This window comes from Chiloscyllium punctatum, chromosome 14, assembly GCF_047496795.1.
Source record: "Chiloscyllium punctatum isolate Juve2018m chromosome 14, sChiPun1.3, whole genome shotgun sequence".
In the NCBI taxonomy this organism is placed as follows: domain Eukaryota; kingdom Metazoa; phylum Chordata; class Chondrichthyes; order Orectolobiformes; family Hemiscylliidae; genus Chiloscyllium; species Chiloscyllium punctatum.
The window spans coordinates 58363675-58435763 of record NC_092752.1 but is presented as its reverse complement, the minus strand read 5'-3'; positions in this window follow the sequence as shown (position 1 = coordinate 58435763).

The following is a 72089-nucleotide window of genomic DNA, read 5'->3' as shown; positions in this document are numbered from 1 at the left end:
TTCCATCACCACAGGAGAAGGTACAGAAATTAACTTCTGGATATACTAGAGAGAAGGGGGACTGGTGAAAATGAGGAAATGCAGGAAATTAGACTTAATGCCGGTTATCCTTTTGGAAATCTAATTGAACTGAAATTTCATAAGTTTCTGCATGTGATGAGTTACATCTCAGAGTCTTGAGGAGATGAAAACAGAGCTAGTGAAAAAAATTACTGATTATTCTTCAAAGCTGGTTAGATTCTGGAAAGGATCCTGCAGACTGAAACCAGCTATTGTAAACCTAAATATTTACAACAGGACGGGGAGGGAATACATAAAACTAAATAGCTTGATGTTAACTGTGAGAAAAAAAAATCATTGGAACCTTTTATAAGGAACGTGACAACTAGACACTTGGAAAATAATGATATGATTCGGTAGAATCAGCCGAGATCCAGGAAAGGGAAATGGTTATCGATAAACCTTTTTGTGGAGATTGTGCATTGTGCCATCGACAATTGAGAATCAATGGGAGTGGAGTATTTGAATTTTTAGAAGACGCTTGACCTGATTGAATACAGGTGAGTGGGGAATGTGAGAGTCCATGGGTATGTCGGGGAGGAATATATACCATATGGTTTAAAAATTGGTAATTGAGATACAAGAAGAATAATGTTTTTTTCTCTGGACTGAAGGCTTGATGGTTGGCAGCAGGATCAGTGTTTGGGCAATAGCTGTTCGCAAAGTATAAAAATGATTCAGATGTGAACAGCAAATATCATCATCTACACTTATATTTATTAAATGGTTAGAGATTGGGAAGAGTTATTGTTGAAAAGGACATGGATGTCCTTGGTCATTATTCACAAACAGAATTCTTATGGGGCAGGTAGTAAGTTATATGTGGCTGTTCATGCAAAATGATTGAAGCACCAGAGTCAGAACATCTTTCCCATTTGTCGTGTTTTGTTGAAAGAGTATTTGTTTGGTCTGCTTTATAATTAATGATATCTTTGTCACCGAGACAGCACAAAGGAGTTTTACCAGACATGATGGTACCACGTGGAGTGAGTGCAGTGACTATGTGTTTAATCTGTAGGGCTCTGAGAAAATAAGAAGCTGAAACATGATGATGATGGACGAACATTCATTATGTACTGAACAGCTGAATAGTGTGAAAATTCCATCCTTTTCATTGGATGATTGATTCCCGATAGTTTACATGCATCTGCAGAGCCCCATGTCGATTGACAGAGAGCTACAGGCTCTGAATGAACTCGGGACACTTGAATGCACAGTTAGTGCTTGACACTGCATTGAATGTCACTTTGTGCACAATCCTGTCAGCAGCTACGATAACTTCATTTTGAAAGAGTTAGTCATTCCCCACCAGCTTCTGACCTCCATGGAGACCATGGGTCTGCCTTCTTGGAGATTGAAAACAATTATTTGGAAAATACTTTTAAAAAGGTTGGCTTCATTTCGAATGCCAGAAAACCATGTTGAAGTAACACTTATATACTATGAGTAATTAAGTCATGTGGATCAATTTGGAGCAGTCTATCTGTGCAGCCCCTGCTCTTTTTGTTTGCAACGTTAAGACATCTCTGACCCTTTCCTGTTCCTGTGTTAGTGGCTTGAGAAGCTGAATAGCATCTTCCTGTTCCTTTTTAATGACACCTGGAGTGAAATGGTCTCTTTATGATCCTTTGTAAGTGGGTGTGGGAGTTAGTAGATTCCTTCTCTTCCTGTTTTATAGGCAGCAGGGACTGAGTGGGCTATCCCTCTATTTGATCAGTAGTTTTGATGGGCTGAATGACTTCTTCATATTCTTGTGAAACCAGATTGAAGTGTTCAATGTGCTCCTTGTTTTACTGTAGCAATGTACAGTGCTGTAACATGAATGTTACCCAGATTTTAACAGCACAATCTTGAATGTTGTTCAGGTCGACATGCACATGGACACCGACTGCTTCAAGAGCTGAAGAGGGACAACTTGTTCTAAACATAATGTAAACTTCAGTGAATATCCCCACTTCTGCTAAGTTTTGACTCAATGGGCTGGAAGGCCTCCTTCCAAACTGCAGGATTCCCCGCTGACAAACAGAAGATACCTGGGCTGAGGGAGCTACCTTGTGGATCTCCTGCAGAGATGCCCCATGGCCAAGATGATTGATGCCCACCAATGGTAATCATCTTCACTTGTGCCGTGAAAGCTCCAAATAGTGGAGAGGTCACAATCGATTCTCATTAAGTGTGATTTTCCTCAGGCTTCTTGATCTCATCCTCAGTCAAATAATGCCTGGAGTTCAGGGCCAGTCTCTCTTACCTGAGCCCCTGTGTTCCCTCTTTTTTCATATCAATAGGTCATTATGTAGAAGCAGAGAATATTTTCTTCAAACAGAGGGTAGTAAATGTCAGGAATTCTCTTACACAGAGTTAGGGGAGCTAGATCACTGAAAAGGACCGGTGGCGTTCTGCAGGGAGCGGCTCTGGGACCCATACTCTTCATTATTTCTATAAATGACTTGGATGGGGGTGTGGAATAATGGGTTAGCAAGTTTGTCAATGACACAAATGTTGTTGGAGTGGTACAGAATGTGGAGGGTGATTGTAGGTTGCACCGGGACATTGACAGGATGCAGAGCTGGGCTGAGAAGTGGCAGATGGAGTTCAAACTGGAAAACTGTGAAGTGAATCCCTTTGCAAGCTCGAATATGAATGCAGAATACATGGTTAAAGAAAGAACTTTTGGCAGTGCGGAGGAACAGAGCGACCTTGAGGTCTGTGTCCACGGATCCCTCAAATATGCTCCCAAAGTTGATGGTGTGGTTACGAAGGCATATGGTGTTTTGGCTTTCATATGCAGGGGGTTTGAGATTAAGTGCCGTGAGGTTATGCTGAAGCTCTGTAGAGCCCTGGATAGACCACACTTGGAATATTGTGTTCAGTTCTGGTCACCCCATTATAGGAAGGATGTGGAAGCTTTACACCGGAAATTTACCAAGATGCTGCCTGGACTGGAGGACAAGTTTTATGAAGAAAGCTTGAAGGAGCAAGTGCTTTTCTCATTGGTGGAAAGAAAGATGACAGGTGACTTGATAGAGGTGTGCAAGATGATGAGAGGCATAGACAGAGTGAATAGCTAGCGACTGTTTCCTAGTGCAGAAATATCTATCACAAGAGGTCATAATTTTAAGGTAATTGCAGGAAGGTTTAGGGGAGATATCTGAGGTAGGTTCTTTAGACATAGAGTGGTGGGTGTATGGAATGCACTGCCAACAGTGGAAGTCGAATCAAGTACATTAGGTAAACTTAAGAGAATCTTGGATAGGCATATGGAAGAACGTGAACGGAAGCATGTAGGATAGTCTGATCATACAGTAGGATAAACCGGTAGTACAACATCGAGATTCGAATGTCCTGTACTGTGCTTTACTGTTCTTTGTTCTGTGTTCTATGGAAGTGCTCATAGAGGTTTGAGACGGATTTGATGTATCAGAGAGGTGAGGGCTATGAAGCCATGATCTTAGTAAAAGGCAAGGCAGGATTGGGAGGTGAACGACCTGCCTTTGTTTCTGATATCCTCATATTCTGTTATTCGAAAATTTGATTAGATTAGAATAGATTAGATTAGATTAGATTAGATTAGATTACTTACAGGAAGTTACCTGGAAGGTCTGTTATGGAATGTTGCAGTCAAGGAGCCCAGAGGACTTTGTGAGCCTTCTCTGGGTGAGGTATGGGGGCTGTATTCGCAGTGAATCTGGGCCTACCAACATATAGAGCACAAGTTGCAGAGAGGGGAAGCTCTTTAAAGAGAAATTATGGACCGCTTTTATATCCAGCCTGGGTTTTCAAATGACATTTTCCAAATCTCCCAAACCGTGTGTGACAGTCATGAGGGAGGGAATGTTCTCCTCTGTTCCTGTGCACCAGGTGATAGCAGTAAGTGGCCTCCAACAGCTCAGATCCAGCCGGTTTGAGGGTCTGAATGGAACACAGAAACAGGGGACTGACGACTATGAGTGTGTCCTGAGATACTTTGAGCCTTCTCCACAGGCACTAAGATTGTGGCAGATCAGGTTTGGTTTCAGCCCCATTTTCTTGTCTGTATCCCACTCGCCATGACGCAGTCTCTGTGAAGTCTTTAACTAATTCAGTTGTGAATACTTGCATTCAGAGAGGCACCACAAACCTCTGAGGAAGAGAATTCCCATTCAAAATCTCTTTTAGCATTTTTCCTCATCCCTTTGATAGAATAGGAGAGTCATCCAGCATGGAAGCACATCCTTTTGTCCAAATTCTCCATGCTGATCAGGCAACCTAACCTGACCTAGCCCCAATCCCAGCATTTGGTCCGTATCCCTCTGAACCATTTCTATTTATGTATCTATCCAGATATATTTTAAACATGTAATTGTACCCGCTTTCAGCACAGCACTTTCCGTGGACCCACCAGTCTCTGCATGAAAAAGTTTCCCTTCAGGTTCCGTCTAAATCTTTCCCATGTCATTTTCAAACTCTGCCATTTAGTTCTGGAAGTCCCTACACTGGGAAAAAAAAGATGTTGGCCATTGAGACTATAAATGGCCCTCATGATTTAAGAAGCCTCTGTCATGTCACTATTCAGACTCCAACACTACAGGGGGAACAGCCTCAACCTGTTCATCCTCACCTGCAGCTCAATTCTTCAGGTTCCAGAAAATCCTTGTAAATTTTTTCTGCACCCTCTCAAGCTTAGCAACATCCATCCTTTAGCAGTGCCAACTGAATTGTATGCAATATTCTTAACGTGGCCTCACCAACATCCTGTAGAAGCGTAACATGCTACCCCACCTCCTATACTCAATGTTCTGACTGAACATTAAAACTCTGTCTCCCTGCTACTCCACTTTCCAGTAACTATGAACCTGCATCCGTAAGTCTCTTTGTTCAGCAACATTCCCCAGGATACTACCCTGATTTAACTTCCCAAAATGCAAAACCTCACAAATGTCTGCATTTAATTCTATCTGCCAGTCCTTGGCCCTTTGTTTGTCAAGGGTGCTGTTGTGCTCTGAAATAATCATCACTGTCCACTGCCCCACTTTTTTAAATGTTATCTGTAAACCTACTAACCATGCCTCCGATTATCACATACAAGTTGCTTATATTCATGATGAAAAGCACTGAGCTAAGCACTGATTCTTTCAGCACTCCCCGGACCACAGGCCTACAGTCTGGAAAACAACGCATTACCTTCAATCCAATTTTGTATACAATTGGTTAGCCTTTCCTGAATTCCATATGACCTTAGTATTCTGTCTACGATGAGGAACATTATTAAATGCCTTGCTGAAGTCTGTGTGAACAATGTATACCACAGTGCCTTGCTCCATATTCTTCGTCACTTTTTCAAAATACCAATCATATTAATGAGACATGATCGCCATCGTACAAAGCCATGTTGACTATTCCTAATAAGTCCTCGTATTTCTAAATGCATGTAAATCCTATCCCTCAGAATCCCCTCCAAAAATCTCCTCTGCACTGGCATTAGGCTGACTGAGTCGATAATTTCCTATGTTTTTGGATCGCTGTTCCCTTTACTAGTCCCACTCGTCCACTAGCCGCACAAAAATAAATTATAACTAGATTGGTGATATGGCCAATGATAAAGTTCTCAGAGTGTTTCAGGGTCAGTTTTAGGAACAAGTCAGACAGATTTCTTTAATCTGTTAAAACAACATGTATATGACCAAAGCAAAGTTGCTCAAACTATGATGGAAAGAAGAATGACGAGTGGATATTGCAAATATGTACATTGATATTTCCCTTTGAAAAATACTGCAGAACACACACACACACACATCTGTTTGATATCAAACTGAAAAGGAAAATCTCTGCAAAGTATTCTTGAAAGAGCGTTGTCCAAGTAATATTCGAACTCATGACTTAAGGAAGAATGAGAGTTTGACACAAATGCTATTCTACTTAGGGAGTCATCAAGTCCGACAGCATGGAGAGAGGCCCTTTGGCCTAAAGTGGTCCATGCTGACACAAATATCCATCCTCATTAACCTCTTTTCCCAGCACATGTCACTTGTCGTCCTTTCCTGTCCATGTCATTGTCCAAATGCCTTTTAAATATTGTTAATATAAATGCTTCAACAACTTCCGCTGGCAGCTCATTCCCTTTGTGTCCCAATCTCTGTGTAAAACAGTTTCCATCAGTTTCCCTTTTATTCTCTCCCGTGTCAACTTAAATTGATGCTCTCTATTCCTCGATTCCCCAACTCTGGGAAAAAAGGTTCAGTCCATTCACCCTATCCATGCCTCACATAATCTTGTACACTTCTATAGGATCCCCCTCAGTCTCCTACACGCTAAAGAAAAAAAGTTATCGCTTGTCCAACCTCTTCCTATAATTCATACTATTGAGTCTTGGCAACATCTTTGTAAATTCCGTCTGCACACATTTCAATTTAAAAACATCCTTCTGATCACAACGTGACCAAAACTGAACACAAAACTACAAATGCAGTCTCACCGACATCCTGTATAACTGCAACATAACTTACCAACTTCTCTCCTCCATGTCCTGACCGTTGACTGCCAGTGAGCCAAAAGCCTTTTTCACTGCCCATGTCTACCTGTGACTCCATTTTCAGAGAACAGTGGACCTAAACTTCATGGTCCCTCTTCTCAACGACACAGCTTAAGGCCTTACCATTCACCATGAAACTCCTACATTGATCTAAGTTTGAAAACATATTCCTCGGCCCACTTCTCCAGTTGATCAAGATCCTGCTACAATTTCTGATAAGCTTCCTCACTGTCCACAATACCACCAATTTTAGTGTCACCTTCAAATTTACTAATCATGCCTTGTACATTCTGAAGAATATCATTGAAATAGATAATAAACAACAATGGGCCCATCACTGACCCCTGAGGCATTTCATGTATCACAGGCCTCCAGTCGGAGAGGATCCTTCCACTATAACCCTCTGTTTATTACCATCAAGCCAATTGTGTATCCAATTTGTCAGCTCCCTCTGGATTCCATGCGATTCTAACCTTCCAGACCAGCTTATCAAGAGTAATCTTGTCAAAGGCCTTACTGAAAGCCATGCAGAGTATGTCTACCGCGCTGCCCTCATCAACATTCCTGGTCACTTCATCAAAGAACTCAAACAAATTTGTGAGGAATGATCTCCCACTCACAAAGTCATGCAATCGTTCCAGTCTAAAAACAACTATTAATAATAATTATTAAAATAAATAACAACAAACAATAATAAATAATAGTAAGATGACATTTTCAGTGGACAATAAATTATCCATTGTTTGTGGCATTGGAAGGTGCATCATTGGTGAAGGGCAGAATAGATTTTGTGGAGAAAGTGAGGACTGCAGATGCTGGAGATCAGAGCTGAAAATGTGTTGCTGGAAAAGCGCAGCGGGTCAGGCATCATCCAAGGAGCAGGAGAATCGACGTTTCAGGCATGAGCCCTTCTTCAGGAAGGGCTTCAGAATGATTCCTGAAGAAGGGCTCATGCCCGAAACGTCGATTCTCCTGCTCCTTGGATGCTGCCTGACCTGCTGCGCTTTTCCAGCAACACAGAACAGATATTGTACCTGTGTCATTGAACTGTGATGAATAAAAGCAAGGGTGGCATGGTGGCTCAGTGGTTAGCACTGCTTCCTCATAGTGCCACGGATCCACGTTGGATTTCAGCCTCAGGTGACTCTCTTTTGGAGTTTTCGTGGGTTTCCTCTGGGAGCTTCATTTTCCTTACACAATCCAAAGATGTACAGGTCAGGTGAATTGGCCACAGCCTTATGTGCATTAGTTAGGGGTAAATATAGATTAGGGGCATGGAATTGGGTGGGTTGCTATTCAGAGGGTCGGTGTGGCCTTGTTGGGCCAAATGGTTGTTTCTATACTGTAGGAAATTGAAAATAGAATTTCTCATCAGACCCTGTCTTTCCAAACGTGTGCATATCTTATCCATCAGAATCTTCTCAAGTAACCTACATACTCCAGATGTTAGGTTTCCCGGTCTATAGTTCCCAGATTTTTCTTTGCTTCCCTTCTTGACAAATGGCACAACGTTTGCTACACTTCAATATTCTATAACCTAACCTGCGGCTAACGATGATGCAAAAATATCACGCAGGTCCTCGTAGTTTCTTCTGTCGCCTCTGTATGCATCTGTTTAGCACCAGGAGACTTATCCACCTTCATGCATTCTAATGCATCCAACACGTCCTCTCCTGTGATATTGACTAACCCCAAGATATCACCACGACCTTTGTTAACCTCACAAGTCATCTTGTATTTCTCCACAGTAAAAAGAGAGAAGAAATATTCATTGGGAATCTCACACAGCTCCTATGGTTCGAGACATGCATGTCCACTTTGGACCTTGAGGGGTCATATTCTCATGTAGTTATTCATTCAACTTTAATATACATAAATAATCTCTTTAGATTCACCCTAATCTTCTCCGACAATGCTATCATGTACGCGCTTTACTTTGTTGAGATTACTTACAGTGTGGAAACAGGCCCTTTGGCCCAACAAGTCCACTTCGCCCCACCCGCCCATACCCATACATTTACCCCTTACCTAACACTACGGGCAATTTAGCGTGGCCAATTTACCTGGCCTGCACATCTTTGGACTGTGGAAGGAAAACGGAGCACCCGGAGGAAACCCACGCAGACACGGGGGGAATGTGCAAACTCCACACAGACAGTCGCCCGAGGGCCGGAATTGAACCCGGGTCTCTAGTGCTGTGAAGAAGCAGTGCTAGCCACTGTGCCACTGTGCCACCCCTTCTGATTTCCTTCTTCGGTAAACTCCTGTATTCCCTGTACACCGCCAGGGATTCCCTTGATCTCTTCTGCATGGACCTCAGCTACACCTCCTTTTTGCTGGTCAAAGCCTCAATAACTCCTGACATCCAGGGTTCCCCCTTCCTGGCAACCTTGCCTTTTACCCTCACCGGAACATATAGACCTTGAACTCCAGCCATTTCACTTTTAACGGCCTCCCACTAGCCGGAGGTCCCTTCACCTCTAAACAAACTCCTCCAACCAACCCCGACAAGCTCCTATCTAATTCCATCAAAATTCGCTTTCACCCAATTTAGAAATTGAACATGCGGGCCAGTTTTGTCCTCCATAATTATTTTAAATCTATGGTCACTGGTCCCAGCGTGCTCCCCCATTGTCACCTCAGTCACCTGCCCTGCCCTATTTCTTAGAGCAGGTCAAGTTTTACCCCTTCCCGCATTGCTCCCTCTACATACTGCTTGAGGAAACGTTTCTGAACACACTTAACAGATACACCCCATCTCAGTCCTTAATTCTAAGTAATTCTCAGTCAATGTTAGGAAAATTAAAATCTACGAGTATGGCAATCCTCTTGGCCCTGCAAGTCTCCCCAATTTCTCTACATATTTTAATTATTCTAAGTAACGTTTACTATTAGGGGGCCTATAGTATAATACAAATAATACCGTCATTCCATTTTTATTTCTTAGCTTCCCCCACAAATCCTCACTGGATGATCCATTAGTTATTTTATCTCTGAATACTGCTGTGATACTCGCCTTAATCAAAAATGAAACCCCCCACAACTCCTTCCACCAACTCTGTCTCACATAAAGCACCTGTACCTTGGTACTTTAAGCTGACAGTCCTGCCCCTCCCTTAGCCATGTTTCTGTAATGGCTATAATATCCCAGTCCCACGGACCTCTTCACGCATTGATTTCATTGGTCTTACCTGTCAGCCATCTTACATTGAGATAGATGCAATTTAATCCAACAGGCATTCCTTGCTCCCTGTCGTGTTCCTGCCTAAACTATCTCTGCACTTTATTGTTTGTGATTACGGTACCTACTTCCAGCCTCGCACTTGCAACCCTGCTGTTGAGGATCCCACGCCGTCCCCCACGCGAGCCAATCTAGTTGAAACCATCCTTTGTAGCACTAGCAAACCTGCCAGCCAGGATATTAGTCCCCTTCCAACACGTCACCTCTGCCCCACAAAAGATCCGAGTGATCTAAAACTCTGAATCCCTCCTCCTGTACCAATTATTTAGTCACGCATTCTTCTGCCATGTCCACCTGTTCTTACCCTCACTCGCACGGAACACTGGAAGTAATCCTGATATTACCACTGGCGTGGTTCTGTCTTTTACCCTTTTTCCTCGCTCTCTATAATCACTCTGCATGACTTCATCACTACTTTTACCTGTGTCATTTGCACCAATGTGCACAATGACTTCTGGCTGCACCCCCACCCCGGTGAGAACGTTCTGCAGCCGCTCTGAGACATCCTGGACCCTGGCATGTAGGAGGTTATATCTTGGATTCCCATTTGCAGCCATAGAATCTCTTGTCTGATCCCCTCACATAGCGAGTCTGAATAATTACTTCTGAAGTTATTCGTCTCGCATAACCTTTTGACAATGGGATTTCTTCCTGAAACAGTTGGATTTGGCTGAATTGCTTTGCTTCAGGCAGGGTGGAGATTCCAATGAATCATCATTAGGAATCCTTTCCATGAATGGGAAAGACGCCTAGGCTTTTTTCACTGTTTTGAGCGGCAGGGAAACAGAAAAGGAGCAATAAGCTGTTCCTTCACAGCGAGGCTACATTTTTCTATCTGTAACTTAAATCAGTAACGTTATCAGGTCCCAAGCTGTACCATGTGAGCTCTCCTTGAATATTGTCCGAAGTATATGACTCCATCACATTATCGACTCCAGGTCAGTGCATTATTGCTGTTGTCATACACCGAATCAATTCATTAACAATAAATGGCTCTTCTTGTTTTGAAGATGTGTTAATATGTGCCTACATAATGTAAACATAAGCGTTTGATGACTTCACAATATCTGTGTTAAGCTGAATATGTTTTATTCTTAAACAAATACAGAAATTGCAGGAAAAGCTCAGCCTGTCTGGCATCAGATATGAAGAGAAATCAGAGTTCAACTTTTCGGTCCAATGGCTTTTCCTTTGAACCTGACTTGTTCTTAAATTATTTCTCCAATTTTATTCTCCCATATAAGAAGACATATCCACCCGGTATTCACCACCTACACTCTTCTCAAGATGTTATACAATCAATAAAACATCTCTGATTCTCAGGTCGAACTGTTCCTTCTTCGTAACGTTATCCCTTCATCCCAAGAATCAGTAAAGAGAAAATTCTTTGAAACGTTTCGAAAGCAATTTTGTTTTTATCAGTTGAGGCAATTATAACGACATATAATACATCAGATGTGATCTCAGCAATGCCCTGTACTGAAGTAAAAATCATCGCTAAGATCAAACACAACAGCCCTCACACGGAATAGAATAATTCCATTAACTTCCAAATCACCAGCTGCATCTTCAGAGTAATTTGATGTGATCCATGTAATAAGACACACAGATCTCTCTGTACCACTCTATTCTGCATTCTCCTTACATTTAAATAATTTTCTGCTGTTTTGTCTTTTCACCAAAACAGAAAATTCCCATCACAGAAATGTTATACTTTTTTTTCTGCTGAATGTTTGCTCAAAACTGGCCTCTGTCTGCATGCCATTGCTTGATTCGCTGCCCCTCCACTGTCTGCATCCCATTTCAAACACTCTGCCCTCCCCCGTCTATATCCCATTGCAGACGCTCTTCCTTTCCCTGTCTGTATCCCATTGCAGATGCTCCGCACTCCCCATTCTGTGTCCCATTGCAGACGCTCTGCCCTTCCTCTGTCTCTGTCCCATTGCAGACGCTCTGCCCTCCCCCTGTCTGTATCCCATTGCAGACGCTCTGCCCTCCCTCTGTCTGCATCCCACTGCAGAAGCTCTGCTCTCCCCCTGTCTGTATCATATTGTAGACGGTCTGCCCTCCCCTGTCTGTATTCCACTGTAGACGTTATGCCTTCCCCCGTCTGTATCTCATTGCAGACGCTCTGCCCTCCCCCGTCTATATCCCATTGCACATGCTCTGCTCTTCCCCTGTCTGCATCCCATTGCAGAAGGTCTGCCCCTTCCCGTTAGTGTCCCATTGCATATGCTCTGCCCTCCCCTGTCTGTATCATATTGTAGACGGTCTACCCTCCCCCGTCTGTATTCCACTGTAGATGAAATGACTTCCCCCGTCTGTAACCCATTGCAGATGCTCTGCCCTTCCCCTGTCTATATCCCATTGCAGACGATCTGCCCTCCCCCTGTCAGTATCATATTGTAGACAGTCTGCCCTCCCCGTCTGTATTCCTCTGTAGACGCTATGCCTTCCCCGTCTGTATCCCATTGCTGACGCTCTGCCCTCCCTCTGTCTGCATCCCACTGCAGAAGCTCTGCCCTCCCCCTGTCTGTATCATATTGTAGACGGTCTGCCCTCCCCTGTCTGTATTCCACTGTAGACGTTATGCCTTCCCCCATCTGTATCCCATTGCAGACGATCTGCCCTCCCCCTGTCAGTATCATATTATAGACAGTCTGCCTTCCCCGCCTGTATCCCATTGCAGAAGCTCTGCCCTCCCCTGTCTGTATCGCATTGCAGATGCTCTTCCCTTCCCCTGTATGTATCCCATTGCAGACGCTCTGCCCTCCCCCTGTCTGTATCTCGTTGGATACGCTCTGTCTCCATTTCACATCTTATTGATTGACTATCTTGATGTATGAGCAAACTGAGCTACATTCCCTTCATCCAATTCATTGGTGTGGATTGTAATTTGTTGATAACCTCACACAGATCCCTGAAGAATTCCACTAGTTACAGCTTGCCAAAAACAAAATGAGTAATGATCTCTTCTCTGTATTTCCTGATGCTGCCCAAGGCGCTCCTGCTCCTGCATAACAGCCTGGGATGGTTATATGGCGTCCTCCTGTGCTGTGTATTTTACTGAAATGATTTGAATACTTCATTCTATTCCTGTCTAACCCCATAGAGGTGCATTATGGCCTGCCCCTGCTGTATTATCACGTGCTGACTGGCTGAATGGGATCTTTCTCTCCCTCTGTAACAGCCTTGGGGGTGAATTGACGGATGAGGTAGGAGCAGCAGTTGGTCATTCGTCCCCTCCAACGTGCTGCTCAGTTTAGAAACATCATGGCTGGTCTGATTGTAACTGAATACACCTTTCCTGTCAGTTTCAATTAAGCATCGACCCTCCTATCCATCAACGGTCAGTCAAGGTCTACCTTGAATATCCTCAATGACTCAGACTTCACTGTTCTCAGGGGATGAGAACGCCACAGATCGCATAATCCAAAGGAGAAAGGAGCAACGTTATCTCAAATGGAAATGGGAGACCCCTTTTATATTAAAGCGTGTTAACCGCACAGCAAGTCACCTAATCTGTTCAGAAACAAGGGCATAGCAAATAGGAACAAACATACACCATTCAGCCCCTCAAACGTATCCCACAGTCCCGTTGATTGTTCAGTCAAATATTTGTCAAATTTAGCTTCTACTGTACCCTTGGAAAATAATCCTGACACCTTAAGGCCAGAGAGCATAATAAATTGGAATTAGGCCATTTCACCATCAAGTCTTCTTTGCTATTTGATCCTGTCTGATGTGTTTCTCAACACATCTTTCCCGCCTTCTCACTGTAACTCTCGATCGTTGTTTTAATCTTACCTTTGTGGTAAAGACATGGTTGTGTCGGTATCTCTGTATGTGTGTATGATTGCGTGTGTGTTTCTGTATTTATCTGTTTGATGGCAGGACACAGGGTGGTGGTGGATGGTTGTTGTTTGAAATGGAAGCCTGTGGGCAGCGATGATACAGAGGCAAAATTGTTGGGTCCACTTTTGTTTGTCATTTATATAAATGATTTAGATGAGAGTTATAGAAGGTATATTTCGCAAATTTGCGGATGACATCAAGTTTTGGCGTACAGTGGACATTGTTTGTATAATGGTGAACAGATGAAGATTACAAAGAGACCTTCATTAATGAAATCAATGATTCATCGAGATGTACGACAGGGAAACAGACGCTTCAACTCGTTCATGCCATCCGATTATTCTAAATTAATCCACTCCCATTTGCCAACATTTGGTCCATATCCCACTAATCATAAAGCCACCCAGTTGCCTTTTAAATGCTGTAATTGTTCCAGCCTCCAACAGTTTCTCTGGCAGTTTATTCCATAGAAGCACCACCCTCTGCAGGAACAAAAAGGTTGTTCTTCATTGTCTTTCGAATATTTCTCTTCCCACCTTAAACCTATGCATTCTAGTTTTAGACTCTCCTACCTTGGGGGGAAGGAACCTTGACCACTCACCCTATCCATGCCCTTCATAATTTTATAAACCTCTAGAAAGTGTAAATGTGACTCCAATCAAGACGGTTGGCTGTGCTTTTAGTCATCCTGGGTCTATAGTCTCAAATTCAGTAGTTGTACCTCTTCCTTCCATATCAAGGCACGATTCCAAAAAAGTTTAATCAACTTTTTCAGACATATTATGGAACAGCTCTGTGGGATTTGAAACTAGTATTTTCGGTGCAGTGATAGGGACACTACCATCATTCAGCATTAGCCCGTAAAGCTGCAACATGATGCGCCTGTGTGTTTGTTCATCAGCCGGTTGTAACATGCTGTGACACACCTCCACAGGATATGACTTCACTCCACCTTCTCCAGAGATAGGGGCACTATCACACATTCAAGTACTGGAATCGAATCCAGATCTCTGGCACAGAAACGTGGGCACCATCCATTAAACAAGGCCTAAATCATGCCCAGATTGCGGTTCATATTTGAAGTGTGTGGATTTATTAAATTCTGGTTAACATTACCAAATTATACAGGGGACATTTCTAATTGAAAAAAAAGTGCAAGTTATTCGCCTCAACTGAAGGATGTTGAGTGCATTCGCTCTTCCATTGAGATAACCAATGCATATCTTCAATTGATTGGCTATGATTTCCGGTTTAAATGGCTATTATCAGTAGTCTGCTATATTAGAGAAAGAAATCCTGCAGACACACTCTACACTATGAAGGATCTCGAGTAGATATCAATACTGAACACCAGAGATGTGAAAGGAGCACAATTCTGTGACCAAAACACCGGTCACTATTTCAAATCTCTATCATGTGGCTTCCCTCTTCCTAAAGTCATTCATTGATACAAGACAACTGTTTCCTTTCCAGTTTTTGCTTACCGACTCCTCCCTTTGCCTGCACAAGGCAAACCAAGCTCTGGGTCTTTGGGAAACTCAAGGCTGGTGTTTGTAGGCCTTCTGGAGATGGGATTGTCGTTTTAATCCGAAGGGGGAGTGTGAGGGGGCAGTAATATCATTCACTGGGCTGAGGTGTGGCAGATGGAGTTTATCATGTGAGGCTTTGCATTTTGAAAAAACAAACAAGGGGAGGGCTTATACAATTAATGCTGGTCTTTGGTAGTTATATAGAAAAGAGGGACCCAGGAGTGCAGGTATAATTCTTTGAAGTTGGTGGCGTAGGATGTTTAAGGTTATTTCATTGGTCATACCTTTGAGGTTAGAAATTGCGAAGTCATGCTGAGATTGTGCAGGATATTGATAAAGCATCTTCTGAAGTACTGTGTGCAGTTCTGTTATAGGAAGGAGATTATTATGCTAGAAGTGGTTGAGAAGAGATTTACCAGGATGTTGCCAGTAACACCTCGTCTTCTGCCTCGGAAGCCAACAAACACACGGTATGAACATTGGATTCACTGGTTTACAAATCTCCCCTGGCCAACCCAGATCCCAGGTCCAACCCCCGGACTCACATCTGCCCTGTCGAGGAGACCTAATGTCCATCTTCCTTCCCACCATCTGCTCCACACTCACCACCGATCTATCACTATCACCTCCTATCTTCACTCACCTATCACTGATCTTTCCCCCAGCATCACCCCATCACCCATTTTCTGTTCGTCCCTTCTCCCTCCCCAGTCCTGGAGAAATGTCCTGCCTGAAACGTCGACTCTTTTGCTCCTCGGATGTTGCCTGGCTTACTGTGCATTTCCACCGCCATGCTTTACCTCTACTGAATTATCCAATATCTGCAGTTCCCATTATCTCTTAGGTACAATTCCCTTTTAACATAGCCATGTCGCAATCAGTTATAACCACATGTAGTCTTAGCGATATTTTCTTCTCAGATCATGGACGATAAAAGTTCTCTCAATGTCTTCCTGATATTGCAGTGCCTGATCAGTAGATACAGAACGTACTTATAAACGGAGAAGCATGCTTATATTCTGATAAACCTCTGGCATTTCTCCCGTATCCAAAGCAGATTGAATGCTTACAAATGATTGATCTAACAGACCCAACATTTGTTCCCTCAGTCACCCCACATATCCCATCCAGAATATGCAAATTTTAATCATAATTTGGAATTTCAATAAAAAGTATTGAATTGAAATGGGTTAACAGGAGGCATTTATTCAGCGACTGTGATTGATGTCAGTCTCCGTGCATCCTAAATATGTCACTGGAGGGCTTTCCTCTTCGGTTCAATGAGTTATCCCATAGTATCAGTGGGAGCATCACCGACAGCATTAACAGGCATCAGCAGATCCAGAGAGAGGGGGAGGAGAGATGACAATCTGAGAACATGAGGCTGGAATGTTTCAACAATGGAGCAGAATCTGAGAACATTAGACTGGAATGTTCCAACAATGGATCAAAATCTGAGAACATTTGACGGAAATGTTCCAGCAAAGGACAGGAGTTTATCCGAGGGTCTTTACTGTCTTTCTCAGCCTAGGATCTCATTCGTTTTGTGGATCTATGATGTACTGATGGTTATTCAAGTTGGTTACTATCCCATCCTCGCTAGGTTGATGTTCCTGGTAATTAATTCTATCTGTTCATTAAGCCAGGTTGGACTGAATTGCTGCACATATTATTTAAAATTTAGAAAGGTGGATGTCAACATTTTCAATTCCAATGAAATATTCCATTCCTCACAAATTGTATCGAGCAAATTACTCATGACAAATTACTCACCAAATTGTGAGGAGAACCAGACTGTTCTCAAACTCCAAAATCCTTCTATCCCTGCACAGATCTACATTTCTAAATTCACCCACTGTCCAATTTCTATATCCAATCCTGTCCAATACTACCCTCATGATATTCCCGACTCCTCCTCTGCCTCAGTGCATCTTCTGAATACACCATCAATTGTGCCTTTGTTCAATCTGGATACAATTTATCAAGTCCCTTGTAACCACATGTCATTTACGAATAATTGCTCTTGAGTATGTATGACCAATGAAATAACCTTAAACACCCTACGCCACCAACTTCAAAGTATGTTGAACTTGTTTACTGCACAGATTCTGTCAGACGGGCAGACGCTGCATGCTGCTTAAGTCATTGATTAAGTCTAGAGGCACAGAATAATAATTTGTTGTTATCTCATGAACGAAATTGATGTAATTGAACTGAAACAATCACCATTTGTGAGAAAAGGCCCATCTGCTTGCTTCATGTCCTTCAGAGAAGTCAATGCGTTATCCTTCCCCAGTCATGTCTGGGCAAACCCACAGCAATGTGTTTTACTCTTGACTGTTCTGTGGAACAGCTGAACCAATTCAAGATCAGAATAACATGCTGGCTTGACCATGGCTGCACACATCCCGTGAGAGAAGAACAAAAGTAAACTTAGATCCCTTCCTCTGCCTGTTTTCCTTATTTCTACACTTCATTTCCATTCATGTAGGTGACCATTCCCTACTTCAAGTGCAATCTTTCTGACTGAGTCTCTCCCCAAGAGTGATGATCATCTCCTCGGTCACCTCTGGTGCTGGCTTTATTGATGTTGACATGCAGATGTAAGGAAATATTAAATTCCACAACAGTGGCAGTGCATAGCGAAGGAATGGTTTTTTTTTCATGTCATAATAAAGATACGGAGACTAGTAAGTGAGGGAAAGGAATTATTGTGATCATCACTGAGTGTGTAGTTGAGGCAGTATTTGGGGTATTATGGACAGATTTGTATCCTTTAAAAGGAGTTATCTCATTACAATGGAGGCTGTGTAAAGGAATTTCACGAGACTAATCCCTGGGCTGATGGTAAAAGAGGAGTGAGTGAAGGTTAATCTGTAGCACTGCCAGAGAATAAGAGGTCATTGCATTGAAACTTGATGGCGATGGACAATCACTCGTTATGTTCTGCACAGACACTAAGAAGGTGATAAATGCCCTGGCTTATATTTTTATTTTTACTCGGAATTCCTGACATTCACGACACTCTAAGAGAAGAAAATACTCTCCACACAGACACCATCACGTATTAACATTAAAAAACGTGTTTAACTGACCTGCTTAGGTTAGAGGAATTGACCCTGATATCAAGGCCGGATTTGACTGAAGATTTTATCCACAGAGGCAGTTAAATATCCAGAATCAGAGCAATATCACTCCAAATATTTAAAGAGGAGGTAGATGGATTTTTGACTGTCAGAGAGCTGAGGGGTGTGAAGAATTGCGCATTAAAGAAGAGTTAAAGCCAACAGTAGGTCATCCATGATAGCACACAATGGTGTGAGCATCCAAATTACTACTCCTCTTTTTATGTTCTTCTTTGGAAAGTTAATGGTTTTAATCTTCCTGGAAATGTTGCTATTGAATGTTGAGGACAGTGAGAGAAAATAATTTTGTGAGTCATCTCTGGGAGAGGTATGGGCCCGATATTCACATGAATCTGTGTCTACAACATGACCAACAAATGAATCACCACTTGCAGAGAGGAGACGCTCTTTAAAGAGGTGGGAGACCACTTTCATACACAGCTTGGATCTCCCATCACATTTTTCAACCCACAGCAAACCACACAGTGATGAGGGACTGAATTATATCCTGTAATACTGCGGACCAGCTATTTGGAGCAAGTGCTCCTATACAAGTGGTTTGAAGGATTGAATGGAACATAGGAACAGAGAACTGAGGAGCAGGAGTGGGTCATTAGACACTTTGTCATTGCACGACCAGACAATAAGATCATGTCTGATCTGAGTGTGGACTGCGCAGCACTTTTCAGTCTGTCCACAATTTCCCTCCATTCAGACGTCTGTCAAATGTTGCAAAACACAACTTTGAATAAATGCAAGCATCCAGGCACAATACTAGCAAACTTCACAAGGCCAAAATACACAGGAAGCACAATTCTGGAAGGCACCAGGCATTTATCGATCAGTCTTGTTCCCATCCAATTAATTCTGCTGCAGTTGATCATTTTAGTTTTGAACATGCAATGTGGGTGTTGTTGGTAGGCCAACATTTATGGACCATGTCTAATTACGCTGGAAGTGGTGGCGTTGAGCTGCCATCTTGAGCTGAAACCTCTGGGGAAGAGAATTCCCATTTGAACAACCCGTGCGAATTTCTCATTTCTGCTCTGACAATTGTTGGAGGGTCGCTGTGTCCTTTTTACAGCCCCACTTCTCCACTGGTTACAACAGGTTTGAAGTGTAACCTAGCCCAGTCTCTCGAAAAATGTGAGATACAGAGTCACACACGTACAGACACATACACAATCGCACATGTCTGAAGACGAAAAAGAATAGGAAAAGGTTTCCAGAGTTTCATAGTAGTTGAACTCATTTCAAATGGAAAAGAGATAATGCGTCCCAACTGATACTCTGTCTCCGACGTTATTCCAATCAAAAAAAACATGCTGCTATGAGACTTCTTCCTGGAACAGTTGGATTTGGCAGAATTTCCTTTCCTTCAATCAGTGGAGAGATTCTCATGAACCCTCAACAGGAATGCTCTAGGTTTGGTGAAGATGACACAGGGATTTTTTACTCTCACTTTTTGCTGTCAGAAGGGACAAAGTGAGAGAGAGGGGGCAATAGACTGAGCCTTACGACCTAAGATAATCGGATATAGGAACAGAAATTAGGCCATTCAGCCCATCGAGTCTGATCCACTATTCAATTATGGCTGACAAGTTTCTCAAAACCATTCTCCAGCATTCTCCCTGTAACCCTTGATCCCTTTGATACTCAAGAAGCTAACTACCTCTATCTTAAATATACACAATGACCTGACCTCCACTGCCTTCTGTGAAAGTGATTTCCATAGATTCTCTACTCTCTGGCTGAAGACAGTTCTCCTTACCTCCTTTCTTAATGGATCTCCCTTTACTCTAAGGTTGTATCCTTGGGTCCTCGAGTCTCCTACCAGTGGAAGTCTTTTCACCATCCGTACTGTCCAGGCCATTTAGTATTCTGTATGTTTCAATTAGATTCCCCCACATCCCGCTGAACTCCATCAAGAACAGACCCAGAGTCCTCAAACGTTCTCATATGTTAGCCTTTTCATTCCTGAGACTATTCCCGTGTACTTCCTGTGAACCCATTCCAAGGTCCGCACATCCTTCGTGAGATATGGGGTTCAGAACGGCGCACAATACTCCAAATATGGTCTGACAAGAGCCTTATAGAGCCTCAGAGGTACGTCCCTGCTTTTATATTCAAATCCTTTCCAAATAAATTCCATCACTGCATTTGCCTTCCTAACTACTGCCTCAACCTGCAAGTTAACATTGAGAGAATCCTGGAGTAGAATTCCCAAGTCACTTTGCACTTCAGACATCTGTATTTAATCAGTAGTCTATGTTTTTATTCATCCTAACAAAGTGCATGTTCCCACAATTTCCCACTTTGTATTCCATCTGCCATTTCTTTGCTCAATATCCTAACCTATCCAAATCCGTCTTAAGCGTCCCTGCCTCTTCGAAATTACCTGTCCCTATACCTATTTTTGTCTTATCTTCAAACGTAGATAGAATGCCTTCAGATCCTTCATCTGGATCGTTAATGTATAAAGTGAAAAGGTGTGATCCCAACACTGAGCCTTATGGAACTCCAGTTGTCACCAACTGTCAACCTGAGAGGGACACGTTTATCGACTTTCTTTGCTACCTGCCAGAGAGCCAAACTTCCGATCAATGCTAGCACCTTGCCTCTAACACCATGGGTCCTTGGCTTACTCAGTAGCCTCCTGTCGGCACATTGTCAAAGATCTTCTGGAAGTCCTGGTGGATGACATACATTGGCTCTCCTTGTTCTAAGCTAATCGTTATATCCTCAAGGTTTTCTAGCAGATTTTCCAGGCATGACCTCCCCTTGATGAAACCATGGTAACTTTATCCTAATTTACCATCCACATCCAAGTATTCAGAAATCTCATCTTTCACAATAGATTCCAGGATCTTACCCACAGCCAAGTTTAGATTAGTCAGTCCGTAATTTTCCGTTTTTAGCTTTAATTTTAAACAGGGGTATCACGTTAGCGATTTTCCAGTCGTCTGGGAATCTCCCTGATTGGATAGATTCCTGAAAGATCACCACCAATGCCTCCACTCTCTCATCAGCTATCTGCCTTAGAAATCTGGGGTGGAGTCCATCTGGTCCAGCTGATTTACATACCTACAGGCCATTCAGTTTTCCCAGCACCTTTTCCTAGTTGATGCCCACCTTACTCAGGTCTGTCCACTAAGTTTTTTCAATGTTTGGGATATTACTCGTGTTTTCAACCGTGAAGACTGACACAAAGTAATTTTTCAGCTCCTCAGCCATTTCCTTGTTCCACATTACTATCGCTCCTGTGTCAATTTTTGCCTCTCGTTTGCCTCTCGTTTGCCCTTTATGTATCGAAAGAAGCTCTTACAGTCTTTCTTTACATGATTGGCTTGCTTACCCTCATATTTAACTTTCTCACTCCTAACTTCTTTTTTTTGCTCTCTGTGGGTCTTTGCAAGTGTTACGATATTGGAGTGAACGCTTCTGTTAATTATACCAAACACCCAGGAGAGCTCACCTCACCTCGTTATCTATTAGAATATGAGTGACAGAGAACTCCCAAATTCCACTATTTAAAGAAAATAACGCCAATTTATTTTTAACTGTAAAAGTGAACATTACGCCACAACTATTTACAACTTTAACCAACCCACCCCCCACAACTGCCCCCAAATCTCTAACGATATGCTGTTTCAATTAGACACTTAGGAAGATTACATCAACTTAATTTCAAAACCACACAGCCACTGCCGTCCTTTGTGATGTTACTCTCCTGGCTGCTGAATTCCCTCAGTCGTCGTATTTCTGTTTACTGTGAATATGTTTCATATGAAAAAATATATATGATTAGTGAGTATTTCCTAATTTCTTGTGTAGCAAGATGCTTGATCCCCAGGCTTCTTCCGTCTCGATGGCATCTGCTCTCTCCCTAATTTTCAAAACGTTCGCATTTTTACGTCCCCAGCATCAAATTATCTCACTGGTTCAATGTTGGCAAAACAATAATTTCAATCTCGATTTGTTTTCAGTGACAGAGAGAGTGAAGGAAAGAGAGTGTTGCATGCAAAGCTGAGAGTGGTGTAGCAAGAGCCTTGTTCGGAGGCAGGTGCTGTAACAGATATACAGAGAGTTTGAGGGAGTAGAGAGAATAGGGAGACATTTGTCCTGGCAGAGCAGGGAAGGTTATTGATGCTTGTCCTGTATTGATGGGCATTTCTTCAGATCATCTCACCATTGGGGTGAGCCTCCCCAATGTCTTGTCCACTTCTATCACTAATAACACCACAGAGCACATCCCTCAGTTTCTTCAGAATATGTTTGCGTGGATCTTGCAAACAACAAGGAGGAACAAACATTGGTGCCTGACATATCTAAACCAAAACTGTTGTGCATCCGATTCTCTGGAAATTAGATATGCAAATATCGTGGGTGCTGCAATAATATTGAATGATCTAAAATTGCATCTTTACTGCGTTAACTAAATGATTGCTAATGCTGTGAAAAATACATTTCATAAGTGTATATGAGGTAGGCTGAAGACTATGTTATGAACCAAAGTAGAGAGCAGATTATTTCGGGCGTGGTGTTGCGTGGTCAGAAGGACTAATTACTTACCGTGCTCTGAGGAAGATATTGGGCAATCGTGACATTAATATGTTGCATTTTACACGGCGCCTGCAAGCAATATAGAATGTTTGAACATTACATTCAAATATCATGGAAACCCGAAGGCTAGAAGGTCAAGTGAATTGGAAAAATACAAAATTACATTTAGTGTGAGACACACATTGGCTGTTAGTGATAGAGATACTGTAAAGTCTGAAAAATACGTATATAACGCTAAGTTACAAACACCAGTGAAAGGGAAGGTGATTCATTGATGGTTTACGTAAGAAATTAATGATTACATTAAATCTAAGGAAGCAGCTTCAGAAGAATTCCAGATATTGTGCAAACCTGAACATTCTGAGAGATTTACTTTTCTGAAAATAAGGACGAAGAAAGTGTTAAGGAAATCAAAAAGAACATAAATACACACAAACAGGAAACACACAGACTGCTCAAATACAAACAAACAGGAAACACAAAGGCTGCTCAAATCTACGATCCATGTACCAAAGAAAACAAAAGTAAGGCCAAATGTGGAAATGTGTAAGGTTTAGGATAATTCATTGTGGGGAACAAGGAAATGGCAGAAAAACTGACCATCTACTTTGCATCTGTCTTCGTGGAGAGAGCGCCAGGAAATCTCTGTGTAAAGCAAGTAATCACCTGGGATTTGTTGAACTAAAGACATAAAGTCAATTCATATCGGCAACAAGGTAGTACTTGAAAATGGAGCTAGATTGATCATTGCTAATTCTGATGGGCCAGATATATTTCATATCAATATACCAGAAATAAAACAGCATATTAATTGAACTGTCAGTGACTGTTTTATTTTCCTGTAGATCCTGCAAAGACCATAAGCCCTTGTACATAACTGAAAGGTAGTGAACATGATCCATCTCTGTACACAGGGAAGAAGAGATAATGTGGAGAACTGCAGAACAATTAATTTGACATATGTAGGGAAACACTTAGAATCCATTATATAAGGAGTCTTACTGAGTACTTAGAAATGAACAGCAAAATTGCAGAGAATCACAATGCATTTCCGACAGAGAAATCATGCCTAACAAACTTATTTGAACTTATTTCTTGCAGCATAGACCACGGAAAACCAGTGGAAGTAGTGTATTTGGATTTTCCGAAGTCTGGGCGGGAGAAATTTCTGGCTGTAACAGCTGCTCCTTTTTTTGCGGTATTTTAGGTGTCGAAGGTGATTTCCCCGAATTCCAGGAGCAGCAATTTCTGCTTTGTAAGCTGTTGCATTGTTTTGGAACTTTGGGGAAAAAAGTCAAAGCAACAGCAGTTTTAAGTAGGAAAAGAACAGATAAAGGAAGCACATGGTGAGGGGAAGCAACTGACAGGAGAGTGCACCTGTGCAGTTACGGCCTTTGCAGTTTGCATTCATGTATCGCTGGATATCAGAGTGCGTCTAGAAAAATTAACAAAGAGTGAAATTTACAACTGGTTTGGAGGAACTGTTTGGGCAAAGTTCCCAGCCAGATAAGTGAATTGTTTTAACTGTGTCCTACAGAAAGGCTGCAGAATTTATTATAATGGATTCTTCCTTAATTATATGTTTTTTGAGATATGTCCATTGATTAATCATAAAATATAACCATAATTATTATTTTAACGTGGGGCAGTGTTTTGTAGAGGAATAAGACAGTTTTGTTTTTCTGGGTCTGTAGATTGTGAAGGAGCACAAATGGCCTTAGTCGAATCATATGCGCTTCTTGTCAGATGTGGGAGTTTAAAGAGGATTTAAGGGTTACTGCGGACTATAACTGCAATAAATGCTTCTAGTTGCGAATCCTATCAGATCGTTTGGATCGGTTGGAGAGACAGTTAGAGACAACGAAAAATTTGTAACAGCAACAGTAAGTGATGGGTGACAGTTATAGGAAGGGGGGAAAGTCACAGATGCAGTCACATAGATGGGTTAACTCCAAGAAACGTAAGAGAGGTAAGCAGCTAGTGTAGGAGTCTCCTGGGGCTGTCCACACTTCAAACAAATATCGTGCTTTGAAAAATGTAGCGGGTGATGGATTCACAGGGGAACATAGCACGAACAGGCAAGTTTCTGATATTGAGACTGGCTCTAATGCAACAAGGGATACGTCGGATTCCACGAGGTCAATTGTGTTAGGAGTCTTCCTAGTCTTAGATATGACAGACGTTTCTGTGGCCAGCAGAGAAAAAAGCAGAATAATTCGTTGCTTCCCTGGTGCCAAGATCAAGGATGTCTCAGAAAGCGTGCAGAATATTGTCACGGGGGAGAGGGGCCAGCAAGAGGTCATTGCCCACATTGGAACCAACGATATAGGAAGGGACAATTTTGAGATTCTGGACGGAGATTGCAGGGTGTTAGGCAGAAATTTAAAAAGGAGGTTCTCAAGAGTTGTAATATCTGGATTACTCCCGGCGCTGCGAGCTAGTGAAAGCAGGAATAGGAGGGTACAGCAGATGAATGCATGGCTGTGGAGCTGGTGTATGAGGGAAGGATTTGCATTTTTGGATCATTGGAATCTCTTTTGGGGTAGAAGGGACCTATACCAGAAGGACGGATTGTACCTAAATTGGAAGGGGACGAATATACTGGCAGGGAGATTTGCTTGAGCTGCTCGGGAGGGTTTAATATAGTAAAGGGGGGGGGGAGGGGGCCAGGGAGATAGTGAGGAAATAGATCAATCTGAGATCGGTACACCTGAGAACAGAAACGAGTCGAACAGTCAGGGCAGGCAGGGACAAGGTAGAACTAATAAAGTAAACTGCAAGGGCCTAACAGGGAAGGCAGATGAACTCAGGGCATGGTTAGGAACATGGGACTGGGATATCAGAGCAATTACAGAAACATGGCTCAGGGATGGGCAGGACTGGCAGCTAAATGTTCCAGGATACAAATGCGACAGGAAAGATAGAAAGGGAGGCAGGAGAGGAGGGGGATTGGCATTTTGATTCGGGTTAGCATTTCAGCTGTACTGAGGGAGGATATTCCTGGAAATACATCCAGGGAAGTTATTTGGGTAGAACTGAGATATAAGAACGGGATGATCACCTTATTGGGATTGTATTGTAGACCCCCTAATAGTCAGAGGGAAATTGAGAAACAAACTTGTAAGGTGATCTCAGCTATCTGTAAGAAAGCAGGGTGATTATGGTCGGAGATTTTACCTTTCCAAACATAGACTGGGTCTGCCATAGCGTTAAGGGTCTAGATGGAGAGCAATTTGTTAAGTGTGTACAAGAAAATTTTCTGATTCAGTATGTGGACGAACGTACTAGAGAAGGTGCAAAAACTTGACCCACCCGAGGGAAATAAGGCAGGGCAGGTGACTGAGGTGTCAATGGACGTGCACTTTGGGGCCAGCTGCCATAATTCTGTTAGATTTAAAGTAATTATGGAAAAGGGTATGCCAGATCTAAAAGTTGAAGTACACAATTGGAGAATGGCCAATTTTGACGGTTTTAGGCAAGAACTTTCAAAACCTGATTGGGGGCAGATATTCACAGGCAAACGGACGGCTGGAAAATGGGAAGCCTTCAGAAATGAGCTAACAAGAATCCAGAGAAAGTATTTTCCTGTTAGGATGAGTGGAAAGGCCGGTAGGTATAAGGAATGCTGGATGACTAAAGGGTTTGTTTAATAAAAAGAAGGAAGCATGTGTCATGTATAGACAGGTTAGATCGAGCGAATCCTTAGAAGAATATAAAGGCAGTAGGAGTATACCTAAGAGGAAAATCAGGAGGGCAAAAAGGGGACATGAGATAGCTGTAGCAAGTAGTATTAAGGAGAATCCAAAGGGTGTTTACAAATACATTAATGACAAAATCATAACTAGGGAGAGAATCGGGCCCCTCAAAGGTCAGCAAGGCGAGAAAATGGGGGAGATACTAAACGAGTATTTTGCATCAGTATTTACTGTGGAAACGGATATGTACGATATAGAATATCAGAAAATAGATGGTTACACGTTGGAAAATGTCCATATTACAGAGGAGGAAGTGCTGGATGTCTTGAAATGGGTAAAGGTGGATTATTCCCCAGGACCTGAACAGGTGTACCATAGAACTCTGTCGTAAACTAGAGGAATTGATTGCTGGGCTTCTTGCTGAGACATTTGGACCGTTGATAGTCACAGGAGAGGTGGTAGAAGACTGGAATTTGGCAAACGTGGTGCCACTTTTTAAGAAGGGTGGTACGGACAAGCCAGGGAACTATAGGCCAGTGAGCCTGACGTCGGTGGTGGGCAAGTTGTTGGAGGGAATCCTGAAGGACAGGATGTACATGCATTTGGAAAGACAAAGACTGATTAGGGATAGTCAATATGGCTTTCTGCGTGGGAAATCATATCTCACAATCTTGATTGAGTTTTTTGAAGAAGTAACGAAGAGGATTGATGAGGGAAGAGCAGTAGATGTGATCTATATGGACTTCAGTAACACGTTCGACAAGATTCTCCATGGGAGACTGATAAGTAAGTTTAGATCTCACGGAATATAGGGACAACTAGGCAATTGGATACAGAACTGGCTCAAAGTTTGAAGACAGAGGGTGGAGGTGGAGGGTTGTTTTTCAGACTGGAGGCCTATGACCAGTGGAGTACCACAAGGATCAGTGCTGGGTTCTCTTTTTTTGTCATTTTCATAAATGATTTGGCTGCGAGCGTAGGAGGTATTGTTAGTAAGTTTGCAGATGACACCAAAATTGGAGGTGTAGAGGACAGCGAAAAAGGTTACCTCAGATTACAACAGGATCTTGATCAGATGGGCCAATGTGCCAAGAAGTGGCAGATAGAGTTTAATTCAGATAAATGCGAAATGCTGCATTTTGAGAAAGCAAATTTTAGTAGGACTTATGCACTTAATGGTAAGGTCCTGGGGAGTGTTGCTGAACAAACAGACCTTGGAGTGCAGGTTTATAGCTCCTTGAAAGTGGAGTCGCAGGTAGATAGGATAGTTAAGGCGGCGTTTGTTATGCTTTCCTTTATTGGTTAGAGTATTGGAGTTGGGAGGTCATGTTGCGGCTGTAAGGCACACTGGTTAGGCCACTGTAGGAATATTGCGTGCAATTCTGGTCTCCTTCCTATCGGAAATACGTTGTGAAATTTGAAAGGGTTCAGGAAAAATTTACAAGAATACTGCCAGGGTGGGAGGATTTGAGCTATAGGGAGAGGCTGTACAGGCTGGAACTGGTTTCCCTTGAGCGTCGGAGGCTGAGGGGTGACCTTCTTGAGATGTACGAAATTATGAGGGGCATGGACAGGGTAAATAGACAAAGTTTTTTCCCCTGGGTTCGGGGACTCCAGAACTAAAGGGCATAGGATCAGGGTGAGAGGAGAAAGGTGTTGGGCGGCACGGTGGCACAGTGGTTTGCACTGCTGCCATCACAATTCCCGCCACAGGCGACTCTTTGTGTGGAGTTTGCACATTTTCTCTGTGTCTTCGTGGGTTTCCTCCCACAATCTAAAAATGTGCAGGTTAGGTAAATTGGCTATGCTAATTTGCCCATAGAGCTAGGTGAAGGGGAATGAGTCTGTGGATTTGGTTCCACACTGTAACAAATCTGATGTAAATGTAAAAGAGACCTTAGGGGCAACATTTTCCCACAGACAGTGGTACGTGTATGGAATGAGCTGCCAAGGGATGTGTTGGAGGCTGGTACAATTGCAGCATTTAAAAGGCATTTGGATGGTTATATGAATAGGAAGGGTTTGGAGGGATATAGGCTGGTTGCGGGCAGGTGGGAATAGTTTGGGTTGGGATATCTGCTAGACATGGACGGATTGGACTAAAGGGCCCGTTTCCATACTGTACATCTCTACGACTCTATAACTCACACAGTGAGTTCGTAAATGCAATTAGTTTGAATGGTAATTGGAGGAATACGTGTAATTGGAAAGTTAAAGTTAGGTTGGATTTTGTTTAAGGGAATCTGAATATAGAGGTAAAGACATCATGAAGCAGTTGTATAGAGTGTTGGTGAAAGTGTACCTGAGGTATTGAGTGCAGTGTTGGTGACCTAATCTAAGAAGGATTACACTGATCATAGAGGACGTGCAATGGACATACTCCAGATTAATCCCTGAGATGACAAGATTTTCTGATGGGGAGATTTGTCTTGCGACCTCTCCAGATTCAAAGCATGAGAGGTGATCGCAGTGAAATTTCAAAAATCTATGATACATGTGATGAGGTGGAAATAAATAGGATGTTTCTCTAGCCGTCTACTCTATATTTAAGGCAAATAATGACAGGATAAGGGATATGCCATTTAAGACCATAATAAGGAGGAAATTTTTCCCTTGGAGGCAACTGACTAACACAGGGTAAGGGCAAGATTCAGGAGAATCCCCAGATATTCTTCACTCATATTAAGTGGAACAGAACAACCAGGGAACATGTCGGGCCTATTAGTGACTTGGCAAGCTGTATCCCAACTCAACCTCATGGTAGAAGGCTGTTTTTGTGACTGGAACCCAATGTCCCCTGGTGTACCGCAGAGATCAATGCTGTGTCCCTTATTATTTGTGGTATTCATAATTGATGTCAATGTGACTTGGGTAGGGGGACTGTGAGAAGTAAGTTTGTGTTTGACACAAAGATTGGCCGGGTGGTTGGCAGTGAGGAGAAAAGTCTTATGTTACAGGAAGATACAGATAGAATGGTCAGATGGTCAGATCAATGGCAGGTGGACTGTAACCCTGAATTATATGAGGTGATACACTTTGGAAGAAGGAACCAGACAGGGGAGTACTCAAAGAATGGCAACACAATAGGAAGCTCAGAGGGTGCCTCTCCACACATCCCTGAATGTGAATGGAAGTTATAATTGATGAGTTCAGCATTATTGGAGATAAAGCCTTTATTCATTGACCCAAAGGTTATACGAATTTTATATGGTACTTTGGTTAGGCCAAAGGAAATATTGTGTGCAGTTCTGGGAGCCACATTACAGGAAGGATATGATTGTACTGGATGAGGTGCAGAGGAGATTCACGAGGATGTTCCCTGGGATGGAGCATATGAGCTGTGGAGAGATGCTGGGTAAGCGCGAGTTATTTATTTTGGAGCAGAGGAAGTTGAGTGGGTAAGTAATTCAGGTTTAATATTACAAGGGGCATGGGCAGGGTGAATAGACAACAGCTGTTCTTTTTAGTCAAAGTTTCAGCTTCCTTACAGTCTGAAAACAAGAAATGAAGAATGGAGAACAGGGAAACATGACACAACTACTTCACTTCTGTCTTCTCAGAAAAATACATCAACAAAGCCTTCCCAGCAATAGGAGAAAACCTGAGTCTGAGGAGGAAATGATATTGATTGAAATTAGTAAATAAACTAATTTGGTAAAATTATTGGAACCGAAAATAATGGGCATAGAAAAAAATCAACACACATTGATGAAATGGGAAACATATCTGAGAAACTGACTGGTAGATTAATTACAGAAAAAAATAATAGAGGCATTGAACTTGGATTTTCAGCAACAATTGTAATAGAGTTCCAAGCCTCGTGTGCAAAATAAATGCAATGGGGGGTAATATATGAACATGGTGTTAAAATGGGAGTGTTGACAGGAAACAATGAGTAGGAATAAATGGATGGTTTTCAGTTTGGAAGGCTCATGAGGCATCGCAATGATTGGTGCTGGGGCGCCAGATATTCACAATACATCACAAACAGCTCGTTGAGGGAATCAAATGCAAAGTTTCCAAGTCTGCTGACGGGACTAGGATTTTGAAAATTGAGGACGATGTGAAAAAATCTTCAAGGTGATTGAAACAAATGGAGTGAATGATTAAATATGTGGCAGATGAAGAGCAGTGTGGATAGATGTGATGTTGTCTACTTTGTTGGGGAACACTAAAATTCCAGCCAACCATTTAAAAAGGGAGTGGTTGAGAAATGTCGTTCTGTGAAGACACTTTTTTCTGTTATTGTTTAGACAGACCTTTGAGTTCCATGCAAGGCAGTGAGTTCTGAAGACAGAAGCCAATACTGGAAATACATTGGCACAGAGACCAGTTTACGCAGACCCATCATGTGGGGAGCTGTAACAGTGAAAAGGATCTGGGATCTCCCTGTACACCAGTCACTGAAAGCAATATTGCAGGAGCAGAAAGCAGTCAGGAAGATAAATGGGGTGTTGACCCTCATTTCAGGGGGACTTGAGTCCAGGAATAAGGGTGTCTCAGGGCAGCTGTACAGGCCCTTGGTGAGACCTCAACTCGAACATTGTGCAGTATTGTGTGCAGTTTTGGTCTCCATACCAAATAAAGTACAAACCTGAAATTGAGGGAGTGCAGCAAAGGATGACCAGACTGATCTCTGGGATGACAGACTTTTTATGGAGCAGAGTTTGTGGTGACTGAGCCTGTATTCCATGGGGTTTAGGAAAATGAGTGGAGATCTCAGAGGAATATATAAAACACTGACAGGGTTCGATAGATTGGAAACAGTGATGATAATTTCCTGGCTGGGACGTCTAAAATAAGGAGCCACAGTATTAGGTACAGACAGGTCACATTGCATTTAGATAAGAATAATTATCTGCACTCAGAATTTGGTGAAGCTGAGAATTCTCTCTCACATAAGGCTGTGGAAGACAAGGCATTAAAGACTATTAAGGATGTCTAGACACCGAATGGATGGTGGAGAGAGCAGGAGTATTGTGTAGAAATAAATGGTCAGGCATCATTATATTGAACTGGACAGCAAATTCTACAGATCAAAGGGACTACCGCAGTTCCTATTTTATAGCTTCACAAGGTTAATCACATTAAGGGATGTGTACAGTGAGTGGGGAATGTGCCTTGAGGAAATGTTCAGACATTAACGAGAATGGGGCAGGCTCAATGTGCTGTATGGCCCATTCCATTCCCGATGTTTCTGGGCGGTCTGTGGGAAAGCTCTGTAAATGTTGTCACAAGTTCGCAGATGTTAAGAAGTGGGTCTCTGCCGGCTCAACATGACTGTGTTTCCCGTTCCCTTTTCCATACTGAGGCTGGATGTTCTGTCCGGTTTTATCCTTGAAGACCTTGGAACGGTTTAATACAATAGAGTGTCTTGCTTGGCCTTTTCAGAGACCATTCAAGAGTTTATCACATGTCTGTGTGTCTGGTGTCACATTTAGACCAGACCAGGAAAGCACAGGAGATTCACTTCCTGACAGTACATTGGAAAAGAAAATTGTTCTTTACAATCGACATTGACTTCAAGGTTACTATTACTGACACCACATTTAAGATCTCGATATTTTATTAATTGCTTTTAACTTCCACCAGCTGCCAGAGCATTAGCCTGGTCTGGAATATTAATCCAGTGATTTTCCAAAACAGCATCATCTCCACATGGGGACCTATTTGAAACCACACAGAGCAAGTGTGTGCTGCTTGACAGCTCTGTCAAAAAGAACTCCCAATTTGACTATCGTGATAAGACTGAGGGGGTTGTAATTGGTCAGATTGTAATTATTCCCCGCTTAGGAAATGGACATAGCAGAGTCATTTTCAACATTGCCAGAGAGATGTCAGAGTTAGAGCTTGAAGGAAACAGCTTCCTCAGGGACAGGGATAGTGAGAGTTGGAGCTGCCTTTTTGGAGAGACATGAAGTGGCCGAAATTTAAAAGTCTACTTCAGCTGTCTGTTTTTGAAAAGCCACAAAATAGCCAGACATTAAAATAGATTGCTTCAGCATTAGTGAAAACAATGACTTTGAGAAGGAAATAATTCCAAGGCCAAAGGATGGATAATCTGATTCGCAAGATTCTGAAACATGCCAACATAGTGATAAAGAAGGTTCTTGTTTTGAAAAATTGATGATTTGTAACAGAACACAGATAAAATAATGAAATTGTAGCACAGAAACTCTGAAGAATCACTACAATAGGTAACTTATTCTGATCTCAGTAAGGATTCTTTTCATCTTCAAAAAGAACAGCTCAAGTTATCTTTCAGAAGCCAGCTGGGCCTTTGAAACTGTTTACAATCGTAAAAAGTTCAAGTTAAATATTTGGTGAATAATCATGGACACAGATTTCAACGTAATTATAAAACCTTAAAGAGATGCCTTGCAGGTTTTGTATAATTCGCTAAGAAAAACGTTAACAGTAGAAATAATAATAATATTACGAATTTTGCATCAGAATCAACGTTTTAATGTAAAATGTGTGAAGTGGTAGCCTGCCCAATGGAGAATAGAATTTATGCATTGCTTCAAAATAAACAATGAGGTGTATGACTAAAAAGACCACAGCCACAAACTTTGGAATACATTATATAAAGATCCTAAGGCCTAGAGATAACAAAAATCGTTAATCATCCGAAACAAATAAGAACCTCGGGCTGTCCCTGGGAGTGTCCATCATTGATCAGTTGTTTTACAAGATTGGTTCTGCAGAAGGGGAGTGGAGGGTACACTGACAAGGTTGTGTACGATCATTGCAACTCAGAACGTATAAAAATACTGTCTTTGTACTGCAAAATCGAAGTGTGTCATTGATTTGCCTTCTGATTTGAGCTAACGATTAAGGAAACGATTGTCTTCTCATGTCAAAGCCAGATTCGAGGAAGATACGTTGGTATTTTCCCAGCATTAACCAGGTTTTGCTTGAATTAAAGTCCATTCCGTGCCTGTGTGCTGTCTGCCTCCAGAGTCTTTGTCCCTAGCTGGGGAATCTCGCTCCTACAATAAGCAAGGACATACAGATCATTGGGTAAAGGAAAAACGTAGACTGAGACATACAGGCTACATCAGAAAGGGCATGCAATAGGCAACATCAATGTGAGCAAGAGCAGCATTATTTGAAGTTAGAGAGACCATTCCTTAGCTTAATAGTGGCTGGGAAGATGCTGTTCATGAGCCGCTAGTTTGTGTGTTCAAGATTCTGTATTGTCTGCATGATGGATGAGATTGTAGGAGATCCAGGGTACGATGTGTCTTTGGTAATGTTGTCAGACTTTCTGCGGCAGTGAGCTGTGTAAATGGAGACAATGGATAGGGCGTTGGTTTCCGTGATGGCATGGGCTGTGCACACAACCTTCTGTCATTTCTCTTACTGTCCTGGGCAGGTCTGTGGCCACACCAGGTCATTATGCACCCAGATACTTTGCTGTCAGTGGTGCATTGTAGAAATTGGTGAGGGTCCTTGTGGACATGTCAAATGTCCTGAGCTGCCAGAGAAAGAAGAGGCGTTCTTGTGCCATCTCGGCTGTCACATCTACATGGGAGGTCGGTTATTGTCACTCCAAGCAACTTAATGCTTTCCACTCTTTCAACTTCAGTTCCATTGATGCAGATGGGGGCAAGTTCTCCTCATTTCTTTCTGAAATCATTGATCAATTGGTTAGTTCTGCCGACGTTGAATTAGAGGATGGTCTCAGTGCAGCACATTACAAAGTCCTCTATTTCCGTTCTGTATTTTGACTTACCATCATTACATACCTGTCCTACTATGATGGTGTGATAAGTGAACACGTAGATGGCATTCGTTCAAAATTTGGCAACACAATCGTGGGTGGACAGGGGTATAGTCTGGTGCTGAGGACACATCCTTTGGGATTTCAGTGTTGAATGTTACCATGGAAGAGACACACTTACCTATTTTCACTGATTGTGTACTGTGGGTCAGAAAGCTGAGGATCCAATTTCAGAGGGCGGAGCCAAGACTAAGGTCAGGGAGTTTTGTGATTATTCTGAAGGGAATAATGGTGTTGAAGGTGAACCTATAGTCAATGAGCAGGAATCTGACGTGAGTGTCCTTGTTGTCCAGATGCTCCAGGGATATGGCATCCGCTATGGACCCATTTCACGCGGAACTGTAGGGGATCGAGGCAGGTTGGGAGACTGGAACTGATGTGGGCCATGACGAGCTTCTCGAAGCACTTCATGCCCCTCTCACTTTCCTGCGCTCTAAAGAGAAATGTCCCAGCCTATCCAACCTCTCCCTATGACTCAGACACTTGAGTCCTGGCAACATCCTTGTAAAGTTCCAGTTTAATACCATCATTCCTACAGCAAGGTGACCAAAACTGAACACAACGCTAAACTTGGAAATATTTGGAACTGTAAGTTTTACTCTGCTGCCAATTATTATGCTGCTGTGATATTGCTTTTTTTGTGTTATTCTGGAAACTTATTATTCATTAAAAGCTCCGACGGCAATCCCCTCGGGTGATTGTCCTCCTGACTGCTTGAAGTTGAATCAATCTATTTTGTCTGGGCTGATATTTTGAGGCCGCTGCATATCAGGGAATAGGAAGAGATGATGGATGTCTGTGCAGTGTGTGTCCTTTACTGGACCAGCTTGTCTCTCCAGGCACCTAAAGCTTTTATTGTGGTCAGAGTACCTCAGAATCGTTACATCACAGAAGGAAGCTATTTAGCCCACTGTCGGTCCATGCACATAGAACATTACAGCTCAGTTCCTACAACATCCTTCAACACTGCCGACAGATCCACCGACCTTACTGTCAAACGTAAATTTACTAACTCATCCTTCTATACCCTCATTAAGGTCATTCAAAAGGACAAACAACAGTCACTCCAAAGCAGATCCTTGCAGTATACCACTAGCAACTAAACTCCAGGCTGAACATTCCCCATCAACTACCACCTCCTGTCTGCTTTCAGCTAGCCGATTTGTGATCCAAACGCTAAATCGCCCACAATTCCACATCTCCATATTTTCTGGGGGAAAGTAAGGACTGCAGATGTTTGAGATCAGAGTCGAGAGTGTGGCGCTGGAAACGCACAGCAGGTCAGGCAACATCCGAGGAGATGGGAGAAAATGAAGACTGCAGATGCTGCAGACCAGAAAGCTGATTCCTGATGAAAGGCTAACAAGAGAAACCAACTTGCATGCATCTTGGACGCCGCCTCATCTGTTCGGCTTCTTCAACACCACACTCTCCATATTTTCTTCCTTCCATGAGGGACCTTATTAAACGCTTCACTGAAATCCACATACCTTACTCTACCCTTTTCCACCTGTTTGGTCACCTTCTCATTGAACTCGGTAAGATTTGTGAGGCATGACATACCTTTCACGAAACCTTGTTGACTATTCCGAATCAAATGATTCCTTTCGAGATGGTGTTAAACCCTATATCTTATTATCCTTTCCAACACTTTACCCACAACCAAAGTAAGTCAGGTATATAATTCCCAGGGTTGTCTCTTCTCCATTCCTTGAACAAAGGGCCACATTTGCTGTCCTCCAGTCTTCTGGCATAATTCCTGTAGACAATGGCGATGTAAAAATCCGAACAGATGGATGCGTAAACTCCTTCCTAGCTTCTCAGAGAATCCTAGGATAAATCCCATCTGGCCCAGGGGACATATCTATTTTCACACTCTCCAGAACAGCTAACATCTCCACGTTACGAACTTCAATCCCGTCTAGTCCAATAGCCTGTGTCTCAGTATTGGCCTCGACAGCATTTTCTTTTTCCATTGTGAATACTCATTCAAATATTAATTTACAGCCTGTCCTATCTCCTCAGACTCCAAACGCAACTTAACACTGCTGTCCTTAATTGTCATTAACCTTCATTTGGTCATTCTTTTATTCATGACGTACTGATAGAAAGCTTGAGGGTTTTCCACGATCCTACTTGCCAAAGACTTCTCATGCTCTCTCCTGGCTATTCTTAGCTCTTTCTTTAAGCCCTTCCAGTCTAACTTGTAACTCTCAACCATCCGAACTGAGCCTTCACGTTTCATCTTTACATAAGCCTCCCTCTTCCTCTTGACAAGCGATTCAACTGCTTCAGGAAACAACAGCAGCCTCACTTGACCACTTGCTCCTTTCCTGACATATATAAACGTATAGACACACAGTAGCTGTTGTTTGAAAAAGCTCCACACTTAAATTGTACCCATCCTCTGCAATTTCCTTCCCCATCCTATGTATGCTAAAACCTTTCCTAACCGCATCATAATTGTCTTTCCCCCAGGTATATCTCTTGTCCTGCGGTATGCACCTGTCCCTTTCCATCGCTAAGGTAAACATAACTGAATTGTGGTCACTATCAGCAAAGTGTTCACCTACCTCCAAATCTAACACCTGGTCTGGTTCATTACTGAGTACCAAATCCAATTTGGCCCTGTACCTTGTTGGCCTATCTACATACTGTGTCAGGAAACTATTCTGCACACATTGGACAAAGACTGACCCATATAAAGTTATTGAACTGCAGCATTTCCAGTCAATATTTGGAAAGTTAAATTCTTCCATAACAACTACTCTGTTATTTTCGCTCCTATCAAGTATCAGCTTTGTAATCCTTTCCTCTACATCTCTGGAACTTTTCAGAGGGCAATAGAGAACTTTCAACAGGGTGACCTCTCCATTTTTGCTTCTAACCTCTTCCCATAGCACCTCACTAGACGAGTCCTTATCAAGTATCCTTTCTAAAAACGTAATGCTGTCTTTGATTTTCTATGACACCTCACCCTCCCCCACCCCAACCCCACCCCCGCCCCATTGTTAGTACCTTCCTTGTTCTTATTGAAGCATCTAAACCCCGGACCCTAAACGATCAGTCCTTTCCCTGCTCTATCCATTTCTCCAAACTGGCCACAACATCAAGCTGTACAACTCCACAATTTGGAAACAGAGAGTGATTGGAGGGATGTTGGAAAGATCAGAAGACAACATGAGGGGAGATTGACAGCAACAGACAGAAAATTGAAGTTTTATTTAGAAATTCTCACGGATGGCAAGGTCTTTATCTATTGCCGTACCGTTTGAGCACTGTGTGGATACTGGGTATGGTCCCAGATCATTTATCGTCAATAATATCACAGAGCTGAGTTGCTGACAGTTAAACAGAGTCCAAAAGGCCGAGTGATTTTTTTTTCTCTACAGTGGGAAGGTGATTTAATTTAAATAGACTGGGTGAACAGCAGCAGGAACTGAGAACCCCCTCAATACTGAGATACTGCGCCAGAGATTCTCAATGAGGTGGATCACTGACAGAGGGAAATCAGCATCTCAACTGTTTGCCAAATAATGATTGATAAAGATTACACACCACTTCCGTGGTTTTGTAACACATATTTCAATTTATGTAGCTCAATATCAGGAGTGTATCTTATTTCTTTGTACTTTCCATAGTTTAGTATGGGCAGAAAATCATTTTGTCCCCGTATTTGTGTTCAATAAACAGATTTGACCCCTCATTTCTCACTTTAAATATATCCTTGAATCTGTTCTTCATATGAGTTATAAAGAGCAACATTCCAATACTGACGACTGAGGAATATTATTGTCCCTCCCTCCAGTCTGAACTGCCATGTCCCACAATTCTCTCTGTTTCCTGTCTCCTCCACAATGCCATAATCACACTGTAATTGAAGCCCAGTAAATGACATTTCATCACAGTTCACTAACATCGATAACATCAATAGCACAGGCCTCATCTGCCTCTCTCTGAACCTGGATTAACAATCTAAATTGCATTTGTCGCGTTCAATTCTCTGTTAACATATCCATGCCATTTGTCTGTTACAACCCCACATTTCTCAGACACACATTCGCCTCAGATCATGAACTATAAAAATTGACTCAATGTTTTATTGAAATTATGATGCTTGATCAATAGTTTCAGGATGTATGTTTCCATTTATAATCAGAGACGCATGTTTACGTTCTGATAAACTTATGGCATTTCTCCTGCATCCAAGACAGATTGAATGGTTACACTCAATTGACTACCGGCCTCAAGATTTGTTCTGTCAGTCACCTTCACATTGCCCATCCAGAAAATGACAGTTTGAATCATTATTTTGAATTTGAATAAAACAATATTGAATTGAAAGGCGTTGGCTGGAGCTATGTGTTCAGTGACTGTGATTAACGTCAGTCTCCGTGGATCCGAGATGCGTCACTGGAGGGTTTGCCTCTTCTATTAATTAAGGACGCGGTTCAATGTGTTTACCCAGTCTGGGCGGGAGCATCAATGACTGAACTAACAGGGATAAGCAGCTCGAGAGATCAGAATCTGAGGACATTAGACTGGAATATTACAATAACAGACAGGAGTTTATCCTTGGGTCTTTTCTACCTTTCTCAGCCTTGGATATCATTAGCATCACGGGTCGAAGATATCCTTTGAAATATTCAAGGTGGTTATTATCCCATCCTTGCTATAGTTGGTGTTCCTGGTAAGTCATTCCATCTGACCATTAAACTGAGTTGAACTGAATTGCTGTTCATATACAAATTTTAAAATTTGGAAGTCATCATTTTCAGATCCAGTCAAAAATTTTATCCCTTACTGATTATAACAAGCAAATTACTATTCACAACTTACTCAACAATATGCAAAGAGAAACCAGACTGTTCCTAATCTCCATGACCTTTTTTCTTCATTCATATTTACATTGCTACATATTCTCCCCACTCACTAATCCTGCCCAAGGACACTATCAGGATATTTCAGTCATCTTCTCAGCCTCAATGCAACTGCTGAATAATCCATCGTTTGTGCCTTTGGTAGATCCAGATATCACCGTTTCAAGTCCCTTCTAACTATGCTTAAGTCACAAAATATTTGCACTTGAGATGGTTAGTTTGTCCTCTCCACAGAATCTGTCAGATGGACAGACAGTCAATGGTGGTCACGTCATTGAATCATAATCAAACGGCACAGAAAAATAATCTGTTGATATCTCATGAAGGAAGTTGATGGAATGCAAATGAAGTCATCACCACTAGTTTTCAACAGAAGCTTATCTATTTGATTTAGAGAAGGCAATGGGTTATTCTTCCATGTTCAGGTCTCTGTGTTACTGCAAACCCACAGCAATGTGGTTTACTCTTTATTATCCTGTACAACAGCTGAATCAGCCACTCAGTTCAAGGTCAGGATAACATGCTGGCCTGACCAGGGCTGCACACATCCCGTGAGGGAAGAACAAAAGCAAAGAAAGCTCCCTTTCTCTGCCTGATTTCCATTCTCCTGTAAGGCATTTCCATTCAGGTAGGTGACTATTCCCTGTTTCAAGTGAATTCTTTCTGATTGAGTCTCCCTCTGAACGTGATATACATCTCCATCGACACCTCTGGTGATGACTTACGCACAGATGTAAGAAACCTCAAGAATCCACATCATTCGCAGGGTAGAGAGAAGGAATGGCTTTTTATACCACCGGAAAGAAGCTGAGACAGCTAAGTGAGGAAACAGAATTATTGTGATCAACCCTAGAGTGTTGTTGAAATCGTATTTGGGGTATTGTGCACAGATTTTCTCTCCTCTATAATGAATAATCCTCTTGGCAGAAACAGTATAAAGGAGTTTCGCCTGACTAATTGTTGGGATGATTGTACCATCGGGCTTGCATGAGGATTATTCTGTAGGGCTTTGTAGAATAAGAGGTGATTGCATTGAAACTTAAGGTGATGGACAGTCATTCATTATATTCCAAACAGAACTAATACGGTGATAAATTCCATGTTTTTTTTACTTGGTTTACATGAATCTTGATGGCTTAAAAGACTCTGAGAACGTTCCTCTCACTACACGCCACTCCCCATTTCGATTGAGAGAGAGAGAGAGAGAGATAGTCTTTAACTAAACTCTTCCAACATTAATACAGTGCATTTGGTGTGTGATCATACATAGAACTTCACGTTATCCATCATCGCAACAGGAGCCACAATACCTTCATTCTAAAACAGTTAACTATCTCCACCAGCTTCTGGCCCTCACGGACAACATGGGTCTGTCTTCTTGGAGATGGTAGATGCCTCCTTGAGGCTTGGCACAAAACATTTGGCTTCCTCCCGCACTGCCGGCAAAACACGTTATTTATCATTTGTTCCACAGGCAATGGAGCCACGAGGAATATTCTGAGCAGTCTATGAGTGCAGTCTCTGCTCCATTCATTTTCCAGGTTAGAGCATCAATGACACCCTCCTATTCCTGTGTAAGTGTCTCGAGGGGTGAATGGTCTCCTCCTGGTTCCATAGAACAGGTTTAGGTGTCTTACTGGACTCTGCCTGTTCCTGTTTAACAGCTCAATATACTGACCAGACGCCTCCTCTTCCTGTGGAACAGGCAGTAGGATTGAATGCGCTGTCCCTCTTCTTGTTTAGTCATTTCCATGGGCTGAAAGGTTTCCACATATCCGGATTTGACCAGCTAGACGTGCTGAATGAGCTCTTCTTTTAACTGTGGAAATGTGCAGTGCCTGGCCGTTCTGTTACATGAATGTTACCGACACTTTAACAGCACAAATGTGAATGTTGTTTGGGTATTGCTGAATATGGACACAGACCGGTTCGAGAGCTGAGTGGGGACAAAATGTTCTAAATATTGTGTGATCTTCAGTGATCACTCCGCTTCTGATCTTGGGATAGATGGGGTGTGTCGGGAATGGGGACACATAAACTTTGAATGAAGGAGCTGAAGCTGTTTGTGCTGAGGAAGTTAATCTGAGTATCTCCTGAATAGATGTCCTGGGACTGAGAGGATTGTCGGCCACCGACCACAACATCTTCCTTTGTGCTCTGAAAGACCCCAACCAGTGAGGAGGTTAGACCTGATTCTCATTAAGCTCAAATAAATAGGTGGTCCTGATGACATCCTCAGTCAACTACTGCCTTGATATCAAGGCTATTCACTCTTTTTTGAGCCCCTGTGTTCACCTCTTGTTCATACCAATAGGTGACGGTGAATGTGGAGAGAGTGTTTTCCTCTCACAGAGGGTAATCAATGTCAGGAATTATCTGAACTAGAAAGTTAGGGGAGCTACATCACTGAACGTATTTAAAGAGGTGGTACATGAATCTTTTCCCTGTCAGAGAGCTGTGGAGTTTGAAGAACTGGGCATTATGGAGGAGTTAATGCGAACAGTCGATCAGCCATGATCATATACAATGGCTTGACCGTTTGAATTACCTATTCCTGTTCCTTATGTTTTCATTTTCTGTAATTTCAAAGTAAACGGCTGTAATTTTCCTGGATGTACTGTATTTGTATGTTGTAATCAGAGAGAGCAAAGTATTTTTGAGTCATCTCTGAGTGAGGTATGGAGCTTTATGCATAACGAATCCTGGTCTAGACCAAGACCAACAAATGAAGCACAAGTTGCAGAGAGGGGGCACTCTGTAAACAGACCAGAGGCGTCTTTCAAAACCAGCCTGGATTTCCAAATAACATTTTCCAATCCGTACAAATCTGAGTGTGACAGTTGTGAGTGATCAAATGAAATCCTATGTTACTGTGGAGCATTGGCCCCCATCTGCACCTTGCAGGAGCTGTGAGAGGCTGAATGCACCATAGTAACACGGGACTGTGGAGCAAGAGTGGGTCATCAGACACTTTATCACGGCTCTACCATACACTATGGTCTGATTAAGGTCTCAGCAGCACTTTTCTGTCAGTGTACCATTTCCCTACATTCATTTGTCTTTCAAATGTCTTACATAGACAATTTTGAACAAATGGACATATCCAGGCATCACAATTTTCTGTGGAAGGGAATTCACACCTTAAACACCTTGTTAGAATTCCTTGTTCGTGTTCTGACCAATTTTGGAGGGTCACTCATGTCTTTTCCCACTCCTCTATTGGTGAAAGCAAATTTTAAATGTAACCAGTTGAGTGCTGTCCCTAATGATATTGGTATCGGACTGGGTAATTTTCTAGAAAAATCTGAGACACAGGAAGTTGAACTGTGAACAGATAGTAAAATGATAGAGTGTCTCAAATATGTTTCTGACCTTGAATTTTTTTTTGCACACACAATTGTCTGGGAATGCGTATTTATTCCCGGAACAGTTGGATTTGGATTTGTCTGAATTCCCTTTGCTTCGAGTTGTACAGAGATTCCTATGGATCCTCATCAGGAATCCTCCACGAGTGGTAAATATCACTCAGGATTTTTCTGCTCTTACACCTTGTTTTCAGGCAGAACAACGTAAGAGAGAGAGAGAGAGACCAATTGGCTGCTGCTTCTGAAGCAAGTAATATTTTTCTCCGTCTCTGTGTGGAAAAATACAAGACTGTCAACTGAACACCAAACTGGACCATGTGCACTCTCCATGTACATTCTCTGTAATGGATGATATTAGACTGTATGTTGCATGCAGCATCGTTGCTGTTATTGTGCACAGTGACTTGCATTAGCAAATGAAAATAATGTGCCCGGTTTATGATTTGATGAGATGCTTATGTGCATCTGCGTAATTTTTTAAAATGGGTTGATATCTTCATAATATTTGTGTTAATACCAATGCATCTCATTCAAAAAAAGTATTATCTGCTTTAGTCTTCTTAACAAGAGAAAATATGCATCCAGCTGAAAGACTTCTCTGAAAATCGTGGTTCAATAAGATTTCTCATCTAAGATCTAAACAGATAATCCCCGATAACAAAAGACCTACATTTCAGGAATGAGTAAAGGGAAGCATCTTTGAACATCTTTGAAAGGAATTAATCCGTTTTTCTTTTAGTTTAGAGGATCAGAACTGAACCCAGAGTATCTGATGTGGTCTCAGCATGCCCTGTATAGATGCAGTGAAATGTTCCTAATTAAACCCAATACCCGTTGCCACAAGCAGCATCATTCCACTTACCTTCTGAATCACTTGCTGCATCTGCAGACAGACTTCATATGATTCATGTACCAAGAATATGTAAAACTTCACACAGTTCTGCAATCTCTCTCCATTTAAGTTGTTCTCGACTGCAATAAACAACTCACATTATATTATTTCTGCAGAGGGTTTGCTCACTAACCTTCCCTGTCTACATCATAATGCAGATTCACTACCTCCATTTAAAGATCTATTGAATGATCATTTTGGTGTACAAGGTAGTTCAGCTTTAATCCATTCAGTCCCTTCATCCAGAATTTTACATAGATTATTGATCATTGATGCCCCTACAGTGATCTCTGAGTCAAAACTAGTTACAATTTTATTTTTAAAAATCATATATCGCTACTGTCTTTTTCCTGTTAGTGACTACATCCCTGTTCCTGTGCAGCAGTTCAGGCGGGTTGAATGGCCTCGTCCTGGGCTGTGTAATGTACTCAACGTGCTGAATTACTTCATCCTATATCCCTGTGTAATTCCTTAGAGGGGCAGAATGGCCTCCTCCCGTCTCATTGTAACGATCCAGTCTGGCTGACTGGGATAGTCCTCTACCCTGTAATCGCATTGAGGGGTGGATTGGGGTAGGGTCAGCAGTATACCTCTGTAACTGCTTTGAGGGGTGGATTGAGTGAACAACTCATAGAACATAGAACATAGAACATAGAACAATACAGCACAGAACAGGCCCTTCGGCCCACCATGTTGTGCCGAACTTCTATCCTAGATTAACCACCCATCCATGTACCTATCCAAATGCCGCTTAAAGGTCGCCAATGAATCTGACTCTACCACTCCCACGGGCAGCGCATTCCATGCCCCCACCACTCTCTGGGTAAAGAACCCACCCCTGACATCTCCCCTATACCTTCCACCCTTCACCTTAAATTTATGTCCCCTTGTAACACTCTGTTGTACCCGGGGAAAAAACTCATGAGGTGGGGACAGCAGTATATCTCTGTAACAGCATCAATGAGTGGATTGAGGGAGCAACACATGGGGTAAGGGCAGTAGTCTATCTCTGTAACGGCCGGGAGCGTGGGTTGTGGGAACAACACATTGGAAAGGGGCAGCAGTTGGCCATTTAGCGGCACCATCCAGAATGCTCATGGCTGATCCGAGTGTGTCTGACCATCCGTCTCCCGTCTGTTCCCAATAAACATTGACTCTCCTGTCCGGCAAAGATCAGTCAAGCCCAAACTAAAATACCTTAATTAACCGAGTCTTCACTGCTCCCTGAGGATGAGGACACCACAGATAGCACAACAGTAAAGGGAAAGGGACATCCTTCTTTCATTGTGGGACACATTTTTTTTTAAAAAAACTGTTAACCTCATATCAAATCACTGCCCGTTTTCGGATAAAGTGGTACAATAACTAGGAATAGACATTAACCATTCTGCCCTCCAATCTTTTCCCACATTACCACTGACTGTTTCCAATCAAATATGATGCTGCTCCTGTCTCGGGAAGAGAATACCTGATAGCATAACACCACACGAGCATTAAAAAAGGAGCACAATTAGACAATTTGGCCTATCGAGTCTGATATACCATTCAGTCATTTCTAATATGCCCTTCAACACCATTCTCCTACCTTCTCCCTAGAATCCTTGATCTCCTTATAAATCAAAACTTATTTATTCGTGTCTTAATGGCACTCGTGTCTGTGTCCTAATGTGCATTTATGTGTCTGTGTGTCTATTTGCTTGCTATTTTTGTATTTGCGTGACTATGTCTGTCTGTCTTTGTATCAGCCTGTGTGTTTCTATCTGTGTTTGTGTCCATTTGTGTGTGACTGTTTATGTCTTTGTGTGCTTCTCCGTGTGTGCATGCTTATCTCCTTGTATGCATTGTGTATGTTAGTATATTGGGATATTTACCAATACGACTGTGTATTTCAATGCCTGCATCTCTGTGCAATGGGCTATCTGTTCTGCGAGTGAGAGAGATGAGGCTGGAACTGACAGCAGGTTTGAATTGAGAATTGCTCTTTACTGAACACTGCTCCTTATTCGGTTGGTGGGACGTGGAGGTTTCAGATACTCCACACAAGGCCTCCTGGTCCTCTCCGGAGCTCTCCAGGATCCTCACAACATTTCAGGGTAGGGGGATGAGTGAACGGATATCCGGCTCTCCACCACCCGGGTTGGCCCTTTCTGTCCTATTCCAGGCTGCTTCTCCTGGAATGGGAGAAAGGGAGGGAATGAGTGAGGGTGGGAGTGGATGGCCCTGCTGTTCGTGCTGGACTGGTGAGGTGTGACATGGTGAGGTGGCCAGAGGGAGTCTGCCCATAGTGTTGTAACCATGTAGTGCTATTAGTGTGCGGGGCTATTGCATCAGGGACAGAAAATGTGGAGGAGGGAAGGTGCTGAATGAAACAGTGAGAGTGGTCGTGCTTGAGCCTTATTGGAGTTAGAGTGTGAGCCTTGGTTGAGGGTAGGTGCTATAAGAGACATACAGAGAGTGTGAGGGAGCAGTGAGAATATACGGTGACACTTATCCTGACAGTGCAGAATGCATATTGATGCTTGTCCTGTATTGCTGGACATGTCTGCAGATCATCTCAGCATCGATGTGAGCCTCCCCGAATGCCTTATCCAAGTCTATCACTAATAACGACGCAGGCTCTGTCCCTCAGATTCCACAGAATCAGTTTGTGTGGGTCTTACAAATCGCAAGGAGAACCAAACGTGTTGTGTTATATATCTGAACCAAAACTGTCGCGCAAATATTTTGCATCATATGCTCTGGAAATAATATTTGCAACTATATGCAAAGGGAAGCTATTATCGCTGGGCTCTTAACCCAGAGACTCAGGTAATGTTCTGGGGAAATGGTCTCAAATCCTGCCATTGCAGATTGTGAAATTCGAATTCAATAAGTACCTGGAATCAAGGGTTTATAATTATCAGGAATCCATTCCTGATTGTTGGAAAAACTCATCTGGTTCACTCATGCCCTTTCGGGAAGGAAATGGCTGTTCTTATCTGGTCTGGCCTGCATGTCACTCCAGATTCAAGGCAACGCTGTTGACGCTTAACTGCCGTCTGGCATGGCCAGTAAATGCTGGTTATCCAGCCAAGCCCTCATTCTATGAACGAGTAACAAATACTCGTGGGTTCTGTAGTAATAATGCATGGTGTCAAGTTGCATCGAAACTGAGTTAACTAAGTCACTGCTAATGTTGTGAAAAATAAATTCCTTTAGTGTATATCAGGTAGGTTGAAGAGTAAGTTGTGAACCAAACTAGAGAGCAGATTATTTCGGATTTGGAGTTGTGTGATACTGATTAAGGATGATCAGTCATGATCATATTGAATGGTGGTGCAGGCTCGAAGGGCAGAATGGCCTACTCCTGCACCTATTGTCTATTGTCAGTTGTCTATTGTGTGGTCGGAAGGACTAATTACTAATCTTGCTCTGAAGCATCTTTGGAGGAGTTGTGACATTAATATGTTGTATTTTACACTGCGTCTGCATTCAATGTGGAATGTTTGAACATTCTGGTAATATATGAATATATGGGCCCAGCACCGACCCCTGAGGCATTCCACTCATCACAGGCCTCCAGTCCGACAAGCATCCTTCGACGATTACCCTCTTCTTCCTATCATCAAGCTAATTTTGGACCTAATTTGCCAACTCTCCCTCAATTCCATGTGATGTAACCTTCCAGAGCAGCGTACCATGTGGAACCTTATTGAAGGCCTGACTGAAATCTATATATACAAAAATGCCCTTGCCAAAGTTATTGGTCACTTCATCAAAGCAGTCTAACAAATCTGTGAGCCATAATGCCCCATTCACAAGGCCCTGTCTTTCCAAAAGCATGCATATCTTCTCCCTCAGTATCTAGTCAAGTAACTTACCTGCCACAGATTTTAGGTTTATTGGTCGATATTTCCCCGGTTTTTATTTGTAGCCGTTCGTGAATAACGGCACAGCATTCACTACCCTCCAGTCCTCCAGGACCTCACCCATTGGCTACCGATGATGCAAAATTACCAACCAGGACCCCGCTATTTCTTTCCTGTCCTCCTGCAGTGTTCCGGAATATATATGGTCAGGACCAGAAGCTTTATCGAAATACTACAAAGTCTGAAAAATACATCTAATTATTTCAGGTAAACCACCCACGAGTGAGAAAGTGAGTTAACAATGATTAGTGTAATAAATTAAAGATTATATTAATCACAGGAGGTGACTTCAGAAGAATTCCACACATTGTGGGACCCTGAGAATTCTCAGAAATTTACGATCCAGTAAAGGAGGGCCATGAAACTGGTAAGGAAATCAAAAAGCGAACATACACGCAAAAAAACAGGAACACAAAGACTGCATAAATCTATGTTCTATATTTCAAAGGAAAGAGAAAAGCAAAGTCAAATGTGGAAATCTGCAATCAGGAGAGACGAGCTTATTATGGATAACAGGGAAATGGCCAAGCAAATAACCAGTTACTTTGCATCTGTCTTCATGGAGGAAGATCCAGAAAATCACCCAGAAATACGAAGTGATCATACAGGACTTGTGGATCGAAAGACATAAAGTCAATTTATATCAGTAACAAGGCTTTACTTGAACATACAGCTGGATTGAGCATTGCTAACCTTGACAAACCAGATGTACTTCATACCAAAATCTTCCGAAATAAACCACTAATAGAAGTATTAGTTGCACTGTCGATGACTGCGTTCTATTACGAAGTATATAGTCTTGATCTAAGCACTATAGATGAACGGTAGTGATCCAAGCACCTGCAAAGGGAAGAAGAGATAGTTTGGAGAACTGCAGACCAATTAACTTGACATTTGTGGGGAAACTGTTGGAGTCTATTATATAGGATGTGATATTCGTTATTTAGAAATTAACAGCAACATTGGAGAGAATCAATATGTATTTCTGAAAGGGAAATCATACTTGACAAGCTTTGGAATTGTTTGAAGTTGATTCTTACAGCAGAGATAATGGGGAACCAGTACAATTGGCATATTTTAGATTATCAGAAGGCTTTCTATAAGAACTCACACAGTGAGTTTCTAAATGCAATGAATGTGAAGGGTATTTGGAGGAAGATATGCAAGTGGTAAGTTAAAGTTTGGATTGCCTTCCTTTAAGGGAGTCAGAATATAGATGTAAAGACATGTTGAAGCAGTTTAACAGCGTGTTGGTGAGTACGGTACCTGGAATATTGAGTTCAGTTTTAGTCACCAAATCTGAGAAAGAATATACTGACCACAGAGGAAGTTCAGTGGACATTTTCCAAATTAATCCCTCAGTTGGCGAGATTGCGTGATGAGAAAACTCGGCCTGTGTTCTCTAGAGTTTCAAAGAATGAGAGATGGGTCACTGTGAAATGTATAAAATTCACAAAACATGTGACAAGTTGGAAATTAACAGGATGTTTCTCCGGCTGCCTAATCCACATTCAAGGGAAATAATGGCAGGATAAAGGACAGACCATTTAAGACTGCAATATGGAGGAAATCATGCACGCATAAGGGACTAACTAACACAGGGGCCTGGAAACCTGCTGGCAGGGCAAGATTAGGGAGAATTCCCACATATTCTACAAGTGTGTCCAGCGGAACAGAATAACCAGGGAACAGGTCGGACTCATTCGTGACTTGTCAAATTGCATCCAAATGACGTTTACTGGTAGGAGACACGAGGTGGTGGTTGACTGCTTGTGTGACTGGAGGCCAGTGTCCAATGGTATACTGCAGGGATCAGTGCTGTGTCCCTTATTATTTGTGATTCGGAGATGCTGGTGTTGGACTGCGTGGACAATGCTAAAAATCGCATAACAACAGATTATAGTCCAACAGGTTTATTCGGCGGCACTACCTTTCGAAGTGCTGTTTCTTCATCAAAGCGCACAATCACCTGATGAAGAAGTAGCGCTTCGAAAGTTAGTGCCTCCGAACAAACCTGTTGGACTCTAACCTGATGTTGTGTGATTTTCCACTTTAATATTTGTGGTACTCATAAATGATGTCGCTGTGAATATGGACAAGGTGTGGGGAGTGTGATAAGTAAGTTTGTGTTTGATACGCAGATTGGATGGTTCGTTGGCAGTGAGGAGGAAGGCCTTAAGTTACGGAAAGATACAGATGGAATGGTCACCTGGGGAGGTCAATGGCAGATGGAATGTAACCCTGATAAATATGAGGTGATGCACTTTTGAAGAAGGAACCAGACGGGGGAGGACTCAATGAATGGCAGCACACTAGGAAGGTCAGAGGTTGCTTCTCCACACATCCCTGAACGTGATGTACAGGTTAATACACAATTTGGGAAAGCATAGGGGACTGTCAACATAACCTTGATTCATTGAGGCACGACTATAAGAGCTATGCGGAACTTTAGTGATGCCAAGATGGAATACTGTGTGTAGTTCTGGGAATCACATTACAGAAAGGATGTGACTGCACTGGAGGGGGTGCAAAGGAGATTCATCAGGATGTTCCCTGGTATTGAGCACATCAGCTATGGAGAGAGGCTGGATAAGCTTGGGTTATTTAGTTTAGAGGAGAGGAGGCTGAGGGGGACATGATTCTGAAGGATAGGATTACGAGGAGCATGGGCAGTGTGGATGGACAACAGCTGTTCCTTTTAGTCAAAGGGCCACACTTTTAAAGTGAAGGGTTTGGGGTTTAGTGAGGATGTGAGGTTTGCTTTTCACCCAGAGTGTGTTGGGGTCTGAATGTTTTTTCTTGAGAGGCGAGTTGCCATGGTAACCTCAAAACCATTAGAAAATACACGGTAGTGCACTTGAAATGCCTTAAGATTCACGGCTACGGGAATTGTGTCGCGAAGTGGGTCTAATGTAGAGCGTGCTGTATTTCTGATAGTACAGAGGCTTTGCTTCAGGGATTGTTTGGCTGTGGAAGGCCAATCATTGAGTACCTTAAAATAGGAATTGGTAGGATTCTGAAGAATATCTTAACAACGTTTTTACGCAGAACTTGTAATATTTTCTGAAAATATGTCAATGGCAAAATTAGAGGGAAAAAATGTGCAGCTTTCCTACAGTTTGATACCAGATAATTGAGGACCGGGAAATAGCAGAACTATGGGGCAAATACTTCAGTTATGCCTTCACAGAAGAAAGCAAAACAAAAAAGAAAACTTCCTAGCAATACGAGAGAACTTTAGTCTGGTGAGAAAAAGGGAATAGGAATAAGTTATCGACTAAACAGTTTACAGAAAGTATCAGACTGAAATTAATGGGCATAGACAAATTCAACTAAGATCATGAAATGCGAATCATATTTGAGATAGTGGCTTTTAGCAAAATTATGGAGAAGGTATCAATGCAGTACGAGTGGAATTTCAGAAAGATGTTTGATAAAGCCCCAAGCCTATTGTGCAAAGTTGAATCCTGTGGGACTGGGGCTAATACATGGACATGGTTCTCGAAGGACAGAGCTGGCAGGAAACAGTGAGTAGGAATAAAACAACGTTTTTTTTAATGGAAGGCTAGGGATATATAGCAAGGATCGTGTCTTGCGCACCAGCTATTGCCAATACCCATCATATATTTGGTTGAGTGTCTCAAATGCAATATTCCCAAGTTTGCTGACAGCACTAAACAATGTCAGCTTGTGATTGGGTGAGGAGGATGTAACAAAGCTCCAAGGTGACTGAGACAAGTGAAATGACTGGGCAAATACGTGGCGGATGGAGAGCAATGGGAGAGATAATATGTTATGTATACTTTGATGGGAACAATAGAATGGCAGCCTATCATTTGAAAAGGGAGTGGTTGAAAAATGTTGCTCTATAAAGGAACTTAAGCTGCATTTTCGTTTATTTCTGCGCAGCCCCCGAGTCCACGTAAGTCAGTGAGTTCTGGATCCAGGAGTCAATACTGGGAATGGCACTGGCACGCTGACCAGTGTATATAGACGCAGCAAATGGGGAGCTGTAACTTTGAAAGGAATCTGGATCTCCCTGTACACCAGAGACTGAAAGCAATATTTCAGGTGCAGCAAGTAGGGAGGAAGATAAATGCTGTATTCACCTTCACTTCAGGGGGGATTTGAATACAGGAGCAAGAGTATCTTACTGCAGCTGTACAGGGCCTTGGTGAGATACCATCTAGGACATTGTGCAGCATTGTGTGCAGATGTGGTCTCTGTTCCTAATAGAGGACAAACCTGACATTGAGAGAGAGCAGTAAAAGATGACCAGACTGATCTCTGGGATGACAGACTTGTTATGGGATCTGAGTTTGGGGAGACTGGACTTGTGTTCCATGCGGTTTAGGAAAATGAGTGGAGATCTCATTGAAATATATAACACTCTGATTGGGCGAGACAAATTGGAAGCAGGGGTACGAATTCCCCTGCTTTGGATGTCTAAAGCAAGGGGCCACAGTATCAGGCCGCTTTGCATTGAGGTGAGAATAAATGTCTGCACTCTGAGACTGGGGAACCAGGGGTACTCTCTCCCAGAACAGGCTGTGGAAGTCATGACGCTGAATATAAAAAAGGATTTCTGGAAATTAAAGGGATAGGGATAGAGCAGGAGTACAGTGTGAAGATAGAAGATCAGCTATCAGTCCAGGTTGTTCTCCAATAACACGGTAACTGTGTTTCCGAGCAACACTGCGTTGTCGAAAATCGTGCAATATTAAAAATGGGGTCTATGTAAAAAAGAGGGTAAGGGGCAAACCCCAAAATGTATCAGTAAAAATCAAATATCAAGTTTAGCCTAACACACACACTAGTTCCGTCTAAATAAATCGTTAAATCACATGTTGTAATGGAACAGTGCCGTAAATGTAACACTTTCACACTACAGTCACTCACTGGAGCACTGTACCTTTCACCAGAAAGCACGTGGGGGCTGAATAACCACGTGATGCCGATGGGGAATTCCAGGTCTCCTCAATATTCTCTCCACAGTTTGAAATAAAGTTCTTTCTAAATGTGGTCTACAATTTCCAGTTTCAGCCTCAGTTTCAAGGCTTCCTGAGCGCATTGCATTCCTGTTTTAGCTGACCACATTGTTTGTACATTTTGCAAAGAGAGGATCCAGAGGAAGGGGTTTGCTATTCAGCTGGTTCCCGGCAAGGAATCGCGTCACAGTGAACGAGAATTCACTTTATAGAAAAAAAGATTCATGAATCACATTGCAGCCAAATTGTATTTAATCAAAACGTGTTATCGGAGACCTGCCTGTGTATTGAATGGAGGAGCAAACCTGATGGGCTGAAGGCACGACAGCAGTTCTCATTTTATATTTCACAATGTTTAAACATATAAAGGGATATGACTATTGTATGGGGAAAACTGCACTGAGGAGATGTTCGGCCATTAACTAGCACAGGGAAAGCTCAATGTATTGTATGACCTGCTCCTGTCACAATGTTTCTGTGCAGTGTGTGGGAAAGCTCTGCAAATATTGACACAAGCTCTCAACTGTTAGGAAAGAGGTCTCTGCAGGGTTGGCAGGATTGTATTTCCCATTCCCTTTTCTACTAACGAGGCTGGGGCCTGATGTTCGGTACGGGTTTATCATTTAAGACCTCAGAGCAGTTTGATATAATTGAGTGTCTTGTTTGGCCGATTAAGAGATCATTGAAGAGTTTATCACACATCTCTGTGTCTGGAGTCACTTTTAGGCCAGACCAGGAAAGCACGGGGGATTCACTTCCTGAATGTACATTGGGGAAGGAAATCGAAGTTTACAATCAACATTGGACACAAGATCACTGTTACTGACACCAGATTTTAGATCTTGATATTTTATTAATTGTTTTTAATTTGCACCAGCTGCCAGAATGTTAGCCTGGTGTGGTTAGTAATCCAGTGACATTTCCACAACAGCACCATCTCCACACGGGGACCTGTCGGAAACCACAGATTATTTCTGTGTTGCTTGGCATCTCTGTCAAATGGAACTCCGACCAATTTAACTGTCGTGATGTGACTGAAGGACTAGTAAAGAGTCAGCTTGCAGTAATCCTCCTCTTAGCGGATTGGATATAGTTGAGTAATTTTCCACATTGACAGGGAGATGTCGGAGTTGGAGCTGGAATGAAACAGCTTCCCCAGGGACGCGGCTTGTTGTGCAGCACAAGTCTTCATTCCTATTGCAGGAATGGTGTCAGGGCCCACTGCATTAGTCGTATCTACAGTGTCCAGCTGTTTTTTTCATGTCACGTGCAGTGAATTGAATTGGTTGAAGACTGCCATCTGTGATTCTGTGGGCGTCATGGTGAGGGTGAGGTGGATAATCGATTCAACACTTCTGGCTAAGGATGGTGCAGAGACTGCATGTTTTACACTGACGTACAGGGCTGTTCCATTTTTTAGGGTGCGGATATTTGTGGAATCCTCTCTTCCAGTAAGTTGTTTAATGGTCCATCGACATTTATGCATGGATTTGACAGGTCGACAGAGCTTAGACCTGATTTCTTAGTCTTGGTATCATTTCTCCATCTGTATCAGATGTTAGTCCTGCTGTTTGGAGTGTAACCAGTCATGTGTGGTCGCATTAATGGGTTATCATCAGGCTTTGGTGCACATGATTCCGACCCTGGCATGGTCACCCACACTCGTCACTGAACCATGGATCGGCTTGATGGTAATGTTAGACTGATGAAGAATCGTCGGCAAAATGTTACAGATTGTCATTGAATATAACTCTGCTTCTTCTGCTGTTGAGATCTAAGCATCAGTTGATAACCCAGTTTTAGCTGCATTATTTACAATTCAATTCTACTGACTGTTCCCAATTTCACACCAAGACCCATTCACCCACCAGCCCTGTACTCAGTGACCTACTCTGGTTTCTGATGCGGAAATACTTCCATGTTCATATTATCATTCTGCTGGAGTCTTTCCTTGGTGCCTCGCCTCCAGTTTGTTGCATAAAATCAATCCATTTAAGGTACTAATCTGAATCTTCTCCTTTCCATAATGCCTTCTTCTGTATTTGAAGTGAACGTGTTTCCTTGTTTTTCTCCCAGACCATGATTCAGAGCACTGTACTGTCAGTGATGCCAACCTTACGCAATTTCAGAGTCAACGAACTTCTGCACCATGCGTTCTTGTTCAGTTCCCAGTGTACGGCGCTCCATGTTCGACAAGATGTTTGGGCAATTTTTGACATACGTCATTGGAAATTGTTCAAGAACAGAAATTGCTGAAGAAATTCTAGAGGTGTTGCAGCATTTTCTGCAGTGAATGCAGAGTTAAACTTTCAGGTCCAGTGAATCTTCTACAAAGCTCCCAATATCTCCAGCATTTTTTGTACTCTCATATCCAGTATCCATAGTTATTTGTTTAATTGAATTTTTTTCTGTGCCTATTCATTTCTGGTGAAACTCAGCAGGTCTGTCAACATCTGCAGAGAAAGAGAAACAGAGTTAGCGTTTCCAGTCCAGTGTGGCAATTCTTCAAAACTGAATACAATTGCAAAATGGTCTTTTCATCCCTTGCCAGAAGTGGGGGATGGGTAGCAGGGAAAAGAGGGTGTGGCAAAAGATAAACGGGCTTTTAGCAGTGGTGAATGAGAAGATTCTGTAAAAGGGGTTTAAATTAAGATGTAAATGGGGGAAAGAGGTTCTCTCTATTGATTGCAAGATAAAGAAGACACAACCACACACAGTCACAGGGAGGCCAGGAGGGAGAATGTTGACCATATGGTATTATATAGATATGGCCACAGATACGTTTTCACTGTAGTGATCATCATCCCCTTTAGACAAAGGAATTCAGATGCTTAACTTCTTATTGGCACTAGTAAGCGTTTCATGTCACCTTAGTATTGTAACAAAGAGAAAAACAAATAACAGTATGAAGATTGGGCTGAGTATTGGTTACCTGTGATGTTTCATATCGCTTCAAATTTTCAGTGCTTATCATTAAATGCTTGTTCTTGAAGTTAGTATCAGACGGAGTGTAGAAGGTTGCGGGCTGACATTGTAGAAGCTTATAAAATCATGAGAGGAATGGATAGGGTGAATAGCCAAGATTTTTCCACGGGCTGGGTGGGGTTCAAGCATAGAGAGAATGGGTTTAAGGTGTTAGAGGGAATACTTAAAAGGGACGAAGGGACAACGTTTCTACGCAGAGTGTGGTGTGGGTATGGAATGGGCTGCCAGAGGAAGAGTGGAAGATTGCGTGTACAGCTGCAACATTTAACATCATTATACAAATATATGACTTGGAAACACTTAGAGGCATATGGGTCAAAGGAAAGCAGATGGGACTAGTATAGTTTGGAAAAATTGCCCAGCTTAGAAAAGCTTCAAGCAGAGTCAGTGTGGGTCTGTGAAAGGGAAATTATATTTTGCCCGGTAAAATCATGCAAAGTACTTCTGAAGATGCCTGAAAATGTAACAAGCAGACTTTTAAAGGGGACCTGGTAGACACAAAACATTCCAGAGATTTTCCACAAGTATTACGAAATGAAAGTTCTTACATAAAACAGAAACTCTATGATGTCGGATACTGTATTAACATGGGGTGATGATTGGTTAGCATAGAAATCGAAGAGTCAGGATTAATTGATCTTTATGATAAGGGTGTATCTGCTGGAGTACCACAAATATCAGTCTGATGGCATCAGTTATTTACAATCTATACTGATAGCCTTAATGAGGGAGCTGAGTGCAATATACATCCGAGTTTGAGGATGACACTGAGAATCAAAAGACAGGCTGTTACTTAATGGAGAGGACTTCCAGAAAAGGAACAGTACAAAGGGTTTGAAGTCTTCCTGTGTATGAAACATAAAGTCAGCATGCTGATGCAGCAAGTAACTATGTTGGTACATTAGGAATTTTCCTGCGATGAAAGGGTTTAGTTCTAGAGAATCTCTGAAAAAGTGACGCGATCAATCATTGGGTTTAAATGAATGATGAGTGATACTGCAGAAATATACAAGACACGGCAGGAGCTTGCGAAATTACATGTTGAGAAGGTGTTTCCTTTCTTGGGCAAAGTATCGAACTCGAGGATATAGATTTCGAATAAGGAACATCGATTTCAATCTGAGATGCAAACCGATGTCTTTTCTCAGAAGGTAGTGAATGTCTGGAATTCCCTGACCCAGAGAGGTGTGGAGAGATACAAGGAGTCGGCAAGAGAGTGGAGTTGAGCCCTCGAGTAGATCAGCCATGTTTTTATTAAATGACAGGGTTAGCTTGAGGGGCCGATTGACCTACTCCTGTTTCTATTTATTCATTTCACATGCTATGCTTTTGAAAAGTAACGAGTTATTTTCCTGGAAATCTTGTAGTAAAATGTTGCATTCAGTGAGGGCAGAGAATTTGTTGTGTTAACCCTGCGTGTGGGGTATGGGTTGTATTCCTAGCATATCTGGGGCTGCAATATGCTCCTCATCTGGAGCAGAATTTACAGATAGGGGAAGCCTGGAAACAGGGATTGGGGGAGGGGGGGAGTGGTGGGGCACTTTCTGGCCCCACCTGCATTTTTCATGTACATTTCCGCAACTGCACCTCACCATCGGATTGGCCTCGATCTGCCCCTGTGTAGCAGGTCCAAAGGGCTGAATGGAACATCAGAACACAGGGCTGAGGAACACGAGTGTTCCATTCGGCCCTTTGACACTACTTCACCAGTAAATAAGATCGTGGCTCATCTCATTTTGGTCCCAGTTGCACTTTGCTCTCCATGCACCATTATCTCTGATTGACCTGTCGAGAGACAAAGCCAGTCTCGGTATAATATAAATATCTGGCCATCCCAAATTCTGGGAAAGAGAATTCCCACTGGAATAAAATACCACTTTGTGATTTTTTTTTGCTCACTCCAGTTGTGACTGAGGATGGAGGGTGTCACTCTTTCCTTTTATAGTCGCACTCTTCCACTGCTCACAACAAATTTTAAATGTAACCAGGTTGGTAATATGGCCGATGATAAAGGTCTCAGACTGGGTGAGGTTCAGAGACAGGAACAAGTCAGGCAGATTTCTTAACTCAGCCACAAGTAACTAATAGAACTAACGGATGCACATAGTGGATCTGTGGTTAGCACTGCTACCTCACATCGCCAAGGGGCTGCGTTCAATTCCAACCTCTGGCAACCCTCTATTTGAATTTTGAACATTCTTCCCATGTCTGTGTGGGTTTCCTACCAGTGTTCCAGTTTCCTCCCTCAGTCAAAAGATTTGCAGCTTAGAGTGGATTAGCCATGCTAAATTGCCCATAGTGCCCAGGGACGTGTAGGTTAGATAGGTCAGTGATGGGAAATGCAGGGTTACATGGATAGAGTAGGGGGCCAGGTCCGGGGGGATACTTTTCCGAGGGTCAATGTAGACTTAATGGATGGAATGTCCTGCTTCCACACTGTAGAAATTCTATAAAAGCAACAAGAAGTTTGGACGATACAAACACCCAGTGGGTATCTATCTGATCCACTCTCCTCTAGGTTTTGCATGTTTCTATAAGATCACCTCTCATTCCAAGAGTAACCTGCTAAAGCTTTCATAATATAAGACCCTCATTCCTGGAATACATAAAGTGAAACATCTCCGAACTGCTTCCAAATTCATTATATCCTTTCTCAGGTAAGGAGTCAAAAATGATCTCACACACAGTTAAGGTTAACTTTTGTTTTCTCAGTGGTGAGAGTATTTGGAACTCTGTTCCCCGCAGAACTTTGGAGGAAGAGATATTGAATATTTTTGAGGCACAGACAGAGGTTCATAGGTAACAACAGAGTCAAGGATTATCGATGAAGGGGCAGCAATTTGCAGTGTAGGGGAAAATGTAGACAGTGATACAAAATCACACTGCTTCAGAACATCCAGGAATATAATGCAAACCAAAATGGTAATATTGATAAAATGTTAAGGGGGAATCCAAGATATCGGCGATCTGGAAGGTCTGCTTTGTTGGGCTCTGCATCACAGCACGGGCAAAGTGGTTCCCTAACCCACTCTATGCCAGCAACGTACTTAACATTCAACCCTAAAAGATTGATAGGATCTTTACTGATCCCATTTTGTCAAGTGAAAATGACAAAACATGGGAAAGGATCGAGTCAGTCCCAACAAGTGGTGTAGCCATCAGAAGCATCGAGCATGCCTGAGGCTGTAGCTGCAGCCCACTCTGCTCGTTCCATGGACCCAGTTACTCACCAGGCCTTGGTCACTGAGCTCACCAAGTTATGTGAAATGATTGAAGACATGATTAAAGAAAAGTTCAGCCGTGGCTAGAACCACTACCACTCTCAGACGCACTCCAAAAACATGAGCAGCAACTTGACAGCCTTAGAACCAAAATGGACGATGTCAAGGGCCGAATTGCATGACAGAATCTGTGATAAATTCCTCACAAGACAGGATCCTCACCCTTGAAAACAGGTCCGTATCTTAACTGAACATGATGACGACCTTGAGAACAGGGGCAGGATGAAAAATGTTCACATCGTCAGTCTGCTGGCCCAGAGAGCAGGTGGTTAGCCAGTGAGTATTTTTCGAGATCTGGCTGCAGCGATTCCTTCACTTTGAAACTGACGAGGGGCGGGTGAAGACTGAGACAGTTCATCGGGTTACGGTGCACAGGTCAGGCTCAGACCAGCGCTCTCACCCTGTCCTCGTGCAGTTACATAGTTATGGGGATAAACAAAGACTAATGGGAGCTTCCAGAACCCAGGGGAAAGATCCAATAGCTTTAATTCACGGGCTCCAGGATTATGTCCGTTTGGGATTTTCAGCGGCGGTGATTCTGAAAAGAAATATCGTTTGATGATCTAGAACATGGAACATTCAAGCGCAGTGCAGGCCATTCGGCCCTCGATGTTGCACCGACCTGTCTTACCAATCTGAAGCCCATCTAACCTACACCATTCCATGTATGTCCATATGCTTGTCCAATGACGCTTTAAATGTACTTAAAGTTAGCGAATCTACTATCGTTGCAGGCAAAGCATTCCATACCCTTACTACTCTCTGACTAAAGAAACTACCTCTGACATTTGTCCTATATCTATCACCCCTCAATTTAAAGCTATGCCCCCTCATGTTCACGGTTTCCATTCTTGGACAAAGGCTTACCCTATCTGAACCTCTGATTATCTTATATGTCTTTATTAAGTCACCTCTCAACCTTCTGCTCTCTAACGAAAACAGCCTCACGTTCCTCAGCCTTTTCTCATAAGAACTTCCCTCCATATCAGGCAATATCCTAGTAAATCTCCTCTGCACCCTTTACAACGCTTCCACATCCTTCTTATAATGTGGTGACCAGAACTCTACACAATACTCCATGTGCGGTTGCACTAGAGATTTGTACAGCTATAGCATAACTCCATGTTTCCGGAACCTGATCTCTCGATTAATAAAAGCTAAAATATTGTATGCATTCTTAACAACCCTGTAAACCTGGGTGGCAACTTTCAAGGATCTGTGCACCTGGATACTGAGATCTCTCTGCTCATCTACACTACCAAGAATCGTACCATTAGCCCAGCACTTTGCCTTCCGTTTACTCTGACCAAAGTGAATCACCTCATACTTGTCCACATTAAACTCCATTTGCCACCTCTCAGCCTAGCTCTGCAGTTTATCTATGTCTCTCTGTAACCTAAAACATCCTTCGTCACTATCCACAACTCCACCGACCTTAGTGTTGTCTGCAAATTTACTAACCCACCGTTCTACGCCCTCATCCAGGTCGTTCATAAAAATGACGAACAGCAGTGGACCCAACACCGACCCTTGCTGTACACTACTACTAACTGGACTCCAGGATGTACATTTCCCATCAACTATGACCCACTGACTTCTTTCAGCAAGCTAATTACGGATCCAAACTGCTATATCCCCCACAATCCCATTACTCCGCATTTTGTACCATAGGAACAAAATGTGGGGAACCTTATCGAACGCCTTTCTGAAATCCATATACACCACATCAACCAGTTTACTCTCATCTACCTGTTTGGTCACCTTCTCAAAGATCTCAATAAAGTTTGTAAAGCACGTCCACCCTTTCACAAATCCGTGCTGACTATCCCTATTTAATTTATTCTTTTCTAGATTATTATAAATCTTATCCCTTATAACCTTTTCCAACACTTTACCAACAACTGAAGTAAGGCTCACTGGTCTATTATTGCCAGGATTGTCTCTACTCCCCTTCTTGAACAGGGAACCACATTTCCCATTCTCCAGTTTTCTGGCACTATTCATGTAGACAATGATGATTTGAAGATCATTGCTAAAGGGTCGACAGTCTCCTCCCTGGCTTCCCAGACGATCCTAGGATAAATCCCATCCGGCCCAAAGGACTTTTCTACTTTCACACTCTGGATTATTTTTAATACCTCCTCCTTGTGAACTTCAATCCCAACTACTCTAGTAGCCTGTATCTCAGTAATCTCCTCGTCAACATTGTCATTTTCTAGAGTGAATATTGTTGAAAAATATTCATTTAGTGCTTCCCCTATCTCCTCTTACTCCACACACAACATTCCACTACTATCCTTGATTGGCCCTAATCTTACTCTCGGCATTGTTTTATTCCTTAAATACCTTTAGAAAGCCTTAGGGTTTACCCTGATTCTATCCGCCAACAGCTTCTCATGTCTCCTCCTGGCTCTTCTGAAACGCTCCCTTTAGGTATTTCTTGGCTACCTTGTAACCCTCAAGCGCCTTAACTGAGCCTTCATATCTCATCCGAACATAGGCTTTCTTCTTCCTCTTGACCAGAGATTCTATTTCCTTCGTAAACCATGTCTCCTGCACTCTGCATCTTCATCCCTGCCTGACAGGTACATACTTATCTAGGACACACGGTAGCTTTTCCTTGAATAAGCTCCACATTTCTAATGTGCCTATCCCCTTCATCTTCCTTCTCGTTCCTATGCTTCCTAAGTCATGCCTAATCGCATTGTAATTGCCTTTCCCCCAGCTATAACTCATACCCAGTGGTATACAGCTATCCCTTGCTATCACTAAAGTAAACATAACAGAATTGTGATCGCTATCACCAAAGTGCTTCCAAAAGTAACACTTATCAAGAGAAGAGTAAGGAAACTCGGAAATTAGTATTCCCTCTGGTACCCAACCGTTCTTCATATTGCATTTAATGGATCCATGAACTCGTCTGACTCTGCAGAGAAAGCGAAATCTAAGTGGACATTTTAAATTCTCCTGTCGATTTTGTTTAGTTATTTTGGCTTTTTATATGTTTAGTTTTGGATAGGTTTGAGAGCTTGTTAGTTGTATTAGTTTTAGATTGTGTAGTTTTTAAGCTCTGTGAGACTTTGTTTATTAATCAGTAATTTGAGTTCTTCCTCTCTCGAGTTCAAATGTTGCTACAGTTTGTCGTGGATAATGATGTGCTTAAGTGGTGTACCTGGAACATTAAGGGGAGCCATTGGCCAGTCAAGAGGAAAAATTTACTTTCTAGTCTTATAAAAAGAGAGGGTGGATGTTTCCTATTGCAGGAGATACGGCTTGATGACAAGAAACATTTGACGTTACAGCAGGGCGGGTTTGAATGTGTTTTTAACGTCTTTTAATACTAGGAGTAGGGGAGAAGCCATACTGGATAAGAAGAATCTTCCATTTAAATTACTAGATTGTATTTGATACTCACGGGAGGATCATAATACCCCACGCCTTGAACTATGGTAAATAATCCAATATTTTAAATGGTATTTGCGACCACCCCCCTCCCCGTGCATACTCTAAAAATCCTGGTAGATGCATTTTCCAAAATTCAGTTATCTTGCATCATGGCACATTATCGGAGAAGGAGATTTCAACAATCTTATGGACTCCACGGTGGGCAGAATATCCAAAGGTGCCTCAATGCCCTCGTTATAATGTTAGTAATTGATGGAATTGTGTGCAGAACAAGAGCTGGTGGATGTCTGGAGGCACATCTACCTCACAAGTAGGACTTTTATTTTCTTCTTTAACCCGCTGAACTGCCACACGCGGGTTGATATCTTCCCCATCCCTGTAGCAATCTTAGGTTCGGTGGCATCCTGCACAATTGGGAATATTACCATTTCTCACCATACTTATTGATAAAGATTAAGGGAAATATAACAGATTCGAGACACTGGCGAATGTATCCCTTTATTCTTAAGGCTAGTTAGTTCATTGAGTATTTCTGGAATGAATTCAGATCTTTCTTAGCCATTAATTCAGATTCAACCAGTAACTCATCCACTCTATGGGAAATTGCAAAGGCTTATGCCAAGGGAATAATGATTCCTTAGGATGCAGCACAAGGGGGAGCAGTAACGCTGGCTTGAGACACAGCTGATGGCAGACGAGTGGGCACACTGTCATAGGCCCTCAGTGGTTAAGCTGCAGAGGATCGCAATGCTTCGGTCTACAGTGAATTCCATGCTCACACAGACAGCCAAGAAGGTACTTACGTTTGCAAAGCAAAGGCTGTTTGAACATGATTATAAGCTAGGCAAATAGTTAGCCCATCTTGCCAGGAAAACGAGCGTCCCGCTCAAGCCATTGCCTCAATTAGGGAAGGTACTGGGATCCTTACCTTCGATTCCAAAACGATTAATGCCTCCTGTCCGAGATTTTACTCCGAATTATTTCAGACTTGCCATTATGAGGATAGATGGATTAAGATGGAGTCATTTTACAAGAACCTGGGTCTTCCAGGAGTAACCCCTGAATAAGCTTTGTGCCTTAATGTACCATTGTCAGTACAGGAGGGTGTGTAGCAGCTACAGAATGTAAAGGCGCATGTTCCTGACAGATTTACTCGTGAAGTTTATAAATAAATTTATAAACCTATTGTCAGGGCTGATGTTTAACACGTTCTGTCACTCATACAGTCACGAATCCCTCCCTCCATCATTAAGAGAGTCTCTGATGCTGAAGAAAGTAAGACCCCGGAGGATTGTGCTTCTTACACGCCAATTTCACTTTTAAATGTTTGTTTCAAAATCCTATCTGAGACCCGTGCATTCAGGCTGGAAACTTTGCTGCCTTCCATTGCCAAAGAAGACGAACCAGGCTTTATAGAGGGCCACAGATCTTCCTACAATGTTAAGAATTTACTCAATATGATCCAAGAGTGTCAACAACAATCTGTCCAGGGATTATTGATCTCTTTAGATGAGGGAAGGCATTTGATTGGGTTGAGTGGCCTGATCTCTTTTGTACATTAGAACGGTTTGGTATACGCAAAGTTTTTATCAAGTGGGTAAGGGTCCTTTACCGTGATCCTCTGGCTGCAGTTCTCACTAATGATGTGCCAACCAGTAATATTAATATTTCTCCAGGCAGCTGACAAGGCTGACACCTTTCACCATTGTTGTTTACATTGGGGATTGAGCCCCTGGCGGAGGCCATCCGTAGGGATGCCAACATATCTGCCCCAGAAGTGGGATAGAAGTCACATAGAATTACATTGTATGCAGATGAGGATCTTTTGTTTTTGTCAAATCCCGCAATTTCGGTAGGTCATGTGATGCAATGCAATAATTCACTTGCTGCCTTTCCGGGCGATAAGATTAATTTTACAAAGCTGGAGGCCATGCCTATGGGAGGTGTTATGGAAATACCTGATACTGAGGCTAAATCCTGGTTTCTTTTGACATGGTCACTGGTGTGGTTTCCCAATTTCAGTATATTCATTACTTCTGTCTTTGATCATTTATTTAACGTGAACTATGACCATTTGTTTGACAAAATTAAACATGACCTTCAAAGATGGAAGGCATTTCCAAAATCCTGGCTAAGTCGGATAGCTGTTATTAAAATGAATGTCCTTCCTCATTTCCTACACCCCATGTGAATGCTTTCTTTGATGTTTCCAAGACAAGTGAGGCATGTGGGCGGCACGGTGGCACAGTGGTTCGCACTGCTGTCTCACAGTGCCAGTTAGCTGGGTTCACTTCCTCAGGTGACTGACTGCGTGGAGTTTGCATGTTCTCCCCGTGTCTGCGTGGGTTACATCAGGGTGCTCCGGCTTCCTTCCACAGTGCAAAAATGTGCAGGTTAGGTGAATTGGCCATGCTAAATTGCCCGTAGTGTTGGGTGAAGGGGTAAATGCAGGGGAATGGGTCTGTGTGGGTTGCGGGTTGGTGTGGACTTGTTGGGCCGAAGGGCCTGTTTCCACACTGTAAGTAATCTAAGATGTTTTTTTGAAAGAACAACATGGTTGGCTTAGCTCTTTTATTTGGCACCATAAGCGACTCTTAATCAAGCTAACAAAATTGCAATTGCTCCACAGATTGTGGGGAGTGATCTCCCCGATTAAAAGCAATCAATTAAGTTTCTTTTTCATCGTATTTGAGTGCCTGGGCTGCTGAAGTCTCAGCATCAATAGGTCTAGACATTGAGCCCTCTCAGACAAAGTGAACCCTTATTAGTCTGCTGTTCTTAGATCAAATGACAACGTTTATGGAGTATTGTCATAAACTAATGATTATCAATACTGTTAAAGCATGAAGGACAACGCGTCATATTGAGGGCAATATAGCCAAAACCATGTTTCTTACCCCTATAATTGTTAGACCGGGTTGTCACCCAGGGATAATGGATTTCAGGTTTAAACTGTGGGCAGCGAGGGGGGTACCTTGAACATAGAACTTAGAACATAGAACATAGAACAGTACAGCACAGAAGAGGCCCTTCAGCCCACGATGTTGTACCGACCATTGATCCTCAGGTATACACTCTCAAATTTCTGTGACCATACGCATGTCCATCAGTTTCTTAAATGTCCCCAACACATTGAATGCTCTCACAACTCTCTGTGTAAAGAACCCGACTCTGACATCCCCTCTATACTTTCCTCCAACCAGCTTAAAACTATGACCCCTCATGTTAGCCATTTCTGCCCTGCGGTGATTTGCTTGAATGATTTAGAATTAGTAGAATCCCCAGTTTGGAAACAGATCCTTGGGCCCCAAACATCCACTTCGATCCTCTGAAAAGGAACCCACCCAGACCCATTCCTCTACCATCCTATATTTACCCTGATTAATGCCCCAACTTACAGACCCTGGAACACTATGAGCGATTTAGCAATGGCCAAATCATCTAACCTGCACATCTTTGTGACTGTGGGAGGAAACCTACGCAGTACAGTTGAGAATATACTAACTCCACGCAGCCAGTCACCCAAGGCTGGAATCAAACCCGTGACCCTGGTGCTGTGCGTCAGTGCAAGCCACTGAGCCACCATGTGTGACTTGAGGGAGAAACAATGACATCATTTGATCAAATAACTCGTAAGTATGGACTACTGAGTAGAGACTTCTTCATTTTTTTCCAGATTAGAGATTTGATTAAAAAAATACTTTTAACAGACTCTTACAGATCCGATAGAGAGAAGCGGTTGCTTATTGTTAATAATACACTCTGTCAGTACACTTTATCATTAGTTGGGCAGTGTCCCCTCAGAAAAGACTGTGCAGCTTCGTGACGTCTGTGCAAGAGAGTTGAGGGTTTAGATCTTTTCGGAGACATGCGAGGATATTTGTGAAAATGCTCGAAGGATTTTGCTCTGTAACAGGACCCATTCCATGCAGTTGAAAATTCTTCATAGGGTCTATCTGACACTAGATTTTCTCTCAAAATTCAAAGTGGGATTATCTTCAGCATGTCCTAAATGCAGAATGACTACAGACACTCTTACTCATTGCATGTGGTCCTGCTGCAGGCTTCGTATATATTGGAGCTTTAAATGTGATAGAGTGGGTCTTCGGGACAGAATTGGAGATGGACCCGATTTCTCTTCCGTGGGCATGCCCAGAGTATCTTACGCAGATGCATATGGGAAAAACATCCTTACTTTCTGGGCTAGGGAACATATTTTGTTGTGTTGGATGTCTGAAAACGCCTCGGGTCTGTTGGGTCTTTGTAAGCTCATCCTGGGGAATATCCCTTTGGACTTTCTCACCAGTATGGTGCACCAAAAAACAAAGATCAATATAAGTCATATGGTCATAGAGATGATCGGCATGGAAACAGGACCTTCGGTCCAACCCATCCATGCCGACAAGATATCCCAAACCAATCTAGTCCCACATGCCAGCACCCAGCCCATAACCCTCCAATCCCTTCCTATTCATATACTTAAATATTGCACTTGTACCAGCCTCTACCACTTCACCTGGCAGCTCACTCCATATACGTATCAGCCTCTTTGTGAAAATGTTGCCTCGTAGGTCTCTTTTATATCTTTCCTGTCTCACCCAAAACCTATGCACTCTAGTTCTGGATTCCCCAACAACAGGGAAATACTTTTCCTATTTACTTTATCCATGCCCCTCATAATTTTGTAAACCTCTATGATGTCACCCCACAGCCTCCGATGCTCCAGGGAAAACAGTCCCAGCCTATTCAGGCTCTCCCTATAGCACAAATCCTCCAACCCTGGCAACATCGTTGTAAATCTTTTCTGAACCCTTTCAAGTTTCACAACATCTTTCCGATAGGAAGGAGACCAGAATTGCACGCAATATTCCAACAGTGGCCTAACCAATGTCCTGCACAGCTGCAACATGATCTCCCAACTCCTGCACTCAATACTCTGACCAATAAAGGAAAGCATACTAAACGCCTTCTTCACTATCCTATCTACCTGCGACTCCACTTTCAAGGAGCTATGAACCTTCACTCCAAGGTCTCTTTGTTTAGCAACACTCCCTGGGACCTTACCATTAAGTGTATAAGTCCTGCTAAGATTTGCTTTCCCAAAATGCAGCACCTCACATTTATCTGCATTAAACTCCATCTGCCACTTCTCAGCCCATTGGCCTATCTAGTTCAGATCCTGTTGTAATCTGAGGTGACCCTCTTCGCTGTTCACTGTTCCTCCAATTTTGGTGTCATCTGCAAACTTAATAACTGTACCTCTTATGCTCGCATCCAAATCATTTATGTCAATGACAAAAAGTAGTGAATCCAGCACCGATCCTCGTGGCGCTGCACTGGTCACAGGCCTCCAGTGGAAAAAAACAACCCGCCACCACCACCTTTGAGCCAGTTCTGTATCCAAATGGCTAGTTCTCCCTGCATTCCAGGTGGTCTAACCTTGCTAATCAGTCTCCCATGGGGAACCGTATTGAAAGCCTTACTGAAGTCCATATAGATCACATGTACTGCTCTGCCCTCATCATTCCTCTTTGTTAACTTCCTCAAAAAACTCAGTCAAGTTTGTGAGACATCATTTCCCACGCAGAAATCCATGTTGACTATCCCTAATCTGTCCTTGACTTTCCAAATCCATGTACATCCTATCCCTCAGGATTCCCTCCAACAACTTGCCCACCACCAACGTCAGACTCACTGGTCCATAGTTCCCTGGTTTGTTCTTACCACCCTTCTTAAACAGTGGCACCACGTTAGCCAACTTTCAGTCTTCTGGCATCACATCTGTGACTATCGATGATACAAATATCTCAGCAAGAGGCCCAGCAATCCCTTCTCTAGCTTCCCACAGAGTTCTCGGGTACACCCGATCTGGTCCTGGGAATTTTTCCACCTTTACCCGTTTTCAGACATCCAGCACTTCCTCCTTTGTAATATGGACATTTTGCAAGGTATCACCATCTCTTTCCCGACATGTTATAACTTCCATATCCTTTTCGACAGTAAATATTGATGCAAAGTACTCGTTTGGTATCTCCTCCATACTTCCTGTGCCAGGAAAAATGTTCTGTTGTGTTGGATTTCTGAACACCCCCGGGTCTGTTGGGTAGTCATAAGCTCGACTTGCAGAATATCCCTTTGGAATTTCTCACGAGTGTGGTGCACCAAAAAGCAGATTTATATAAGATATGGCAGCCCTTTTTGGATTACTGCGATGCAGGCTTTTCTGCCACTCTAAGATGGGCTTTTATATAGCCATGACGATATTGTCTAATGAATCAAATATGAGGAACTGTGAACATGTGAATGTGTATCAGTTAATGTTCTCGAAGAATAAGAGCTATCGTTTTGTTATTCTGAGCCGTGTTATTTATTTATTTTATATTGTTAATTTTTGTTTTTCTTCTGTCCGTGAAGAGACTTTAACTTGTTTTGTATGTACACGCACATGGGTGTACTTTTGTTCAGTTATTTGAGCTGTTTTGTCATTGGTTAAATATAATAATAAAAATCTATTTTTCAATATAACATTTTGTTCAAAAATTAAAATGCTAACATTGATAGAATAGAGTCTCAAAGAGCTCTCATTAGATAGACCACTCGTGGTGGATTACGCTGAAGGTCACCACACTTCAGGTGATGGGGTGAGGTTGAGAGCGCATCCCCTTCATGGTAATCTCTGTCAGTATGGGGAATTGAACCTTTGCATCACAAACCACCCATCCAGCCAACTGAGTGGGAGACTATGTAATTGATTCACACAAAATCCCTCACAGAAAAAGGGTAAGAGAAACATTCATGACAAGGAAAAAGGTATATTTGAGATAATGGTCATGATAACGGCTGAGGATAAAAAGGTTCTCTGCTAGAAATTGTATTTTATAATGAGACAAGTGTTTGGAAGCTGGGAGTTGAATGACTGAAAGTTCCTGTAACATGAAGCTGAGAAAACCATCAGATTACCCCCAAAACGTATTGAATGTTGGAGCATATTTGAAGTACTGAATGGCCTCATGATGGATTTTAATTATGTGTGATTTGAAAAACGTACATTTCTACTCCATCCTCTTACGTGTTACACACTGGGACACTGCCGCTTTACTGAAACTGGGAATAAGTTGGAACATTATCTGGAGCATTCCATACTTGGTATTCTCCAGAATATTCTATAACTGCTTTGGGGGGCATTAGAAATGCAAGACAGAAACAGAGGGAAGGTGCTGTATGCAGTAATGAGAGTGGTAGAGCGTGAGCCTTGTTCGGGGTCCGTGCTATAACAGATATACAGTGAGTGTGAAGGAGCAGAGACAATACAATGACCCTTATCTTGACAGAGTGGGGAAGGTTATTGATGCTTGTCCTGTTCTGTTGGACATTTCTTCAGACCGCAGATAATGCACTGAGGTGGGTGTTGAGCTCAGACCAGGCTCGGTGGATCTAGTGGTGTGATCCCTCTGGGAAGAGAATGGTCCCCCTCTAGTACTAGCCCATCCACCAGGACCTCAATGCCCCTGTCAAGAAACCGTGTGTAGTTGCGCCTTATTTGCCATGCTCGCAGTACACTGTGCAGGGCAGCTCCTAACAGAGAAAGCTCAACCGTGTACCCATTGGCCTTTGAAAATGGACCCAGTGTCAGGGATCACGGGATATCCAGGGGCATCCGGGCGTTGGTGAGTACCTCCAGTCATGATGGATGGGAGAATCTGGCTGGCATTGTATGAGACGGACACGGTGGAGTGGGGTGGGTAGTTAATGAGATGAGTTTGGTAAGATAGCACCAAGAAACTATCTCGGCCTCATGCAGACAATCCCTCTGTCACACTCAATGAAAATGTCTCTGAGACATTTTTTTAGATTCGGTGAGGCGAAGACTCTGCTGTCCTCACTCCCAGTTACAAAGCTGCAGAACAGATGCTCATCCAAAACTCTCCATTGCCTTTCACTCATAATTCTTTATAATACTGACCCGTGTTGCATGATACTATCGAAATGTCTTCATTTCAGTATTCTGAAATCTGTGAACATATCCTTCCAAGACATTTTTTCTCAGTCTCCCCCACTCTGCCTCCGCCCCAAAACACATTCATTTACAGTCATACTCCACGAGACTGCCAGTATGACTGGCCATTTGGCCCAGTTCTTCCACGCCAACCAAAATGTCCATCCATACTCACCCCATGTCACTGCCCTTGCTCTGTATCCCTCTAATCCTTTCCAATCTGCCTTTTCAATGTTGGTATTGTACCCACCTCAATCACTTCCACTGGCAGCTCAGTCCATAATGCGTACCACACTCTGTGTAAAGAAGTTGCCCCTCAGGTTCCTTTTTTATACATTATTTCCAATCCAAACATTAATGGATGTCCTCTAGTCCTCGATTTCCCAACCTTGGAAAAAAATTGAAGTATTCACCCCATGCACGCCTCTCATGATCTTATAAGAGTTACACTTCTATAAGAACCCTCTCAGTTTCCTACGCTGTAAAGAAATAAGTTCTAATCTGTCCAACCTCTGCCTGCAACAGAGAGCCTTTAGTCCAGGAAACATCTTTGTAAATTTCTTCTCCACTTTTCCTTGTTTAATAATATCCTTTCTAGAGCAAGCTGAACAAATCTGAACACAATACTCCAACTGCGGCCTTAGCAACATCCTGTACAACTGCAACATAACGTCCCAACGTCTATACTCAATACCCTGATGTAGGCCATTGTGCCAACAGCCTTCTTCACTGTCCTGTGTATCTGTGACTCAAATTTCAGACAACCGTGCACCTGATCTCCAACGTCCTTTTGTTCTACTACACTCCTTAAGGCACTATCATTCATCATTAAACTCCTATCTCTATTTGGCTTTCCAAAATGCAAGACGTCCCACTTATCTAAATTAAACTCCATTTGCTATTTCTCAGCCGACTTCCTTAGCTGACCAGGATACTGCTGCAATTTCTGGTAATATTCCTCACTGTAATCGATGCCTCCTAATTTAGTGTCATGTGCAAACTTGCTAACCTTGCGTTGTGCACTCTGGTCCAATCATTGATATCGATAACAAAGAGCAATGGGCCCAGCACCGACCCCTGAGGCACTCCACTAGTCACAGGCCTCACATACGACAAGCATGCCTCCACCATAGCCATTTGCTTCATAATGTCAAGCCAATTGTGTCGCCATTTTTCCAGTTTACCTTGGATTCCATGCGATCTAACCTTCTAGAGCGGCCTACAATGTGGAACCATATCAAAGGCCTTCCTGAAATCCATATAGACTATGTCCACCACCCTGGCCTCTTCAACCTTTCCGGTCACTTCTTCAAAAACTCTAACAAAATTTGCATGGCATGACCTGCCATGCACAAAGCTATGCTGACTGCTCAAAGTCAAGCTCCGCCTTTCCAAATGCATGCATATCATATATCTCTGAACCTTCTCAAGTGTTTTAAGAAAGGCGGTAAGGACAAGCCAGGGAAATATACATCAGTGATCCTGACCTCGGTGGTGGGCAGGTTGTTGGAGGGAATCCTGAGGGACAGGATGCACATGTATTTGGAAAGGCAAGGACTGATTCGGGATAGTCAGCATGGCTTTGTGCGTGGGAAATCATGTCTCACAAACTGTATTGAGTTTTTTGATGAAGTCACAAAGAAGATTGATGAGGGCAGAGCAGCACATGTGATCTGTATGGACTTCAGTAAGGCGTTCGACAAGGTTCCCCATGGGAGACTGATTAGCAAGGTTAGACCTCATTGAATACAGGGAGAACAAAGCATTTGAATACAGAACTAAGGTGGTGGTGGACTGTTGTTTTTCAGACTGGAGGCCTGTGACCAATGGAGTGCCACAAGGATCGGTGCTGGGTCCTCAACATTTTGTCATTTACATAAATGATTTGGATGCGAAGAGAAGAGGTACAGTTAGTAAGTTTGCAGATGACACCAAAATTGGAGGTGTAGTGGAAAGTGAACAACAGGATCTTGACCAGATGGGCCAATGGGCAGAGAAGTGGCAGATGGAATTTAATTCAGACAAAT